The sequence below is a fragment of the Musca autumnalis genome, unplaced genomic scaffold (genome assembly GCF_047663935.1).
Source record: "Musca autumnalis isolate F117 unplaced genomic scaffold, ASM4766393v1 scaffold_4, whole genome shotgun sequence".
In the NCBI taxonomy this organism is placed as follows: Eukaryota; Metazoa; Arthropoda; class Insecta; order Diptera; family Muscidae; genus Musca; species Musca autumnalis.
Genome location: NW_027411977.1, coordinates 55,582,131 through 55,647,338, shown reverse-complemented (window position 1 = coordinate 55,647,338; position 65,208 = coordinate 55,582,131). Strand labels below are relative to the sequence as shown.

Here is a 65,208-nt window from a genome sequence, read left to right as displayed (position 1 = left end):
ACTGCTACTGACATAATTTCGTTTTCAAACAATTTTATGAAATCAGGAGGATTTTGTGGATACTTCGGCATTGGTTGGCACTTAGACCTTTTCAAATGTATAATTCCGCTTACATTATAACTTCTACTCTATAATTTATAACAATTTTTATGATCATTAATTTCAAAATTAAGCAAATAAATAATTTTGAAATTAAGAAAAAATTGTTGGGAGTTATGTCCGCAATTTTTTTTTTTTGGAGTTATGTCCGCTTTGCTTCAAGGACATAACTCCCAACGAATTTTGGGAGTTATGTCCGCAAAGCAAAGCGGACATAACGCCCAAAATCATTTTGGGAGTCCGGCCACCATCAAAATCGGGGAAAGATATATATAGGAGCTACATATATCCAAACCTGAACCGATTTTTACGAAAATCGGTGAAAGTACTCATTAGCCTAAGAAAATATCACTTATTAAATTTGAAGGCTATTCGATTAAAATTGACCGAGTTATAGCAAAATCGGGGAAAGATATATATGGGGGCTATATCCAAATCTGAACCGATATGGACCAAATTTGATATTTTTCATTCCTGTGCCCTCATAAGTACTTGTGCAAAAATTCATCAACCTAGGTCAACGCCTTCTATTTTTGTCCACATTTGTATGGAAGCGGCAACACTGTGCACCGCCCGATTTTCGATATTTCGAAGGTTTTAGTCTCATTATTCCACCGAAATGGCTGAAATTTGGTATTTAGTCTTTTTCCGGGCTACAAAAATTTCTCTCAGAAATTTGTCGGTACAGGTCAACGTTTTGTATGAACGGTACCTCCCGATTATCGGTATTTTGAATTTTGTAGCCTCATTATTTGACCGAAGTAGCTGTAATTTGATATTTAGTTTTTTTCTGGGCTACAAAAATTTCCCTCAGATATTTGCCGGTATACGTGCATGTTTTCGGGGGTACCCCCATAGAACGGTATATCCCAATTTTCGGTATATTGAAGGTTTTAGCCTTATTATAGCACGGAAATGTACCCATAGAACGGTACCTCCCGATTTTCTCCATAGAGCTCGTTCTCCACCAAAATAGCTGATATTGATGGTATTAAGTTTTTGATAGAGGTATGAAACATTCCAGCCGAAATGTGCCGGTATAGGGATTTATCAATCCCATCAATATGGGTATCAACTGAAAGGGCTCAACAAGCAGAATACAATATACTATAAAAAAATTGAAATCCAAGATGGCGGCCGCTACAAAACGGCGGATAACTAAGGTTTTATCAATCCCATCAATATGGGTATCAAATGAAAGTGCTCAACCAGTAAAATACAATGTACTATATAAAATTAAAATCCAAGATGGCGGCCTCTACAAAATGGCGGATAACTTAGGTTTTATCAATCCCATCAACATGGGTATCAAATGAAAGGTTTCAACAAGTAGAATACAATTTACTATGCAAAATTGAAATCTAAGATGGCCGCCGCCGCTACCAAATGGCTGATAACAATTTTTTATCAATCCCACCAATATGGGTATCAAATAAAAGGGCTTGACAAGAAAAATACAGTGCACTATACAACCTCAATATTTAAGATGGGCGCATCCACTAAATGGCGTATAATTAAGATTTAAATTTAGAAATTGAATCTGTAATTTAGGTATCTGATTCATCCAGCCTGAATCCACCACCCAAGTCAAGATTTTTTATCGTGTTAAGGACTGTGTGGCGTTAGGGTGGCAAAAAAATGATACGTCGTTAGTGGTACACCACCCAAGTTAAGGTGAAAGGTTAAAACGCGCCGAGAACTGTATGGCATTAGGGTGGATAAAAATGATATGTCGTTAGCGTTTTCCCCTCAAGACTCAGGCGCATCTTGTTGTACATAGCCTTGCCCCTTTATTGGACCTCTGGGGGGGTCGACCGTTTAAATGTCCATTACTCGTGGGAACAAAATGGGGAAAAAATATAAAAAAAACAAACACAAGAAACTGCAACACAACGTAAACGAAGGCTTCAAAAAGCGAAAGAAAAGTATAAAGCAAAACGAGCTAAAGAAAGTGAAGGTGATAGAAATAGTCGATTACAGAAACGACGGGAACAATTAGCGTCAAAAATACCTGAGCAATATGAGGCCAGGTAAAAAAACGTCAGCGATATACACAAATGACGGCGTCAGAAACGCCTGATGAATATGAAGCCAGGTTAACAAAGCAACGTGAGCGATAAACACAGATTATAGCGTCAGAAACACCTGAAGAATATGAAGCCAGGTTAACAAAACAACGGGAGCGATACACACAGATGTGTGTTGCCTTTAATACTATCATGGGCATCTACAATACATAAAATGCAGGGCAGCACTGTGGATCACGCAGTCGTATACTTAGGTGCGAAACTGTTTGAAGAAGGTCAAGCCTACGTGGCTCTTAGTAGAGTAAGATCTTTACAGGGACTACGTATGGAGGAGTGGGACTGCAATAAACTAACAGTCAAGAAACCTTGCAATAATGAAGCACTAAATGAATTAAACGGAATGCGAAATAAAAACTAGAAAATAAAAATAGGTAAAAAAACTTTTTAAGTTATACGGTTTTATGTTAAACATACATTGCAATGTTTAAGATAAATGTACTAAAAACCAATAAATAATAAAATAGATACAGGCGTGGGAATTATAAACATATGCATAGACTAGACTAAAATAAAACCGTGGGGCACGTCAATTGTCTACAAATTATCGACTTAATGTGCGATAGAAGAATCGTTTAATTCTTGTTCATGGAAATTCCAATAGTTATACACTCCATGTAAATAAAAGAGATGTTTCAATTAGTTTATCGTTGGACATTATAAAAGGAAAACCACTTAACTTAAACATTATTCAAGTTTACGCTCCGACATGTGATGGAAACACAGACGAGGTTGAAAAATTCTACGATGAAATCAATAAGTTGCTAAAAATGACGAAATCACATGAAATTACAATAATCCAAGGTGACTTCAACGCCAAAGTAGGAAGCCAAGAGGTATGCAGAGTTACAGGAAGATTTGGTCTCGGCGAACGAAATGAAAGAGGTGACAGATTAATTCAATTCTGTCAAGAAAATGGATTTACTATCGCCAATACATTATTCCAATTACATCCTAGAAGGCTTTGTACGTGGAATTCGCCGCAGGATAACAGAAATAATATAGTGCGTAATCAAATAGACTATATTATGATTAATAAAAGATATAGGACCTGCGTGACTAAATGCTCAACATATCCAGGAGCAGATGTGCCATCGGATCACAACCTTCTGATGCTGAACATTCGTACAAAACTTGCAACAATTCAAAAAAAGAAGAAACGGCTCCGAATTAATTGTGAAAAACTTGATGATCCAATGATTAAAAACCAAGTGAAGGATAACTTAAATAAGGAACTTGAGAGAATCGACTTGAACGATGTGGAAACTCTTTGGCATAATGTGAAAGGTACAATATACAAAATAACAGAAAATTCGCTTGGAAACTGTGCTAGAGAAAATAATGAAGAATGGATGACGGATGAAATTTTGCAGCTTCGAACAGAACGCAGTAAATTTAAAAATGTGGATTATGAGAAATACTGGGAAGTCAACAAAGAAATTCGAGCAGCAACCCGTGCTGCCAAAAATACTCTTATAAATAGAAAATGTCGTGAAATTGAGCATCTACAAAGTTTGCATGATGATTTTAATCTTCATAAAAAATTGAAAGAAGCGGCGGGAATTTATAGAAAATCTATCAAAACCACACTTTTAGATAATAACAACCAGCCAATTTTTGAGATGGAACAAACAAAAAACCATTGGAAAGAATACATTAAAGAATTGTTTACTGATGAAAGCAGATCGTGCAATGAAAACGTTAATATTGATATTGCTGGAAATCCAATAACGGAGTCTGAAGTAGAACAAGCAATTATTACACTAAAGGACAAGAAATCGACAGGACCTGATCAAATTCCGTCCGAAATGCTGAAACTAGTAGATGAACGCAATATACCAATAATAGTAAAACTTTTTAATTATGTATATGACACTGGTCAATATCCACATGACTGGTTACTATCGACCTTTGTAGCAATACCAAAGAAGTCTAATGCAAGGAAATGCAGTGAGTACAGGCTCATTAGCCTTATGTGCCACATTCTTAAAATATTTCTGAGAATAATACACACAAGAATATATCCTGCATGTGAAAAAGCTATGGGAGACTCACAGTTTGGGTTCAAAGAAGGCATGGGGACTAGAGAAGCTTTGCTGTCCATGCTGATACTGGTGCAGAAATGCAGAGATGTCCACAAAGATGCTTTCCTCTGCTTCATAGATTACGAAAAGGCGTTTGACACCGTTCAGCACGACAAGTTAATCAAAATATTGAAGGACATTGGAGTTGGGGAAAAAGAAATAAGATGCATAAAAAACTTGTATTGGAATCAAAAAGCTCGGATGGAGATAAACAGTGAACTAACAGACGAAATTGAAATATCAAGAGGAGTGAGACAGGGGTGCATATTGTCCCCCTTGCTGTTCAACATTTATTCCCAGAAAATATTTAAGGAAGCCATTGGAAGTGAACGAATAGGAGTAAAAGTACATGGTGTAATAATCAACAACAAACGCTATGCAGATGACACTGCAATAATAGCTGATAGTATATCTGGTCTACAAAAGCTCATAGACAAAGTTACTTGTGCGAGCGAAATGTATGGCCTAAAAATAAACATTAAAAAAACCAAATACATGGTTGTGAGTAGGAAGAACGATCAATATAACACCACACTAAAAATTAAAAATAATAATATTGAACGAGTCACAAATTTTACATATCTTGGGGTATTATTAAACGAAAAATGGGATTCGTCAAACGAAATTAAACGACGTATAGAGATGGCCAGAGATGCCTTTTTCAAGTATAAAAAAGTATTAACAAACCACGACATAAGCCTCACAACAAAAGCCAGATTTGTGAAATGTTATATCTGGTCTGTACTACTCTACGCAGTTGAGACGTGGACCATCAAAATTACCGATGAGAAAAAGCTTGAATCCTTCGAAATATGGGTCTACCGAAGGATTTTAAAGATACCCTGGACCGACCATGTATCAAACCAGGAGGTTCTAAGAAGAATGGGATTAGAAAGACAACTGCTGCAACATGCCAAATCTCGAAAAATTGCATACCTGGGACATCTCATGAGAAATGACAAATATAAGTTTCTGCAAACCATTATAAAAGGTAAAATAGAAGGAAAAAGAGGAAGAGGTAGAAGAGAACTGAACTGGATGAAAAATATCCAAGACTGGACAGGCTGCCGAGATGAAGGAAATGTGATTTCGGCTGCAAGAAATAGAGAGCTGTTTATGCCTGAATAATCATTATAATATAAATATGAAATTATATTAACACATTTAAAATTCTATTGTATGATCGCTTATATCCGGATAACGGATTTGCAAATAAAGAAGAAGAAGATCGTTGGACATTCACACTGCTGGCTGGAGAGGAATCGTTTCACTGCTCGTAGTTTGTCTTTAATCGACAAAGTACTACTCGCTCACCACTATGAAACCCTAAAACTCGCTTATAATCGAGCTTGTTTCCACATTCTAGCCCTACTTATCACACGTCCATCGTTGTCGGTTGAACAACTGCCTAATTATAGTGTAACATTACAAAACAAACATTTTAATCAACGATTGTAGACAATTGACGTGCCCCACGGTTTTATTTTAGTCTATTCTATGCATATGTTTATAATTCCCACGCCTGTATCTATTTTATTATTTATTGGTTTTTAGTACATTTATCTTAAACATTGCAATGTATGTTTAACATAAAACCGTTTAACTTAAAAAGTTTTTTTTACCTATTTTTATTTTATTTTATATTGTTTATTTCATATTTTATGAGTATCAAATTACAATTATCACTATCCATCTAGGTAATCAACTAATAGTATAACAAACGGGTTATTGAACACATAATATCTGGCGATAATTATAGGGCTACAACAAATAAAACACGAAATTGATAAGCATGAAATCATTTACACGCTAATGCCTTGCAATTTGCTTTCATTTCCATTGCGTCGATATCGTTGGAGGGTAACAAACGCAATGCGTGGTGCTCTTCAGTTTGTGTACATTCTTGTTTTTGGGATCTTAAGTTTTGAATCCATACAAGGGAAGAATATAACACATCATCATCTAAGTTATGAGGGGTAAGCAATAATGAAATTACAACTATTGAATTATATCCATTGTAATTGCAATAATTACCTGTAGGTATAAGATCGTTGATATTTTTCTGGATAGCTCGGAACAGTACAAAACCTTTAGGGAAACTTTTCACAAATCCCTAGATGTTATTGGTCAAAGTAAACAGCCATATAGTATACGGGTGCTACTGGAACCCCATAAATTGGCGGCAGTTAAAAAATATCTCAAGAAAAACAACTTAAAATTTGCCATTATTAATGACAATGTTGCCACGAGCGTACGGGCTGAGAAAGTGTTTCAGCGTACCAGTCGTTCCGTCATAAACAATGACGCTATCGATTTTCATAGTTATCAGCGTTTCGACGTTATCAATAATTACCTTGATAAATTAGCTGCGGAGTTCCCCCAACAGGTTGACACAGTGGAATTGGGTAAATCATACGAGGGTCGTAGTCTAAAAGCTATACACATAAGAGAGAAACGAGACGACGCAGTGCAGCAGAAACCTTTGATACTCATTGATGCCGGTATACATGCACGTGAATGGATATCGCATGCAACAGCTTTGTATGTCATCCAACAGCTGGTGGAAAATTCAACATTTTACCAACGGGAATTGGAAATGTATGATTGGCTTATATGGCCGGTGGTTAATCCAGATGGTTATGAATATACCCATGAAAACGAAAGGTTTTGGCGTAAAACAAGACAACCTGATCCGGAAGGTTTCTCATCTTGTGTTGGAGTGGATTTGAATAGAAATTTCGATTTCTATTGGGGTTATGTGGGCAGTTCATTTGATCCCTGTGACATTGATTATCATGGACCTGAGCCTTTTTCAGAACCCGAAGCGGTGGCTTTAAGGGAGTTATTGTTTAAGGTGAACAGCACCTGCAAAATGTATCTAACCCTACATTCATATGGCAATTATTTGTTGTATCCATGGGGTTATGATAAGTAAGTGTGGAAATTTATTTTGAAATTATAAAGAAATTTAATCAGAAATGCATTTATTTTTTGTAGTATCCTACCTCCCAATTGGCATTATTTAGATGCAGTAGCCCGTGCCGGTTTGGAAACTATTAGAAACACCTCTGGCACATTTTACACGGCGGGCAGTAGTGCCCACACATTGTATCCAGCTTCGGGTGCCAGTGATGATTTCGCTTATGGCGTTGCCAACATTCCGGTAGTCTTATGCATGGAGCTGCCATCAGGGGGCAATGGTTTCGATCCGCCAGCTGATAGGATATTACCATTGGTAACAGAAACTTGGCGTGGTATACGCGCTATGGCATTGGAGGTTAGGGAATATCCTTTGCGCAACAATGCAACAAGTATTACAACGAATTTATTGTTTGCAATTGTTATGCTACTATTAACTAAACTACTTTTAATTTAAATATAATAAATATAAACTTAAACAAAATGCGAAATTGTTGTGAATATTTTTGGATAAATCATTGAGCCACAAAACTACACGCGGAAATATATATGTTACAAATATGTTTGCACCCAAAAAATATGTGTTTTGGACTGATTGCAAACAAGCATATGTTTGGATCCAAACTTATTATGTTTGGGTCCAAACAAATTTACAACATTTGTAACATATCTCAAGTTAGAATATATTTTTTATGGGTTAAGAGAGTATTTTTCTTAAAGAGAGTAACAACAGGGTTCTGGCTTATATTATAATAAAGAGCTGTGTGCATGGTTCACTAGAAGACGAAGAAGCGACAACGGGAGTGTGAAAAAGTTTGTTTTTGCTTTAGTGGTGTGTATGCGACATGCACCCAAATGTTTGTGTTGCGTTCTTTGTTGTTTTTGTGACGATTTATTCTTCCACAAGCAGACATTTTCTCTGTGATTTACAGTTAACCAACCTAGCAAGAAAAGAGGGAAAAAATGGTATGAATTATTATTGTTCTTTTTGCGAGGAAGGCAGAGAGCATTTTCTTCAGTTTATTCAAGACAATCGTTGAGTAAAGAGGTAAAGCGAGGGGATAAATCAGGGATTTGAGGTTTCTTAAAATCATTGGTCTATTTTTTCCGATAACATAAAGGAAACATTTTTATCGTAGTAAACAATTGTAGATTTTTCCAGATAGTGTTTATACCCTCAGCATTTATGCTAACGATAGCATATACACTTTCATACGGACAAAATGTGCCTCATCGAAATAATGGTTTTAGACCCCAAGTATGTTTGGACGAAATCCGTTTCAGACAATTTGGAGTTGATTAAGGCATGTCCGTCTGTCTGTCTGGCTGGAGCGCACGATAACTCTCGAACGGATCAACCGAATCGGTCCAAATTAGGTTTTCGTAATATTTTGTCCAAACTTAGTTTAAGTTCGAAGATGGGTTATATCGGTCCACTCCTTCCGGTACCTCCCTTACAAAAGTTGAAAATGTTCGCAAAATTTGTGCGCACGATAACACTTGAATGGAGTAACCGATAAGGACTCAATCGGTCCACTCCTTCGGGTACCTCCCACACAAGATTTTGGAAAAGTTCAGTTTAGGACCTGCTCTCAAATCGATTTGATTTTTCTTGTAACAACTTGTATTCCCTGCGCCCCATACGACGGTACAAGTTTCATCAGGGGCAAGTCCATACTTCTTGAGAAAATAGCCTGAAAGGTGCAAATAACACCTATGACACCGTGTGTAGTGGTTGGAGCGCAAGATAACTCTCGAACGGATCTGCAGACTCTGTCCAAAATTTGGCCTCCGTAATATTTTGTCCAAACATAGATTAAGTTCGAAGATAAGCCACATCGGTCCACTCCTTCAGGTACCTCCCCCACAAAAGTTGAAAAATGTTTGGACAAATTATGCGCACGATAACTCCTGGAGGGTGTAACCGATTTAGTCCATACTTTACACACCCTAATGTATCTACCAGATATAGATCAGGCTAGAATGTGGACTACATTTGTCCACTCCTTCGGATACCACACACAAAAAATTTCGGATAAGTCCACTTTAAGACCTGCTCTCGAATCACTTTTATTTTTGTTGAAGCTACTTGCTTTCGCTGCCTCAATTTTTGCCTAAGAGTTTTTCAGGGGCAAGTCCATACTTCTTGAGAAAACAGCCCGAAATATGTAAAAACCCCTATGGCACCATATGTAGTGTCTAGAAAGCACCATAATTTTGGAACTGATCAACCGATTTGGTCCAAAATTTGGCCTGTTTGTCTGGAGAGCACCATCACTTTCGAACTGATCAACCGATTTGGTCCAAAACTTGGCATTCGTCATACTTTGTCCAAACTTATATTCAGTTCGAAGATAGGCAATTTCGGTTCACAACTTCCTGTACCTCCTCCACAAAAGTTAAAAAATGTTTGGAAAATTTCGTCCATACTTAATACATCCTAATATACCTACAGGTATGAATAAGTTTCGAATATGGACTATATTTCGAAAAAAAAAAATTCGCATAAGTTCACTTTAAAACCAGCTCTCGAATCCCTTTGATTTTTGTTGAAGCAGCTAGCATTCGCTGCCACAGTTGGATATAGTAATATTTCTTCGAATATTAGATGCAATTCGAAGGTGGTGCTTATAGGACCACTCCTTCCGGTACCTCGCCCGTAATATTCGCTAAAATGATACGCGCGATATCTTAAAAACGTAGCAACCGATTTGGTCCAAACTTTGGATCTCGAAATATTTTGTCCAAACTTAGGTAAGTGCATCTTTCCTTATATAATGGCCCAAATGGTGCGGTATCTATAGATATCCACAGCAAAACTTTTTGTCGGTTCATACGCTCAACATTTCGAAAACCTCCTAAATACATAATTTTTTTTGGGAAAAAGTGTTTCAATCCACACAGGCTGAGGGTATATCTCCGTCTGATACTTGTTTACTTGATATACCCTCAGCATTAATGCTAACGAGTGTATATACACTTTCATACGGGCAAAATGTGCCTCATCGAAATAATGGTTTTAGACCCCAAGTATGTTTGGACGAAATGTGTTTCAGACAATTTGGAGTCGATTGAGCAATGTCCGTCCGTCTGTCTGGCTGGCTGGTGCGCACGATAACTCTCGAACGGATCAACCGATTCGATCCAAAATTTGGCTTTCGTAATATTTTGCCCAAACTTAGTTTAAGTTCGAAGATGGGCTATATCGGTCCACTCCTTCCGGTACCTCCCCACAAAAGTTCGAAAATGTTCGGAAAATTTGTGCGCACGATAACTCTATAAGGGGGTAACCGATTTGGTTCATACTTTGCCCATTGTGAAATATGTGTCAGACTTAGATGAGGTTCCAATATGGACTCAATAGGTCTACTCCTTCGGGTACCTCCCACACAAAATTTCGGATAAGTTCAGTTTAAGACCTGCTCTCGAATCGCTTTGATTTTTGTTTTAGCAACTTGTATTCACTGCCCCCCATACGACGGTACAAGTTTCATCAGGGGCAAGTCCAGACTTCCTGAGAAAATAGCCTGAAATATTCACAAAAGCCCTATGACACCGTGTGAGGGCTTGGAGCGCAAGATAACTCTCTAACGGATCTGCTGATTGGGTCCAAAATTATGCCTTAGGAATATTTTGTCCAAACATAGTTTAAGTTCGAAGATAAGCTATATCGGCCCACTCCTTCAGGTGCCTCCTCCACAAAATTTTAAAAATGTTCGTACGGTAACTTTTGAAGGGAGTGGCCGAAATGGTCCATACTTTACACATCTTATTATATCTTCCAGATATAGATCAGGTTCAAATATGGACTACATTTGTCCACTTCATCCAGTACCTCCCAAACAAAATTTCGGATAAGTTCACTTTAAGACCTGCTATGAATCACTTTTATTTTTGTTGAAGCAACTTGCATTCGCTGCCTCAATTACGGCAGTAAAAGTTTTTTCAGGGGCAAAACCACACTTCTTAAGCAGACAGCCCGAAGGGAGTAAAACCCCCCCTATGGCACCATATGTAGTGGCTGGAGATCGACTTCCATAATGGTCAATGTCGATAAATTGCCCCGCACAACTTCTGCTCTTAACATCTTATCAACATTTTTGTCGGTTCATACGTTCAACATTTTTAAAACCCTCTAAATACATACGTTTTTTGGGGAAAATTTTTTTCAATATACACAGGCTGAGGGTATATCTCTGTAGGCCAAGCCGACTGATACTTTTTTACTTGTTTTTAGTAAATTAAATGTCCAATAGATTTTATAATTGAATCAAAAATGTGAATGTAAATATTTTATTGGACAAAGATGAAATCGCATTTAATATTGGTAATACCATTAACACATTTTTCATATACTTACATATACATATATATATGAAATATGGATGTCCTATTTATAACATTATATAATCATTTGATTCCAGATACCGGTTTCGCGGTATCTTTGGTTTTAATTTTGAGTAGAATGCGTTTTATTTCACAGCTAACGAGAAGCGTTCAGAGATGTTTCTATATTTTATAATTTTTTTTTTAATTTTTTTTTTTCTTTCTAAAACAGTGAGACTACATTTACTGTTTTATAAATTCTACGATTCCGTTTTTCTTTCATTAAAGTCTTTTATGTGTTTCTTGTGATTGGAATTCTGTATGTAAAAAAATACAAAAACCACCATTTAAAAATGTGTAAGTTTTTTGTGGTTTTGGGTTTGTATTTGTATTTCATGGAAACTAATATTTGTTTGCATTATTTGTGTGCAGTCTGTCGGGGATGCCTGAACCTCTAATGAGGCAAGCGCCTAAAAGTTCACTTCTTTTATAGATTTTCGAATATAATAATTATTTCAAAGTAATACCAAATACATGGAACGGGGCGGGTTATTCATATATCATAAAGTATATCTGCAGCTGAATATCGCAATAATTATGGTCATCATAAAGTGATAAATCGATTTGACCGCTAAATAGGTAGGTAGCTATTTGCTACCAAAATTACGATTCAAGAAATTAGTTTTAGCTAACACTTTGACACAATTATGTGGTGGAGAAATAATTATTTCAAAATTCTTGTAGTTGTATTAATAGGTGCAACGTTTGTGCGGTCCTATGAACTCTATAAGAAGTAAGTTTACCAGCACGAATGAAGCAAAAAAAAAACAAAAATAAACAAAACAAAATATTTTCCAAATTCATTTTTTAAGTTATAAAGTCTACGATGTTTATGCCGAGGATGAGAATCAATTGCGCAGCCTATACAAATTAAGTAAAGAAAATAGAAAATATGATTTCCTCAATTTGGCTCGACGTCCTGAGGACACATCCAAAGTTTTGATTGCTCCCGAAATGAACGGCGAACTAAGGAGTGCTTTGGAAATGCTTCAACTAAATTTCACCTTAATTCACGATGACATCTCACAATTGATACTAAAAGAGAGACAAGAGAATTTACGTAATACCCCACCCCAATATCCGTTGGATGTTTTCGAACGTTATTATCGCCATGACGAAATCAATGAACATATGGAGGTATTGGCGAAACTCTATCCCTCAAGGGTCTATGTAAAAACCTTTGGTTGGTCCTATGAGAGGCGTCCGCTGAAAGTGATGACCATAACAAATGGTGATAAACGCAACGATAAAAAAGTGATTTTTGTTGATGCAGCCATGCATGCCCGTGAATGGATTACTCCAGCAATGACCCTGCACATTATGAGTGAATTAATTTTGAATTATGAAAACAACAAACATCTGTTGGATGAATACGATTGGGTTATTCTGCCTGTGGTCAATGCTGATGGTTATGAGTATAGCCACGAAGAATATCGTTATTGGCGTAAAACCCGACGCCCCAATCCCAATCATGTGGGAGAGGGGGATGAGGAGTGTTATGGCACAGACCCAAATCGCAATTTTGATCATTATTGGGGCTGGGAAGAGGGTGCCTCCCCCGATCCCTGTGATGAAACCTATCATGGCGAGAAAGCATTTTCAGAACCCGAAACTCAGGTGGTACGCGATATTATGCGCACCTATAGGGGACGTCTAATGTGGTATTTAACTCTCCACTCTTATGGAAATTACATTTTATTGCCCTGGGGTCACACTAAGTAAGTTTGAGCGTTTTTTTTTTATAGTAATATGATTTTTTTAAAAATAATTATTTTTAGTGAATTACCTGAAAACTATTTCGCAATGATGGATGTTGCCGATGCTGGTGCCATGGCCATTGTCATGTCCACTGGCGGTATTTACACCTATGGTAATACATATAAAGTAATGTATCCCACATCGGGAGATTCTGCAGATTATGCTGTGGGTGCCATTAATGTACCAATTTCAACCTGCATTGAAATGCCAGCTGGTGGTTTCTTGGGTTTCGATCCACCCGTTAGACAAATTGAACAAATTGTTGTCGAAACTTGGATTGGTATACGTGCAATGGCCGAGGTTGTGGTTGATAAATATTAAAATTTATCTAATTTTTTAAAAATATGAAATATTAAAATCTATCTAATTTTTTAAAAATATGAAATAAACTTTGAACTAAACATGCAATTCATTTATATTGGTAAAAGTTATTTTTTGGCCAAAGATGATGTTATTAATTAATTACTTGGCTTTATGTATTAAACACACAATAGTAAACAAGTTTTGTGTAGATGTGGTGATACGGATTTTTCATTATTATTATTTTATATTTTATATATAGACATTTTAGAGTTTATTTTATAAATATATTACTAGCAATAGCCCGCTACATCGTATGCGGAAAGGATATAAAAACAAATAAACAATATTTAATATGGAAATGGCGAACCCTGAAAATGTTGTTGTATTAATACCAATTTTAATCAATATTTATTTACATTTATTTAATTAATTTATTTATTTTTATTTTAATTTAACGATTCGTTAGTTCGTATTACTTTAGTTATATTTTCAAAAAAACCAGCCGTTGATCAACCTTACAGATTAACAGCGAGGCCAACGTTACACGCCAATACTCAAATTAAATCCAAAAACATATATTTCAGCTCTATTCCTACACCCAACAACAGATTGAGAACCATTAATTAAGTTTCGTATACTTACGGTACGGATTTCGACAATGCACAGTGGTGGCGTGACAAAAATACTTCTAGATGATATATCGGGCTGAAATTTTTATCAATTGGTTCTCTGGGGCTAAAAACACTCTAACAAAAATATTGGAGTCCTAGGTCCAAAATTTCTATTACTAGGAGTTGTTATTGCTTTAACAGTTAAGTCAGAGTTTAGAACAGGATTCTATAAATAAATGTGACATTGGTCCACTTTTGGTCACAGCCTCCTAGGGTTACCATATATTTTTCTGTATATTTTTCTAAGTTACCCTGTTAAAAGAAATCACTAATAGCACAAAAACATTATATTGAACATAAATGTAAGAAAGGATAATAAAAATAATTTTAAAAATTCAAAAACTATGAATTCGGAAACTAAGAAAGGGACTTAGACTTTTGGTCATAACTGCCAAAACCGCAAAATTTCAGAAAAAAGTCTATACAGTTTTGAAATCTACAGGAGCTAGGCTTCAATTTGGTACTAGTGATCATTCTGGCGTATTTTTGGAGAGTGACTAAAACTGTAAGGAAATCCATACATCTATATTAAATAATTTCTTTTTCACCAATATTATAACCAAAATATTTGCCAACCCTTGCAATTTAGAGGAATTTTCATAACTAGAAAAATGAAGCTTATAGCTCATTTAGACTAGCCATAAATCCTCGACTGAATTTAATAAATCCAGTACAAATCTCATTGCATTTAGATATACATTTTGGAGGATTTAAATGGCAGTCAGCTGATTTTTGTTCATAGCACAATTACCAAGGTAGATGCGTCTGCCCATCTGAACGAATGTGAAACTTCAAAAGAATTTTTTGTAAATTGAATTCGTCTCAAAAAACATACGTCAAATTACAAATGTATTGTTTAATACTGAAAATGTTAGCACATTATGCTACTAATGCTAACTGAAGAGCAAATAAAGAATTATTTTATCACAGTTTGTCCATATAAAATAAATAAACGAATTATTTTATCGTTTAGACATCATAAATATTAGTCTTGGTTGATTAAAATCAACTTTGTACATCAAAACAAATTTAATTTTTCCACCTTGTTTACAAATTTTTACATTTTAAATTATTTTTAGTGTAGCAATTCACCGATGCATCTACCTTGTTTCTTGTGCCAGCTTGCAACTTTTTGTATTTTCTAGCAACATGTTGCAAAAAACAGAGTTGTATACGAGGATTTATGCCATATTTAAAACAAATCCACTCAATAGGAGGATTTATTTTTGTATGGGAAATCTGGTAGATTTTGGCTGGATTTAGCAAATAAAACCTGATAATGCGCTAAATCCGGCTAATGGTGTCATATCTAAATGGCATATTAGGCAATTTACTAAATGATTCAACGTAAGTTAAGGCGTTAAAAATAGTCCTTTGTTTCATAAATTCGCTTAGAATATAACTCATTTTTATATACATTTTTAAATACTTTTTTCTTCAAAATTAGTCATGTTTGTGAGGATTTTTCCTCTTAAGAACCGCGAAAAATGGAAAAAATAAGTTGAGTTTCAACAAAATTTTTTTTCTTTAATCTTTTAAAATGACGACATGAATTTTTTGATTTTTGTCGTTGGGTGCATCCACTGTGTAATGGCTCAACCCTACACTCACATTAATACAAAATAATAACAGTAATCCTAACAGCATCGTAATTCCAAATCTCAATATTCCAGCTGTATCCGTTCGTCCCATTCGAAATTGCGCCAAATTTAGTACCATTTAGTACCCATATGTACGATTTTCCAAACCAGAATCTTTTAACTTTAACAGTAATCTTAATTCGAAATTTCTGGATTCCAGCTCTATCCGTTCAACCAAATCCAAATTGTACCAAATTTAGTACAATTTAGTACTTTTCGTACCCATAGGTACTAATTTTAAAAACTTCCTCAATCCAATCAAAGTTCAGAATTCCACGGCAATCCGTTCGCCCAAATACCAATTGTACCAAATTTAGTACCATTTAGTATTTTTCGTACCCATAAGTACGAATTTCCAAAACTGTCTCATCCTACACCCCAACAGTAATCTTAATGGAAAACTTCAGGATTCCAGCTCTATCCGTTCACCCAAATCCAAGTTGTACCAAATTAATTACCATTTTGTACTTGCCGTACCCATAAATACGAATTTCAAAACTACCTCAATCCTGCATTCCAAAAGTAATCTTAATTCCAAATTTCAGGTTTGCTCCGTTTATGATATATTTTGCTTACCATTTTAGCGACTATTTTCGAACTTTTGTGGGGGAAGTACCAGAAGGAGTGTACCTATAAGCACCATCTTCTAATCTATATATATAAAAATGGTGTAAAAAATGTAAAAAATGAGAACGGCTAGGCCGATTTTTGTAAAATTTTTTGTCAGTTATTCGTATTTTCGAGGAGAAGGTCTTTACGGAAGAAAATTTTGGAAAATCTCTCTGGAAAAGTCGGAAAATTGGAAAAATCGAAAATTGAGTTTTTGTCTGAAATTTTATTCCTCAATAGCGAGACGAAGTTCGCCGGGTCCGCTAGTTTTATATAATATTCGAAGAAATATTACGATATGCAAAGTGTGGACAAACGCAGTATTCGGTTCGGGAGTTGTCGTGCTCACTAGCCACACATGCTGGCCATAGGGGTTTTTTTACTGTTTATGGATTAGCCATTTAAAAAACTTGTACCATCGTAATAGGGACTTTGAGTGCAACATGTTGCAAGAAAAATCAAAACGATTCGAGAGGAGGTCCTAATCTGCACTTTTCCGAAATTTTGTGTGGGAGGTATCCAAAGAAGTGGACCCATAGAGTTCATATTGTAACATGATCTATGTCTGGTCTATGTATGGACCAAATCGGTTACTAGCTTTAAGAGTTATCTTCGCACAATTTTTCCGAACATTTTCGAACTTTTGTGGGTGAGGTACCCAAATGAGTCGACCGATAAGGCCCATCTTAGAACTTGAATCAACTGTGGGCAAATTATTAAGATAGCCAAATTTTGGATCGAATCGGTTTATCCGCGCGCGCTACCGCGCGCTCGATCCACAACACATGGTGCCAATGCGGATTTTTAGAGCTTTCAGACCATTTTCTCAGGAAGTATGGACTTGCCCCTGAAAAAACTTGCACCGTCGTAATGGGGGCAGCGAATATAAGTTGCTATAACAAAAATCGAAGCAATTCGAGAGCAGGTCCTAAACTAAACTTTTCCGAAATTTTGTGTGGGAGCTACCCGAAGGAGTGGACCGATATAATCCATATTGGACTATCATCTACGTTTGGTAGAAAGTTCACGATGTGTAAAGCATGGACCAAATCGGTTACTACCTTTTATAGTTATCGTGCGCACAATTTTTCCGAACATTTTCGAACTTTTGTGGGGGAGGTACCTGAAGGAGTGGACCGATATGGCCCATCTTCGAACTTAAACTAATTTTTTTACAAAATATTACGAAGACCAAATGTTGGACCAAATCGGTTCATCCTTTCGAGAGTTATCGTGCGCACCAGCCATTCAGACAGACAGACGGACGGACATTGCTAAATCGGCTCCAAATTGTCTGAAACGGATTTCGCCCAAAAATACTTGCGGTCTAAAACCATTATTTCGATAAGGCACATTTTGCCCTAATGAAATTGTGTATGAGGAAAAGTTAAAAAAATTTAACATTGATGAAGCCAAGGTTTGATCTGTTATAATTCGCGAAATATTGCAGTGTACCTCAAACGAAGTGTTTTTAATCAAAGCTCAAAAATGTGGCTAAATACATAAGTTTATTTGCGCGGAAGCTATGACCGCGTAAATGAATAAAAATAAGTAAAAACACGTTGAAGCAAACGAGTTTTTTACGTTGTTATTCGATTGGCGGTTAAACCGTTTAAATTACGGATATCTGTCCAAAGTAAAAGTAGAAGAATACACAATGAAGATTACACTTTTAATGTATCAGATTTCAAAATATCCACTACATCCACTACATTTTATGGATGCTGACATTTTGAAGCCAGATTTTAGGTGTTTTTTGTATTTTTAATCTAACTGCGACGCGCATTCGGGTACTTCAAACATACAATAGAATCAAAGTACTCGCGATTACGCATAATTTGATATGTATATTGACTATGTAGCCCAGACAGCATCACAGTAATTAACTGCCAAAGGCCAAAATTTAGTGCGATATTTTTTGGAAAAACCCTATTTTTTGGGTACAGTATTTACAATATCCTTTTGATTGTGCTGGCACCCCAAGATATTTTAATTTTTTGACGGCCCGGATTATATAAATCATAGATCGTGAAAATCCATCCACTAGAACGGCGAAAACAGGAACTGTAAAAACAGAAAAATGTGTGTAAAATGTTTTTGAAAGTATCGCGGATTTAATCACGTTTTCTGTGGATTGTTTCCTTTTCAATGAAGAAACTGACACATCACTCGCGTTTTTGCGAAAACAGCGGTTTAAAAAATTTAGTGGCATGGGAGCAGTATCCGATTTATCCTAAAAATAATGTGTGATGCTACATCCACGGTTCTTGATAGATTTTATCGAAATATGTATAGATCGATGTATTTTTTCATTGATGATAGTGAAATCGGATGCGCATAAAAAGTGTATGTACTTTGTGCAAATTATAAGCGTTATACAGTTTGTTGCACACTAAACTGCAGACGATGCTACATCTAAGCGGCCAAAGTAAATCCTGGCAAATGTTTAAAAATTAAAAGAGAAGAATTCGCTGCATTGGAAAACCGCATGCGCATCAAGTTATTTTGAGGATTTAGCGATTTACACGCATTTCAGCGTGAACATTACCCGATACAGTTTTATTTCAAGATTATACCCCATTGAGAGTAACTCAACATTTATTTGAAAGATACGCATATCTTCTGCTAGATGTTAGCGTGTATTCGAGAAGTGATTAGAATAAAAAATGTTATTTTTTGAGTGAAATTTAGCTAAAATAGAAGAATAACTTCGACCTGTTTTTCTTACAATTTCTTCAACTAACTCACAAAATAAATTTTTCTCTTACAAAAATAGGATTTGTATAGTATAGGTTTTATTTGAATCTTCGCGATGTTTAGATTACGTACATATTTTTTAGATGCATAAACAGGTTGAATTTTATTAAAACAAATTGCAAACTACCAATTGTTTTGAATGATTTCCTAATTTTCGCGAAAATTTACAACTTTTTCACTAAAGTTATGAAACCTCAGTAAACATATAGTATGTAGGAAGCTATAAATTAACAATGTTTCTCTATATAATGAATAGCGTTTTTAAAAGATTTTTCTAATATTCAGAATTGAAACCGCCATAACTTTTGCGCGCAATATCAACAATTAGTATCTCGAACAGATTTGAGAATGGGAATTTTTTCTCAATGCATGCTCCATAAATGGTTCATGTAGCGGCAAAAACAAATTTTAATTTTTTTTCAAATGAAATATTAAAAAATTCTGAATTTTCCTCATATACCCTCGTTAGAATAAATGCTGAGGGTATACAAATTTTGAAAAAATTCTATGAAATGAAAAAAAAAATCTCAAAAAATTATTTCTAAAAAAATTCTGTACCGATTTTCTTGAAATTGTCAGGGAATGTACAGGGATGGCCCCGAAACGGGCTATATATTTTATTGTATTTGAACATTTTCTGAAAATGTCATGAAATTAGGTTCAGTAGTTTTCAAAAAATAATGTATTAAAAAGGGTGGGCGTGGTTATCAATTTTCAATATATAACATATTTATAGCGTTTTTAAAAATGTTGCATAGGGGAGGTACCCCGCCCCCTATGGAATTCAATAAAATATGTAGCCAGTTTTCGGGGGCCATCCTTGTAAATTCCCTGACAATTGCAGAAAAAACTTAAATTGAAAAAGTGAGCGTGGTAAAATTTTCTTTACATAAAAACGTAAGTTTGGTTATGTCGTTTTTTTAAATATGTCAAAGGGGCGGGGTACCCCTTCGAAATTCAAGAAAATGTACATCTTATTTTCACCGAGGGCCATCCCTGTACATTCCCTGGAAATTTCATGGGTTCAGTAGTTTTGTAGATGTAATATATTTTAAAAAAGTGGGCGTGGTCAAGTTTTTGGGTCCCAATAAATAGGTTAGGTCGGAGACACAACCACAATTGTCTCGCAAATTAATTTCCAAACCGATACATTCGTAGCATTTTTAAAGAAATAGGGTATAGGGGAAGTACCCGGACCCTCCGCAATTCAACAAAATGTGTAGCCCATTTTAACCGGGGACCATGCCTGTACATTCCCTGACAATTTCAGAAAAATTGGTTCAGTTGTTTTTGTAGAAAAGATAAAAATTTAAGATTAAACCTAAGTCGGGTTATGGCGAACATTTCACAACTGATGTCATTACCAACGAACGGCATTTGATTTTTATTTATAAAGATTTTATATTTTATATTTTATTTTTTTATATTTTATATTTTATTTTTAGATTCACTTTGGCAGTTTTGTTGAGATGTGTGTTTTACTTACTATTTGTGGGATGTAATTAAAATTGATTACTTTAGGCTCACTTTAGGGTCAGTCACACTTATTCTTGAGCTCGAGTCGTCATAATATTGGGGAAGGGTTCTTTGTTTCAATACAAAGAACTAAGAGAACTGATGAGTCCAAGTGGAGTTGGACGAAACTAGTCCCCTAAAGTAATCAATTTTAACTACATCCCACTTTAAACTTGTTGTTTTTATATTTTATATTTTGTATTTTATATTTTACATATTATACTTTATGTTTTATTCATATATTGTAGGTTTTTTGTTGTATAGTTTCTATTATATTTATTTATTTCTATATATATAAAAATGGTGTAAAAAATGTATAGTAATTCATAAAATGAGAACGGCTAGGCCGATTTCTGTAAAATTTTTTGTCAGTTATTCGCATTTTCGAGGAGAAGGTCTTTACGGAAGAAAATTTTGGTAAATCTCTCTGGAAAAGTCGGAAAATTGGAAAAATCGAAAATTGAGTTTTTGTATGAAATTTTATTCCTTAATACCGAAACGAAGTTCGCCGGGTCCGCTAGTTTATTATATTATAATTCCATATATTCCCGCTGTCTTGGTACCGTGCCAAATTATTGTCACCATACTATTTCAATTTGTGGCATTTTCATCCAGAATTTATATGATAGATGTCCAGTGGTGAATGTTTAGATATTTTCCACTCTAATAAATATTTCAATATTATTTTCAAATTGTTGCCAGAAATTGAGTTAAATTATGATAAGATTTGATTATTTGTAAAAAATAATTTATAACTTATTAGTAGTTAATTTACGATTAGATAAGCCGATTCGCATGCGTCGAGGTTAGGCGATTATGGTGGTGGTGGTATATGTAGTGTTGATGCTACTGATTTGGATGAAGCCAGTAATAAAGTGTGTTCCGCTACGAACGGATCACTAGAGATGTTGCGATCAACTGTTGCAATTTTGGCTTTAGGTGCCATTGTGGCCCTAAGCAGTGCCAGTGGCATTGCCTATGATGGGTAAGTCCTTTAAGAAATTTGTATGGTGAAGAAATAATAATCTACTTTAAATTACAGTTACAAAATCTACGAGGTTGTACCCCAAACTCAAGAACAAATTGATTTCCTTTATAAGCTGTCCAAAAACGAGGAATTCTATGATTTCTTTGCCTTGTCGAAATTACCCAACCATGTGGCTCGTGTCATGGTCAATCCCAATGAAGAGGAAAATTTCTTGGCTGCATTGGCCTCTTTGGGTTTGTCACACAATGTCCTCAATGAAAATGTTGGCCTTACCATTGAACGTGAATTCCAACTGATGAAATTGAGACGCAGTTTAACACCTTTCACTGGCAAAGGTCGTTTGAGCACCGAACGTTATTACTCACATGACGAAATCAATGCCTACATTGAAGATTTAGCCGAACGTTATCCTGACCGTGTATCCGTCCAACAAGTCGGCAAATCCTACGAAGGTCGTGACATGAAGACCATAACCATTAGCAATGGTGATGGCCGCAAAAACAAGAATGTCATCTTCATGGATGGTGGTTTCCATGCCCGTGAATGGATTTCTCCAGCTGCTGTCTTGTATGTCATTGACCAATTGGTGGAAAATTTCGAAGAGAATTCTGCTCTTCTTTTGGATTATGATTGGATTATTTTGCCCGTTGTTAATCCTGATGGTTATGAACATACCCAGACTGGAACTTTGGCTCGTATCTGGCGTAAGACCCGTCAACCATACAAATATTTGGGACAAACTTGTTATGGTGCTGATCCCAATCGTAACTTTGGTTTCCACTGGAATGAAGAGGGTGCCTCCAACAATCCATGTGCCGACACCTATGCTGGTCCCACACCATTCTCCGAAAACGAAACTATTGTTGTACGCGATCTAATGCATTCCTTGAAGGGACGTGGTGTCATGTACTTGACCATTCACTCTTATGGCAATTATTTGTTGTATCCGTGGGGCTGGACTGCGTAAGTTCTTTTTGTAAATTTTTAGTGATATAAACTTATTTAATTTTGGTTTTATTTAGTGACTTGCCCGAAACCTGGCCAGATTTGGATGAAGTTGCCCGTGCTGGTGGTGATGCTATCTATGAAGCTACTGGCACCGTTTACAGTGTTGGCTCTTCCACCAATGTCTTGTACATTGCTGCTGGTGCCAGTGACGATTATGCTTTCTATGCTGGTTTCCCCATTTCCATTACCATGGAATTACCTGGTGGTGGTCTTACCGGCTTCGATCCACCAGCTTCGAAAATTGATGAATTCGTCACCGAAACCTGGATTGGTATCCGTGCCATGGCCCACAAAGTCGTTGAAAAATATCCCACAGAAAAACCTGCATTTTTGTAAACAGTTCATTTAATTAAATGGTTTGATTTAATTAAAAATTGCAAAATCAAACATATTTTTTGATTAACAGCTTTATCAATTTTAGAATGAAAGCAAATATTTCAAGTTCAGGTAAGTGAATGTATAAATGTAGGTGTGTGCATACAGAGATAGGTACTAAAAGAGATGAAAGAACATTGACAGATAAAAATTTAATAGATATTACGAGTATTTGTGGATGGCTGGTTGTTATCAAGTTATAGGTCTATGACATATATTTGTTTTGAAGTTGAACGATCTTCCTGATTACGGGGTAAATATAGATTGGACTTATTCTGTGCTGTAGGCACCAAATAGTGATTTAAATAAACTACTTTATTTGATATTTTTAATGGATTATAGTAAACATAAACTGCAGAATTTCCATGATGTTTCTATACTTGAAAACAAAGAGCGTAACAACAGGGTAAGCGGGAGCCCTGTATAATAAAGAGCTATGGGTATGGTGCAATTGAAGACGTAGAAGCGACGACGGGAGGGTAAAAATTTGTTTTTGCTCTGGTGGTGTGTATGCATATCGCATATCGTGACAAAACACTTGTGTTCCGTTCTTTGTTGTTGTTGTTGCGATTTATTCATCCACAGGCGAAGAGGAATCTCGGTTACCACCAGTTAGAGTCTTAAAAGGTTGTGAGCGGGATCCAATTAGAGTAGGCACTTATTGTTTTTGATTATGATCGCAAAGTGTTTAGTGGGTAAGATGGACAGAAAACAGAAATAGACCGGTAAAATTATCGTCGGTGTCATGCTCAAGCCATTTGCCCGTTTTGAGATAATCGAATTTGTATGTTTTGCATCACAACTGCATGGAACTGACTAAAGAAAATAGTTATAATTTTGACTTGAATTTTTAAGAATAGTATATAGAATATATTTACAAAAATATAGAGGAATATGTTTTGGAATATAAAAGTTATAGATATTTTTTTTTAAAATAGAGTTTGACACGAATGTGAAACATTAAGTAAGTTGTTAAAATATTAATTTCATAGCTGAAATAAACACAAAGATGTGAAATAAATAATAATAGAAAAATAAGTTTCAGTGTTTTATTATACCCTCAGCATGTATATACACTTTCATATGGGCAAAATGTGCCTCATCGAAATAATGGTTTTAGACCCAAAGTATGTTTGGACGAAATATGTTCCAGACAATTTGGAGTCGATTGAGAAATGTCCGTCCGTCCGTCTGTCTGTCGATCTGGCTGGAGCGCACGATAACTCTCGAACGGATTAACCGATTCGATCCAAAATTTGGCTTTCGTAATATTTTGTCCAAACTTAGTTTAAGTTCGAAGATGGGCTATATCGGTCCACTCCTTCCGGTACCTCCCCCACAAAAGTTCGAAAATGTTCGGAAAATTTTTGCGCACGATAACTCTTGAAGTTAGCAACCGATTTGGTCCATACTTTGCCCATCGTAGAATGTGTACCAGACTTAGAAAAGGTTTCAATACGGATTCAATCGGTCCACTCCTTCGGGTACATCCCACACAAAATTTCGGAAAAGTTCAGTTTAGGGCCATATCTCGAATCGCTTTGATTTTTGTTTTACACTGCCCCCCATACGACGGTACAACTTTCATCAGGGGCAAGTCCATACTTCCTGAGAAAATAACCTGAAAATTGCAAAAAACCCCTATGACACCGTGTGAGGTGGTTGGAGCGCAAGATAACCCTCGAACGGATCTGCCGATTCTGTCCAAAATTTGGCCTTAGTAATATTTTGTCAAAACATAGTCTAAGTTTGAATAGAAGCCATATCGGTCCACTCTTTCAGGTACCTCCCCCACAAAAGTTCAGAAATGTTTGGAAAAATTTATTGTACGGTTACTCTTGAATTGAGTGGCCGAATTTGTCTATCTACAAGATATAGGTCAGGTTCAAATGTGGACTATATTTGTCCACTCCATCCGGTACCTCCCACACAAAATTTCGGATAAGTTCACTTTAAGACCTAATATCGAATCACTTTGGTTTTTGTTGAAGCAACTTGCATTCGCAGCCTCAATTACGATGGTAAAAGTTTTCTAGGGGCAAGTCCATACTTCTTGAGCAAACAACCCGAAGAGTGTAAAAACCCTCTATGCCACCATATATTGTGGCTGGAGATCTACTTCCATAACGGTCAATGTCGATCCATTCATTTTAGTATCTCCTCCGCAAAACTTTTGGTCTTTAATCCTAATCAACATTTTTGTCAGTTCAAATGCCCAACATTTTTAAAACCCCCCACGGTGCTCTTGAATCAAATTTAAATGGAAGGTGCTTACACCTGGAAAGTTTTTGCGGATTCTGAAACTACAATGTTCATAGATGAGAAATATCAAACAAGTAAAAAAATCGCCGGAGCGCTTTTTAAAAAAATTGCGATTAATTTTGCTTGGAAACCGTAAGTCCTATCAAAATGAGTTTGAAGGACATGTTGTAGCTATCAAAATTCTCTACAAGATTGGCCTTAATGATATTTTCGTAGGTTTTACAACTTTTGAGGTATAGAAGTTGAAATTGGGACAATTCAAATTCAATTCAATTCTGTATCGTCTCCTTATAAAACAATGTCATGACTGCAATTTCCCAACTTAAACTTAGATATCTAAAAAAATTTTAAAATCTAGGAAAAATTACATAAGCTAGTCTTGTAGAGAATTTTCACAGCTATAAGATTTTCTCAGGTCCCATACCGATAAGGCTTGCCGTATTCAAGCAAAATCGCGAAACCCTAAAAAAAATAAAAATGTAAACTGAGCTTCTTTATCTCAAAAATGGTACAGCCTGAAAACAAATCATAAACGTCAATCCTGTAGAGAATTATCACAGCTACGACATTTTCTTTAGCTCCATTTCGATTTGACTTGCGGTTTCCAAGCAAAATCGTTAAAACCTAAAAAACACCTAAAAATGTGAATTTTGACCGCGATTTATTTAAAAATCCCTACAGCGATTTTTTCTTGTTTTTGGATTTTTTTCATCTATCAACATTACTGTTTCAGAATTCACAAAAACTTCCCCTGTGTAAGCTGTTTTCATTAAAAGTTAGTTAAGGCGAACCCTTCATGACATTGTTTTATAAGGCGGCGATACAGTCAGTGCATTGTCCCAATTTGAACTTCAAAATCTTAAAAATGGTAAAACCTACAAAAATACCGTAAAGGTCAATTTTGTAGAGAATTTTCATAGCTACAACATTTTCTTCAATCTCATTTTGATAGGACTTGCGGTTTCTAAGCAAAATCGTGATAACATAAACAGCCCCTAAAAATGTCAACTTGAATCGCGATTTATTTAAAAAGCGCTCCGGCGATTTTTGTAGTTTTTTAATTTTTCTCATCTATGAACATTGTAGTTTCATACATACGTATTTTTGGGGAAAAATTATTTCAATATACACAGGCTGAGGGTATATCTCTGTCGGAAAAGCCGACTGATACTTTTTTACTTGTTTAGAAATGTACTTAAAACTAGAAAATAATTTGTCGATTAACCTCAATAAATATATTCTTTCTCATGATGGAATCTCTCAAATAAAACGCTTGCCGTTTAATATTGCCACCATTTATAATTTAAATGCAAGCGTTTTAGTTGAGAGATTCCATCATGAGAAATAATGTATTTATTGAGGCTAAGCGACAAATTAGTTTATAATTTTAAGTATATTTCTAAATAAAACACTAATTTCTTTTTTAAATTATTTTTTATTTTTTACTTTTTAGTAAATACAATTTTTTGACCACTGTTGACAAAGTTATAGTCAATTTAGGCCGAAAATTTAGATAAAAACTTTAAAATGCCTGAAATCGTGTAGTACCGTTATATAAAGGCTATACCAACAGCTGGACTTATGTCCATAATTTTTGTGGGGAAATTTTTTGTACCATTAGGAACTCCAAATGCCAAGTTACAGCCAATTCTGGCTAAAAATGAAAATAAAATCCTTAAAACACTTGAAATCGGGTGGTACCGCTATGTGGGGGCTATACCAAAACCTGGACATATGTCAACAATTTTTGGTGGAGAAGTTTCTGTACCATTGGGGACTCCAACTGCCAATTCAGCCTAAAAATTAAGATAAAATCCTTAAAACACTTGAAATCGGGCTGTACCGCTATATGGGGGCTATACCAAAATCTGGACCTATGTCCACAATTTTTGTTTGGGAAATTTTAGTACCACTGGGAACTCCAAATGCTTAATTACAGTCTATTCGGGTTAAAAATGAAGATAAAATCCTTAAAACACTTGAAATCAGGTGGTACCGCTATATGGGGGCTGCAGGAAAATTGGGCCCATATTCATGTATTGTCATATAAAATCATAGGAGTAATGTATGCTAAAAGGTGATTAAAACTCCTTAAAACCTCATTTATAATCCGATTGATATAATATTTTGCACAAATCATATCTTTGGTCCAAGGACTATTTTTGTAGAAAATAATGAAAATCGGTCCAGATTTGGATATATGAGGCGCTCAGCGCCAAAACGGCCTAACCCACATTGAAATGGTTCTGAAAAAAACGAAGTTCAAAGAAAACAAGTTTTTAAAATATTTTTATAATTTTTTTATTAATCACTAGGGGACCCGGCGAACTTCGTCTCGCAGTTTGTTAGGTACAGAACTTGATGGCTGTGGTTCAAACCTATAATACTATTATTGCTATCACCTTGTTCAATGGCAAATATTTCTTTGTCAGTTTGGCGAAGAGAGAAGGTACTGTGAGGCAAAGTGATATATTTTTACAGTGTTTTATTTAAAATATATGTTTTAAACGTTTTGCGTTTTGCGATCTAAATAAAATTTTTTGGTAGCACAGTTGAAGCAAAATAATATCATATCGCCCCTATTCGTTTCATAATCGATGGTTTTCTGCAATTCTTGTTTTCATCAATGAACACGATATTTCACTCAAGCAATTGAATACGAAGGAAGGAATGCGATCGTAGGAATTTGAATTTAATGCTGAATATAGTGTTTATTTAAATTTGCGTTTTAATCAATTAACCTATTTTGAGCAGAGGGATCCGATCGTTATCAGGTAACCACCTTCGTCTGTTTTTTCTGACTTCTCTGTTTAACGTGATCTCCCGAATTCTACTTGCATTGCAAGTTCGGAATTAGATGCAATGGCTCTGGTAACACGGACAAATGCGGTAATTGAATTTTGACTAAGACTGTACAATCCAGTACTTGGTACATTGATTCTTGTAAGCAGAGCTATTCTGTTAGTTGCCGTTCTTTGTGTGTTTCGGATGCTTGAAGTCTTGTCACACTAACACGTGACTGTTGTCGATTACTTGGTCAACCTATATTTAATTTCGACGTAAATAACATAGTCAAATTAATATCACAAACTAAATAACGTTGAATAAGTATTTACCTACTTATGTCGCCCGATAAAGAATATTTGTCAGATAATTCGACCAAAAAGTCTCCAGTACCTCCGATTTCATGTTTTTTCTTTCCAATTTTGAATATCATCCTTTTTCCATGTACATACATACAGTGTACCAACAGTAGCAGTGTACATATGTATTTGATCTTTTGTAATGGCCTTCCAGCTCTGCGGGAACTAAACTGATTGAATTCATACTCCTTTTCAGTGGGGACATCATTATATATCTGGTATCATTATATATCTGGTACAGCTTAAATTTTATACCGCATAAATCGGAAGTTGATCTTTCGGAGATGTTTTTACTTACAGTTTAAAAGTATACATGCCACAACCAGGGTTTCGGAGTCGAGGTATTTTTGGGTCGACTCCGACTCCGACTCCAGGCCAATTTTTTTCACGACTCCGGCTCCGACTCCGACTCCGGCTCGACTCCGAGTGTGAATTCCTATACCGCTACACGCTAATAAAATATGCACAGATTTTTAACTTTTTCGTATATTTGGGCCCATATAGGCTAATGTATTGGTTTTTTCTAACATATTCTTTAGAAAAGACATCCGTTTGAATATAATACTTAACTACAGAACATAAATATGAAGTAAAATGCATATCTATACTGTTTCTACTGAATCTTACAATGGAAAATAGCAACAAAGTACAAGCACGAGAATATTCTGGGAGGAACTTTTCTTCGTGAAAAAATAACTCTTGCCCCAGACATTGTAAATATAACATGAAAATTTTTTAACTTTTAGGAGAGAGAGGAGGTGAAGGATATAGCTTTTTCCCTTCTTACCCATAAGCTCAAAACATTTTCATGAAAATGTACATAGTCTGGCACAAGACTATGTGAAAATAAAGGGACAATACAAATCATAAGGACTACATGCAGTAAAAATTATTAGCAATTCATGACCAGGTTTTTTAAAATGGATATAAGCCAACAGTTTAGAATTTTTCGAGAGCCTTAAGAGGTGATTCCCAGTTAAAAAGCCCAAAAAAACCTTTCTCACCTAAAAACTACGAAACTTTTTTGATAGATTTTTCCCTTTATCTGAAAGAGCATAACATAATCTACTTTCTGAAAATTTGTTGAAAAATATTAAAAGGCTTTGTGCAAATGGCCGTCTACGAAACCCTGTTTTTATTAAAGCGTTGTGCGGTGCCAACTGTAGCTCGAAACGAATAAACCGATCAGCACATATTTTTGTGGGATCATGGAGAACTTAATAAACTTGTACATAAGCGAAACGGAATTAAAAATATCAATTTTTGAAAAAATTGTGAACTGTCAATATCAACATTTCGATTTTAACTAAAAAATGGATAGTTTTTACGCCATATTTTTTTAAGTCTTTCGCTTAAGTACAAACTTTTTATATGTATAATAATCCCACAAAAACATATGAAGATAGCATCATCCGTTTTCGAGCGACATTGGGCACTGCATTCCAAAATGTCATTTTGAGAAAACCGCGTTTCAAACTTCGATGTTACATACAAATCAGAATGAACTTTCTCTTTCTAACGCTCTCTTTCATATCTAAGCTAGTTTTTGTCCGATCGACGAAATTTTTGCAACGTATCCTATTCTACCTGTTCTTTAAGGAACTGAGCTAAAAGAACAAAATAATCTACTAAAGGATTATTCATTTCATTTATCTGAAACCATTTCATTTATGAAACAATATCGCCAAACAAAGATATAAAGCAACTTACTCAATCATTATTGGGGGGTCAATAAAACAATATTTACGTCATAAACCACAAACTCCTGGTATGGGTCCTTTGGAATTCTTAATATATTCAATAGGGGCTTTCATTCTCAACATGAATTTTTTACCCCCAGACATTGACTTCCATTTTATGTCACAGTGTAATTAGTAAGATTTCCCATAGCGACCACAATGACCTTCATAGGAGTCCAACAGGTCCTTTAATAAAAGACAAGGATGACATCTAACAAAAGGCAAGATCAGAAGAGCAGTAGACTTTGGTGAGAAGACCAGTAGATCTTCTGACAGAAGACTTATACAAAAGACGTTAAATGTCCAATTATAGTTCGATTGTCATAGAACATAACTTTAGTTTGCAACAAAAATAAAAGATCAACTGAACCAAAAATATTCTGGGCATGCAATTAGTAATCAAAATATAGATGAAAAGACTAGACTTCAAATGACAGTAAATATTCTGTGAATCGTTCTCTGAATTTGTATGGTTTGCTTATATGTTTTTTAGCTCTCCTTTAAAATAAATAATGATTTTTGAAAAAAATTGGTGTCCCGAATTTAATATTAAATTTTTATATTGTAGGAAAAATTGGCCGGAGTCGGAGTCGAGATATTTTTTTCGACTCAGACTCCGACTCCGACTCCAGCAAAATTGCTCGACTCCGACTCGTAGACTCCGACTCCGACTCCGAAACCCTGGCCACAACAACCATGTTTGTGGATTTGTACCTTTTTCCTCATAACTGTGGAAACCTCTTTCCGCGTTATCATCTTCATCTTTTCAGTCGGAATCTGACCGAAACCACCACTAATCTTTACAAACTCTAAACTAAGCCCTATCCTCTTAACCAATTTTGTCGCTGTTAATTTCCTAAAAAGACACTTGAAAATAAATTAAAATCGAGTTGATTGTGAATAAAAAATTCTATACAACTTTCAAAAATTGACAAAACATTTTCGCCAAAAACTGTCCAAATAAGTGTCAAGGTATACTCCAAACGCGAAGCTCGATAGCAATTTGTGGAAAAATTGACATTCTTGAAAAAATATTTTTGCAAATTTTTCGCGATTTTTTTAGGTTTTATCCTTTTCTGCTATGAGACCATTCCGAATTGGTGCGAATTGTCAAAATCTGTTCAGCCGCTCTTGAGTTATAAGCGTAGTAACTAACATCATCCTTTTTTATATATATAGATAAATACATATTAGTTGTAATATTTGTTTTAGGTTAATCATTAGGCATTAGTTTACATAGATAAAGACTGTTTTAATCAGTTAATAAAAAAATTAAAGTGGCTTAGGCCGTTTTGGCATCCATTTAAAAAAAATATATTGATAGAAACTGAGGGTTAGGCCATTTTGTCTCCATTTATTAAAACAAATGTTATGCAGATGAATAATAAAAATAACTGTGAGCGTTTTAATTGATACATATTAATAAAAATTATTGGTCTTATTCCTGGATATCTTCATCTTCGGCTCTCGAATTTGTTTTTAAATTAATATAAAATGCATGATTTACCCTTTGAGTTTCTGTAAATCCTTAAACTTTGCAACTTTAATAAATCATCCTCCCGGATAAAGCGGTTCCAATTCAAAATTTACGTACTTGCTGGAGTTCCTTTTTGAAATATTAACTTCTTGAAATAAAACATTTATGTTATTTGAATATTTGTATTGAATTATAAATGGCTTCGCATTTTGGAATGGAAGGCACTGAATCTTAAGCCATTCAACTTTTGAAGTCTTGTCTTCGGAGATTTTTCTGTTTGATACTAGTATCTCAATTGAGGATATGCTTTTTATTTCATCTGTCGTCATCTTACCAAGTGAAATGGTTACCTTTTTGCCGTGAGGATTACACGATCCCAATCATCAGGATCACCAAAATCTTGATCGAATGGTAGGCATGAATGGAGAGACACTAAAAATGTGTGGTCTATCCGTTCCACTGAGAAGGTCGAATTATTGACCATGTATGTGCAAATAGTGTCCATTCTTATGTTACGATTTTGGCCACCACATTGATCGCGATACATTATTAACTTCTTACATTCTACATTGACTCCAGGGCGTAAGTCAACTTTATTACATAACCATTGGTTTTTACTTACAAAATCTTCTCGAAAATTTATTTTTATATTATTTTTCAAATAAACTCCTGACTAAAACGTAATATGCCTAACCCACACGTATTTTTTCCAGTATTCGATTTTGTCTATGTGGCTTAGGCCATTTTGGCGTCCACATTTTTTCAAACTTTCAGTAAAGGAAAAACAGTTTTCGGCATGTAGAATAACATAGGGTTAATCTATGTAATTGGGTATTTTTTTAGTATGTATTACAAAAGGTTCCGGTTCGTCCAGCATAGTCAGTTTGATTTTTTTGAAAATGTGGGTTAGGCCGTTTTGGCGCTGAGCGCCTCATATATTAGCATCGGATATGAGGTAAATAATGCACTAAAAGCGCAATATATATCCGATCAAGCTAAAAATTGGTACATGCATCCAGAACGAGACCAGAAAACAGTGTGTCAATTTTTGGTTCAAATCGGTTCAGATTTATATAGTTATATATCCATTCGATTTTTATTTCTATTATTATTTTTAAATTATTCCACTTTTATATGAGAAAAAACCGTGATTTTTCGGAATGGCGCAAACTTATATCAAAAGTTATGATACATTCTGATAAATAAGAGCCCCGCTAATAAGGTAGACCAAAAATTAGTGTTGGCAAACGTTAGTAAAATATTTTTTATATTATTTTACATAAATTATTCCAATTTTACTTCAGAAAAAGGCGTGATTTTTCGGAATGGCGCAAACTTTTATCAAAAGTTATGATACATTCTGATATATAAGAGACCCGCTTATAACACAGACCAAAAATTAGTGTTGGCAAACGTTGCCAAAATATGTAGCTAATTTTTTTTAAATTGTTTTAAATAAATTATTCCAATTTTACTTCAGAAAAACCAGTGATTTTTCCGAATGGCGCAAACATTTATCAAAAGTTTTAATTTAGTCTTTTAAATAAGAGTCCTGCTATAAGACAGATCAAAAATTAGTATTGGCAAACGTTGCCAAACTATTTTTGTATTTTCTTCTTCTGCTTATTTGGCTTGAGGTCAGTAAAATTGAAAAGACATGAATTTTTGTTTTTCAATTTTGTTTTTTATTACCAATAAACAAAAATTCATGTCTTTTCAATTTTACTGACCTCAAGCCAAATAAGCAGAAGAAGAAAGTAGAGATCAAAGGTCAACAATAATATACAAATATTTTTGTATTTTGTAAATGTTTTTCTTAAATACTTCCATATTTAAATATTTCAATGGTTTAGTTGATAAAAATTAGATTTTTTCAGAATGGCGCAAATATGCGCAATATTTTATGATTGGATCTAATGTTGGAGACTTCAGTGCATAAATCACCAAAAGTAATTATTGCCCGCAAACGTTCGCATCATGCACTTTTTCACTTTTGAAATTTGAGTTATCTTAAAAATTATCATAAAAAATATGCATGAAGGAAGAGACGTACCACCATTACACTGTGCAACATTTTTGAGCCAATCGCGTGCAAACAACTTCTGTCCAAAATTTTATGAAAGTAGAGGACCAAAAAGGCAAAAACCATATTTGGGTTTTGTTTTCTTAGATCGGGTTCGGTTTTTATGGCCTCATCTAAACATGGTTAAAGATCGAATTTTTAAAACAAATCGGGGCTGTATCTCTAGAACCAATACGCATCTTGTGTTGACATCTGCAGCAAAGTTGTATATAAGAGCAAGAAGAAAATATTTGGAGGAATAGTGAACTCGAAAAACTGCATTTATTGCCTCAAATTTTATAATATATCTAAAAATTCTATAATTTGTGTATATTTCGCAGCGTATCTTCCAAAATGTTGAATTCTTCTTAATGTTACCTTTGAAATATTCTCTGGAATGAAATACACAACTCTTCAGAACATTATATTGTGGTAAAATGCCTCTATCGCCTTGTTTAAATCAAATTTTTCAACAACAACTTGGTAAATATTTCAATAATTCATTGAAATCCCCAACATGAGAATAAACAGCCTGTGTGAACATTGTTTGAAATAAGTTTTGTAAATGGTATGTTATGAAATACCACTTAAACAACGTGAAATAACCAATTTAGAGTTTCAGAATGTTCTTAAGAATTGATGGTCACATTATTTGGAAAATTTTTAGAATGGTTACTTGTTTCAACTCCCAACAGTTTAGTTGTTACTGACCAGAATTTCAGAAATTATGTAAACTTTTCTATATTTTAATGAGTTTGATGCGCTAGATGCAGCTTTTCCTAGTTCTTCTGTAAGTTCTACTGCTTTAGGGCTACAATATTGCTGAAGACTGCAAAGCAAAATTCTTATTAGTTTCGGAGATAAAGGCCTGATCTCTGGAAAAAATGCTTATTTTAGATCGGTTTAGATGAGGCCATAAAATCTAAACCCGATCTAAGAACACAAAAACCAATTAAGGTTTTTGTAGTCTCAATATGTACTTTCAGAAAATGCCCATTAGAAGTTGTTTGCATTTCCAGTGTTGCACAGGGTTATTAAAGAGTGAAACTGCAAAAACAATTTGGTACTTTTATAAGCTTATCTTGTACGGAGAATATACAAAAACAAAAAACCTTGAAAATTATAAATTTTCGCGAAAATATTTTTATTTCAATGTTCACTTCATTTTATAACATTTGAACATGTACTTTTTTGCTTTCATTATAGCTGAGTTCAATCGGCTGCTGCTTTGGATTGGTTAACCGCAGATAGTTGCGGATGGTCATAGCGAATGGGGAAAAGGGTCAGGTGACTGTTTACCAATAGTTTGTTTTTAAAAACGCGATTTTTATATGTCGAGTTTTGATCAACTTTTGGCCTATATTACCCGTATGTGGGCTGTAGGAAAAAATGGGTCCATACAATGAGTATTTCGAGTAGTTACAAACGTAGTGACAAACTTAATATACCCCCATCCTATGGTGGAGGGTATAAAAAATCAAAATTGAGCTTATCCCTTCGTTTTTGAGATTTTTTCATCTCATAAATTTTTTCAAAAAAGTATTTTTAATAGATTTGTTTTATATTTCAATGGATTAAACGTTATGTGATTTATAGGCAAAAGTTCATTCATTCACGCTACAGAATAGCGTTTTTGAGAAAAAATTTCAAAAATTATAACCCAAATAACCATGCCCGTCTGTTGAAATCAAGATACAGCTCGCAATTTTTAAGATAGAGCTTTGTAATTTGGAATAGGAGTTTCTATAACTCCTAAGATGTTTGGTATTGAAAATGAGCTGAAATTTGGTACTTAGTCTTCGCTAAAGGTACAAAACATCCCTTGCGTCTTTATATACATAGCTCCCATAGAACGGTACGTCCGATATTCTGTATTTTGAAGGATGTCTCCTCAATATCCCACCGAAATGGCGGAAATAAGGTATTCAGGCTTCGTTGGGGCGTACAACTTTCAACTTAAAGGTCCACGTATTAACATAGCCCACATAGAACGGTACCTCCCGATATTTTGATGGTTGTTGCCTCAATGTCCCATCGAAATAGTTGTAATTTGATTTACAGGCTTGGTTGGTGATATAAAACTTTCTACCTGTAGTGCGATTCTGTAACTTTTTTAAATAACGAACCGACATCGGTAGTTAACGAAAATATTCGGTTGAATTAACGATTGTGTTATTCTGTAACTTTATGTTACCGATTGTAGAAATCGTTAACTCATACCGACGAATATCGATGTGAAGAAAAATGTCAATTATTATATTTTAATTTTAATTAAAATATATTTTGAAACTGAAAACATTATTTCGTCGCGAATACAAAACGTAAAGCGTTTAAGGTGTACAAAAAATCTGCTATTTGAAGGAATGTGACGCGACCAAGTGTCTTCAAGCATTCCAGCATGCGTAACCCAGGAATTTCTAAAGTGTCAAGTGTGTATGTATGTATTTCTAGCAGTTAAATGACCAATACATTCATGCCATAGATGTTTGTGGTTTTATTTCAGGATATGAATAAACATGTCATTCGCCGTCAAGGAATATATCTGCAAGAAAATAGCCAGCAAAAAAGAATATATAATGAGTGCAAGGAAATCGAGCCTACATCTTGTTACGTAAAGAAGTCATTATACAAGGGTGGTGCAGCTAGGATGCTGTCAATTTAGCATGACTACCGATGCCATGACGGTCACTTCTTATTGTATGTGTGTGATTTAAAAATAAAAAGTGATAAGACCCAAAACCCTTTATTAAAAGCGCAGTTAAATTTTTCTAATTAAATTTGGGGTCGTATTTTGCGTTGTGAGGTTTTGTAAGGATATTCAGAGGAGTGCAAAAATAGTTATCTTCGCCATATGATTATTTAGATTTGAATTTTGACATGACTTAAGCCCCTGCTAGGATGTTGGTGAATCCACTTTACCGTTATTTGAGTTTATATATTCACATATTCAATTCACGCCCACATTAAATGGTACTTCTCATAGCGAAGATTATGAAAAGTTCGGAAATCAAAGCTTATACGCCATTTTTAGCATTCGGATGCTAGTTGTGCTGAGTTTAAATGTATAAGATTACCACAGAACAAAGTAGGGTATAGAAATACTATACACGTTTTCGCCCCAGTACGGCATTGAGCCAAAAAAAGCATCCTAAAAAGATAGTGTTAATGGCATTGGTATAGGTCTTACGTAGCAGTACCACACGTGAGTTCTTTTGAAGCATTAACTAGCGTTTTTCTGTTTAATAATTAAAATATATGATAGAGCAGCGTTCATACGTGTGGTAGCATGGGGAATCATCGCCACTGTTGCGCTTTCGCAACCGCTGATTTAATTGATGCTACATAAAGATCATCCAAGGGAAAGTTATGAGTTAATCGAAGTTCTACAAATTTCTCTTTGATGATCTTTATGCAGGTTCAATAAAATCGGCGCTGGCATAAGCATAACAGTGACGAAGCTGCCCCATGTTATCCTACATAGTTAAAACCTATGTAAATGCCTTAAGACGATTTTTCTCAATAAGACGGACTTTATCTTGTGTGCCCTCCTTATTATCATAACATATGTTCATATAAAAACACAATTTTTAAAAGAAATCAGCAAAATATTGCTATAATGTACTGTCGTTAAGACTTAACGACTACTTTTTTTTGGTTGTTAACTTAACAATAATTTTCGGTAGTTAACGACAATATTTACCGACAAAAATCGTTAAAATTTGTATACAGAATAGCACTTACCGAAAATTATCGTTAACTACCGACATTCGTCGTTAATTCTGTCGTTAAGGAGTTACAGAATCGCACTACTGAAATCGTTCACACAATATCTCACATACTACATTTTATTCATAGGGAGCAGACTTATCTGTTTTCCTATGGACAGGTCATTGAATGTTTACGAAAAATTTAACTTTTATCCGAATTGTAGCAGGTCATTCATCCACCGGAGTGAAACCGAAAACTTGTTTACCTCCAACAAATTAAAAACCGGCCACCAAACTCGTTATTTATATCATGACAGCTGTAATATAATGCGTCACCTTTAGGTGTTGTCATTCCAAATACATGCTATTTCCTGCATGGCAGTAATATCTGCGTTGTATTCTGCAAGTGCGTAAACTGGGCCTTCTCTAGCAAAACTTTTAAAATTCCAGTATTTGTATCTCCCGATTTTCGGTATTTTAAAGGATTTCATTATCACACCAAAATGGGTGACAATCGGTATTTAGTGTTCGTTGAGGGAATAACCACGTCCACGTCTTCATATTGCTTCAATAGAACGGTACGTCCCGATTTTCTGTATTTTGAAGGTTGTTGCCGCAATATCCTACCGAAATGGCTGAAATTAGGTCTTCAGCCTTCGTATTTTGAAGGTTGTATCCTCAATATCCCATCGAAATGGCTGAAATTTGTTATTTGGCCTTCTTTGGGGTTACAAAACATTCCTCTTGAAATTTGGTGGTATAGCCTCCAGATAACGGTACTTCCCGATTTTCGGTATTTTAAAGGTTGTGGCCACAGTATCCCACCGAAATACCTGAAATTTTGGTATTTAGTCTTCGCTAAAGGTACAAAACATCCCTTGCGAAAAATCAGACAGTATAGGTCCACGCCTTTATATAACTCCCATAGAACGGTACGTCCCGATTTTCTGTATTTTGAAGGATGTCTCCTCAATATCCCACCGAAATGGCTGAAATTAGGTATTCAGGCTTCGTTGGGGGTTTACAACTTTCCACTGGAAATTGGTCGGTATAGGTCCACGTATTTATATAGCCCACACGATATGACTGAAATTTGGTGTTTAGTTTTCGTTGGTGGTGTAAAACTTTCCATCTGAAATTTGTCGGGATAGGTCCTCGTCTTCATATAGCCCCCAAATACCGGTACCTCCTGATTTTCTGTATTTTGAAGGTTGTTGCCTTAATATTTTACCGAAATGGCTGAAATTTGTTGGTGGTATAAAACTTTCCACTTGAAATTTGTCGGGATAGGTCCTTCATATAGCCCCCATAAAAAGGTACTTCCCGATTTTCGGTGTTTTGAAGGTTGTTGCCTCAATATCCCACCAAAGTGTCTGAAATGTTGTGTTTGCCTTCGTTGGGGGTATGCAGCTTTCCACCTGAAAAAAATGTAAGTAAAAACTTGGATCATTTGAATGGAACACCCCTTTAAAACTTGAGTATACAGAATAGAGATGGTATTTACCCGGAAAATACCCACACGGTGGGTAAATACCCATTTGTGGGTATTTATTTGGGTATTTACTATGTTGAATGGCAAATACAACATTTTACACCCCATTCCTGCGTTTAGGTTGTAAATTCGTTTCAAAATGGATAGTTTTACAATACTTTGAACTAGTGGGTAAATACTTGGGTAAATACCCGAGTATTCACCCAAGTGTTGGGTAAAAACTCATTAACTGCCGAACCACTTGACGTAGGCTGACAAAATTTGGCTTACATCGTTTTTATGTCAACAGAACTTCTGGTACTGAACATGGGGTCTCTGGGTCCATGTTTTGATATAGCCCCCATATAACCGTACCTCCCGATTTAAGGTATTTTTTGTCTATTAGCCACATTTTATAATAATATTGGCTGTAGCTTGGCACAGTGAGTTCTCAATGTGTAGAAAATATCCTTGCAAACATTTGTCAACATAGGTGCACGTTTTCTTATAGCCCCCATATAAGGGTACCCCGATTTCGAGTATTTACCCAAATTTTGGGTAAAAACTCTTTAACTGCCGAACCACTTGACGTAGGCTGACAAAACTTGGCATAAATCGTTCTTATGTCAAAAGAACTTCTGGTACTGAACATGGCCCCCATATAGCCGTACATCCTGATTTAAGGTTTTTTCATTTATTAGCCAAATTTTACAACCAACTTGGCTGTAATTTGGCACAGTGAGTCCTCAAGGAGTATAATATATCCTTGCACATATTTGTCAACGTAGGTCCACGTTTTCCTGTAGCCCCCATATAAGGGTACCCCGATTTCGAGTATTTAGTGGTTAAAAACTCATTAACTGTCGAACCACTTGACGTTGGCTGACAAAATTTGGCTCAAAACTTTCTTATATCAATAGTAATAAATGTATTGAAAGTGGAGTCCCTGGGTCCATGTTTTGTATCGGCTATACAATGGTTAAATGTTTCGGAATACAACAATTGCGTTACCTAGGCTATGTCATAAGAGTGAGCCATGACGAACCCACTAAAAAGTGTGTAAACACGGACGACATGGCGGAAGGAATGCCAGGGCTTCGATGGACTCTACAAGTTTAATTCGAAATCAACAATTAGAGAGGAGTGGAAATCTCTTCTTAGTTGGGCTTATATTACAAATGTTCGGTAGAGGTCCACTTAAGTAGGTAAATGTAGTTCAAATTTTAAATAAAATCTCATGAAAATATTATACATCCTAATAAATATGAAATACAACTATTTGGGCCATGGTAGAGATACAAGGTAGTGGTGTTGAGCCATCTGTTTCAATGTGAAATATCAAACCTCTTTGTAGTAAAATTTTATTGTTGTAATTTTCCCAACAACATAAAAAAAACTTTAAGACATAACATGTTCAAATATGTCGACGCCACTACCTTGTCTGTCTATCCTGTATTTGGGCCAACATAAACATTTAAATCTTCGATTTGAAATGGTGTAATTTCATACTCGTCCAAATAGTGTACATTTTGGCATATTGTGTGTGATAAATTATTTAGCAAATTATCGTCGAAATTTATTGTATAATAGGGTGGGAGACATAAAATGTAATTCTCAATACTGTACATTATTTTATTCGACCCATTGTACCGGACATTTGATCGTTATCGGTAAATAATTGTTCTGAACACAATTGTAGTGATTAATTTCTAAATACCAAAAGACGGTGATAAGATTACAATGATAAACGTGTTTGGTTTTGTTAGTCCCCTATTAGAAAGAAATTAATAACACTCTTGGAAAATATTAATAGCTTTGGCAGTTGATTTTTGACAGTGTTAAGGAATAGACCACCGACCAATCAACTGAAGGAACAATGACTGCCACTCGACAAGTAGTAAGAGTAGCAGCAACAGCAGCGCTAATTTGTGTCATTTTAATTGCTGCCGAAGCAACTAATTACGATGGGTAAGAAAGTGTTTGTCTTTTTTCGTATTTTGTGTGTTAAGTGGAATGGGTGTAATAAATTTTGTCAGCTATATTAATTTATCATTTATAAGTGTCAAGTATCATTCAGCTTTGCCGACAGAGATATGTATACCCTCAACCTATGTGAATTGAAACTTTTATCTACGAAAAGATCGAATAGCGGCTACGCAACAAAAATCCTTTTCACAAAAATTGTGTATTTCGAGAAAATTATTTTATAGGAAAAATAGTTAAAGGATCACGGACAGATCTTAAACTGCACTTAAAAGAATGTTTGCGAGGGAGGTCGCCTAAGGATCGGACCGATATTACGCATTTGCGAACTTATACTAAGTTGGGACAAAATATTACGAGATCCTAAGTTTGTACCAAATCGGTTGCTTCGTTTATGGGATATCGCCCGTACCATGTTAGCTAATATTTTTCAAGATTAGTGGGGGAGGTACCCGAAGCAGTGAACCGATATAGCCCTTCTTCGAACTTAAACTAAATTTGGCCAACTTTTGAAGCGAATTGGCTGATCCGTTCTTTAGTTATGGTGCACTCTACACTTGCTACACATGGCGCCGTAGGGCTTTTTACAGCTTTCGGGTCATTCTTTAGGAAGTATGCAACCTATGCTTGAAAGAAATATTACGATGTGAAAAGTTCGGTCCAAATCGCATTCTCCATTCGAGAGTATCGTGTGCACCATTTTACCGAAATTTTTTGAATTTTTGTGGGGGGAGGTACCGAAATGTGGACCAACTCGTTTGATCCATTCGAGAGTTTTTATGTCCTCCAGCCAAACAGACAGACGAACGGACATGGCTAAATCGACTCCAAATTCCCTGAAACGGATTTCTTTCAAATATGCTTGGGGTCAAAAACCATTACACTATGCAACACTGAAAATGCAAGCAACTTCTAGTGTGCATTTTTTGATAGTACATATTTAGACTACAAAAACCCTAGTAGGGTTTTGTCCTGTCAGATCCAGTTCGTATTATATGGCCGCATCTAAACCGGGCTAAAATTACACTTTTTTGCATTTATCGGACCTTTATCTCAAAAACGATTAGGAATTTGGCCTTGCTGTCTTAGGTAATATTGTAGCCCTGAACTAGTAGAACTTATCCTTTGAACAGACCATTTAGGAAAAAATTGCTGATATTCTGGTCAGTATCGGCTAAACTATTGAGAGTTGAACCAAGTAACCTTTCGCAAAAATCTTCCAAATAATGTTCTCAACAATTCGTTAGAACATTCTGAAACTCTAAAATGCTTACTTCATGTTGTTTCAGCGGTATTTTGTATCATATCTTTTACAACACGTATTTCAAACACAGTTTATTCTCGCATTTCGGATTTCACTACATTATTGACATTTTTATTAAATGGTCGTTGAAAAATGTACTGAAAACAGCGGCATAGAGGCATTTTACAACAATGGCATGTTCTGAAGAGTTGTGTATAACATTCCAGGGAATATTTTTGCAAAAGAAAATATTCAGAAAAAATTAACGGTTTTGGAGATACGGTGTGAAATGTATAAAAATTGAGGAATTTTTGCATATATTTTGAAATTTGAGGCAATAAATGTAGTTTTTCGAGTTCATTATTTCTCCAAATATTTTATTCTTGTTCTTATCTACAAATTTGCTTCAGAGGTCAGAAGAAGATTCTCATTGGTTTCAGAGATATAGCCCTGAATTTCTTTCAAAACTCAATATTTAACCAGGTTTAGATGGGGCCATAAAATCCGAGCTGGATCTGACACAACAAAACCCAACTAGGGTTTCCAGTCGCTTGGGTCTGTGCTTTCAAAAAATCCTCAGTTCGAATTGTTTGCACAAGATCACCTTAAAAATGTTGCACAGTGTTATTTCCATGAAGCACATTTTCATCCAATCGTATATACCCTCATTAGTCTAAAAGCTGAAGGTATAAGAACCCATTACCTGCATTGGGTCGAAATTATAAACTTTAGAGGGAGCGGTACCCGAAGAAGTGGACTTTACCGAAATATTACAGCCTTCGAGAGTAATCGTATGCACAATTTTAGCGAAAACTGAGATTAAGCTTGACTATTTTGAAAAGTAAAATAGAAGTCCTCATCCTAAATAAAAAACGCCAACCCTCCTGAAAACTGTTAATATTTTGTGTATCTGAAGGAGTGGACCGATTTGGATCTTCTTAGAACTTAAACTGAGTTTGCACAAAATATTACGAACGCGTAATTTTGAACCAAATCGGTTAATTCGTTCGAGAGTTATCGTGCGCTCCAGCCAGACGGACGTACAGTGCTAAATCGACTCCAAATTGTCTGAAACGTATTTCGTCCAAACACACTTGGACCTAAAACCATTATATCGATTAGGCACATTTTGCCCATATGAAAGTGTATCGTTAGCGTAAATGCTGAGGGTATAGAAAAACAAATAACAATGGAGATAAGTTCGACAGGGCCGAACTTTTTATTCCCACCAACAAGAACTGTATTGAATAAATAGGAACAATTAGTTTCTTTTTGTTTATGGAAGTATGAGCTTAACCTCTTATTCCTTGCAAAAGCAGAGTATCTTACCTGATGATAATCTCTATTAAAGAGTTCACATGGGCGTCATCGTCTTTATACCCTCAGGATTTATGCTAACGAGGGTACGTACACTTTCATACGAGCAAAATGTGCCTCCTCGAAATAATGGTTTTAGACTTCAAGTATGTTTGGAAGAAATGTGTTTCAGACAATTTAGAATTGATTTAGCTCTGTCCGTCCGTCTGTCTGTCTGGCTGGCTGGAGCGCACGATAACTTTCGAACGGATGAACCGATTAGGTACAAAATTTGCCAAAATTTAAGTTCGAAGATGGGTTATATCGGTCCACTTCTTCCGGTACCTTCCCCACAAAAGTTCGAAAACGTTCGGAAAATTTGTGCGCACGATAACAATTTAAGGGAGAAACCAATTTGGTCCATACTTTGCTCATCGTGAAATTTCTACTAGACTTGGATAAGGTTCCAATATGGACTCAATCGGTCCACTCCTTCGGGTACCTCCCACACAAAATTTCGGAAAAGTTCAGTTTAGGAGCTGATCTCGGATCGCTTTGATTTTTGTTGTAACAACATGTATTCACTCCCCTCCATACGACGGTACAAGCTTCATCAGGGGCAAATCCATTGTTAAAACTTAGTTTAAGTTCGAAGAAAAGCCATATCGGTCCACTCCTTCTGGTACCTCCCCCACAAAAGTTCAAAAATGTTCGGAAAAATTGTGCGCACTATAACTCTTGAAGGGATTTGGTCCATACTTTGTACATTCTAATATATCTACCAGATATAGATCAAGTTCAAATATGGACTGCATTTGTCCACTCCTTCGGGTAGCTCCCACACAAACTTTAAGATAAGTGAAGGGGCAAGTCCATACTTCTAGTATGGTTAAGGGTCTGTTCGAGGATCCTGTGGAAATTTTTACCGAATTATTATTATTTTTTTTAGGCAAGTATGGTACAAAGGCCCTATCTATCGATATCCCCCGCACATTTTTGAGTTTTAATCAACTCCATATGTTTGTCGGTTCATACGCCCAAAATTGTTTCACTCCACGCAGGCTGAGGGTATATCTCTGTCGGTAAAGCCTACTGATACTTTTTTACTTGTTCTTTCCAAATCATGTACCAATATTTGTATTTAAAGAGGTGGACCTATACCGACAAATTGAGAGTGGAACGTTTTATACCCTCTATGAACCAATGAAGACTAAATAAAAAATTGGTTTTATTTCCGTCGGATATTGAGGCGACAACCTTCAAACTAATATGAGGACGTGGACCTACACCGACAAATGTCAGGTGGAAAGTTTAGTACCCCTAACTAACACTAAATACCAATTTTTAGCCATTTCGCTGAGATATTGGGCCACATCCTTCACAATACCGTAAATCGGGAGGTATCGTTCTATGGGGGCTATATGAAAACGGGGACCAATAACGACAAATTTCCAAATCCCCGACGAAGACTAAATACCAAATTTCAGCCATTTTCGGTGTGGTAGTGAGGCTAAAACCTTCAAAATACCGAAAATCGGGAGGTACCATTCAATGGGGGCTATATGTAGACTGTGGGGGCTATATGAAGACATGCACCTATACTCAGGTGGAAAGTTTTATATCTCCAATGAAGTCAAATACCAAATTTAAGCCATTTTCTTGTGATATTGAGGCTAAAACCTTCCAAATATCAAAAATTGGAAGGTATCGTTCTATGGGGGCTATATCAAAACGAACCGATATAGTCCATTTTCAATAGCCAACATCGCACATTGGTCTGAATTGGTCCAATTTTTCTGGCAAAAACTAGTTGTACGTCCTTTTTGTATTGATATTTAGTTTTATTTATAATGACTGTCACAAAATAATAAATCAGAATTATTTTCACCCTGAATTTCAAAAAAAAAAAACCGTTTAAATATATTAAACTGGGTAATCCCATTGTATGGGGTCTAAGCTAAAACTTCGATCTATGTTTATAATTTGTGGTGCGAAGGGTTCATATCTTCTAAGAAATCTAAATCCAAAATTACAGCTAAATCGGCTTAAAAATATGGCTAAAATTTTCAAATTATCTTAAATTGGGGGTACCCCAACGGGGACCTATGTCGACAATTTTTGGTTGAAATATTCTCTGGAGTCTCAAAATAAAAAAAACAAGTTTGTAGGAAAATCGGTTAAAAATTGAGTTTCTTAGAATTAAATTTGTACCAGCAGAATATGAAATATTTCTGAATATCATGTAGCCTGAAAAAATTGTGCATCATTTATCGCAACGAATCGCAACTTGAAATGATTTTTTTATTAAAGTATGTACATCAAAGTAATTTTGATTTTTTTCTAGCATCGACCACTAGCGATCAAAATTATTCCGGTCCAGGAAATTTTACCATTGAAAAAATTTAAGAATTTAGCAGGGTTCCAGAAATATGTTGATAACTTTGTTCTTAGACCGAATTTTTCTTCTATTCTTTTTGATTTTTTTCTAACATCGACCACTAGCGATCAAAATTATTTCGGTCCAGAACAATTTTACCATTGGAAAAAAATTTAAGAATTTAGGAAGGTTCCAGAAATATGTTGATAACTTTGTTCTTAGACCCAATTTTTCTTCTGTTCGTTTTGGAAAATTAATCTATTTACATTCGTCTTTCTTCTCCATATTTGTATTTTACCTTTACATTTTTCTTATTGTGATTTCATAACCGACAAATTATCACAAAATACAGCGCACCCAGCTCGATTAATAACACAGAAAATACATCTCAACTTTTACTCCTTCTAGTCGAACTTACTATCTACTTAGCTGGCCCATTACAGAACATTTGTTCCATAGGCCGAACTAAGAAAATATATCCATTTCTCTCTATTTGTTGCTTCGCATTCTGGAATACCGCGCCTTTTCATCTCATCATCCACTTGTTTGCCCCATCTATTCCTTGGCCTGCCAATTCTGCGTGCACCGCCAAGCGGTCCGTATTTATACGCTTTTTTAGCGGGTTCATCATCGCTCATTCTTATGATATGGCCTAGCCAACGCAATCGCTGCATCTCTATACGTTTAACAATATTGATGTCGTTGTATAGCAGATACAGCTCGTGGTTCATGCGACGTCGATATTCACCGTCAACGCAGATTGGTCCGTAGATCTTTCGAATACATTTCTCTCTAACACACCAACCACTGCCATGTATGCTTGCGCAAGTACCCAAGCTTCGGAGCCATACATCAGCACGGGTAGTATCAGTGTTTTGTAGAGCGTTATTTTTGTTTGACGAGATGTGGCTTTGTTTTTAAACTGCTTACTTAAACCAAAGTAGCATCTGTTGACCAATACAATTCTTCTTTTTATTTCACAACTGATGTCGTTTGTTGTGTTTACGGAGGTGCCGAGGTAGACGAGGTCTTTTGCTACCTCAAAATTATAGGAACCAACTTCCACAGTCGGTCCGAGCTCAATGGACGCATTGCGCGTCGACACCATCAACTTGGTCTTCTCACCGTTTACCGCCAGACCCACTTTAGCAGATTCTCCTTCGACCTTCATAAAGGTATCAGTTACTTCTTTTACTGATCGGCCCATTATGTCTATATCATCAGCATAAGCAAGTAACATGTGACTATTGGTGTAGATTGTGCCACTTCTTTTGACGTTTGCCTCTCGTATAACCTTTTCCAGCAGGATGTTGAAGAGATCACACGAAAGGCTGTCTCCTTTTCTGAAACATCTTTTGGTACCAAACTCTTCGGAGAGGTTCTTTCCTATTTTAACTGAGGACCTCGTGTCAGTTAAAGTCATTTTACAAAGCCGGATAAGCTTTGCTGGGATACCAAATTCAGACATGGCTTGGAATACCTTTGAACGCAGCGAGCTGTCGAAGGCTGCTTTATAATCGACAAAAAGGTGAAATGTCTCGATCTGCATCTCTTGGGTCTTCTCTAGGATTTGCCGCAGGGTAAATATCTTGTCAATGGTGGACTTGGCAGGTCTAAAGCCACATTGGTATGGTCCAATTATCTCGTTGACCATTGGCTTTAGTCGTTCGCACAATATCCCTGACACGATCTTGTAGGCAATAGGGAGTAGACTTATGCCCCTATAGTTGGAGCATACAGTCTTATCTCATTTCTTGTGGACGGTACAGAGGATGCTCAGGTTTCAATCGTCGAGTACGAGTTCTTCCTGCCAGATGGTGCTAACTAGCTGATGCATACACCTTATCAGCGCGTCGCCTCCGGTTTTAAACACCTCGGCTGGTAAGCCATCGGCTCCTGCTGCTTTATTATTCTTCAGCCGATTTATTGCTGTCTTTACCTCATCTTGGCCGGGCGGTATACATTCTATACAATCTTCTGGGATTGAATCTGTGGTATAATCGTCTTCGCTACTATTGGATACCAGCAGATTGGAGAAATGTTCCTTCCATATCCTGAGCACGCTATCTGTTTCTGTTACCAGATTACCTTGCTGGTCTCTACAGGAGGATGTGCCTGTACCAAAGCCATTTGTTTGATGTTTCACTCTTTGGTAGAATTTTCGGACTTCATTCTGGCTCCTGTACATCTCGATTTTTTCACACTCCCGCTTTTCCATTTCTCTCTTTTTCTTGCGGAAAAGACTTTTCTCTTCTCTCCTTTTTTTCCGATATCTCTATCGTGCGCTACGCGTTGCTACTGATTGTAAACTAGCTCTATATGCCGCATTTTTCTCTTCGGTAGCAGCACGACACTCCTGGTCATACCATGAATTCCTTTGTGGAGGTCTCTTGAAGCCAAGTATGGATTTTGCGACTGTTTGCATGGAGTGGACAATATTTTGCCATTGTGTTATTATGTTATCGGGACAAGGAGTGCTCGCGTTAAGCAATTGGGCTAGTTGAGTGGGATATGCTGTGGCTATCTGTTGTGTTTGCAGCCTATCGATGTCCAACTCCCGCGTTGTGTCTGTTTTTGCTTTATTTGCAACGTTTAGACGGGTACGTACCTTTGCTGCAACAAGGTAGTGGTCCGAATCAATGTTTCTGCCTCGGAGCGATCGTACATCCAACACGCTGGATGAATGTCTTCCATCTATCACAACATGATCAATTTGATTACTTGTTTTTTGATCTGGAGACAGCCAGGTGCCCTTATGAATATCGAGATGATTAAATCTGGTACTGCTACCTACCATGTTTTTTGCAGCTTCAAAAACTATCAGCCTCATACCATTGTCAAATGTTTCACTATGGAGACTGAATTTCACGACTGTTGGGCCAAAGATATTTTCCTTTCCAGTTTTGGCATTAAAATCGTCTAGAATGATTTTAATGTCATGGGCAGGGCAACGGTCATATGTTTCTTCTAAGCGCTCGTAAAATATATCTTTGGTCTGTTCGTCCTTTTCTTCAGTGGGAGCATGAGCGCAAATAAAGCTGATGTTGAAGAATTTAGCTTTTATTCGAATTGCAGCAAGTCTGTCATTCACTGGGGTGAAGCTGGATACCAGATGTTTTAGTCTCCGACTAACTACGAATCCGCAACCAAATTCATGCTTTACGTCATGGCAGCTATAATACAGTGCGTCACCTTTAGGTGTTGTTGTGACGCCTTTCCTAATCCATCGTATTCCCTGTATGGCAGTAATATCGGCCTTGTACTTTTCAAGTACGTCTGCCAATGCGAAGACTGCACCTTCTCTATAAAGAGTGCTAACAATTCAGGCGCAGATTCGCAGATCCTTAAAACGTTTGCGGGGTTCGTCAATTTTAGAGAGGTTTGTTTTCTTTTCTTTCGTTTTTTCATAGTAGGCTGATTTTTCTAGGAGAGGGTTACTAACCCGACGCCCAAACCCAAGTTTTTAACGTTCTTATGGGTGAACGCGCGGTACATTTTAGCTCACTACCTTTAACGGGTGTTAAAGGCAGCTACCCCATATGACACCACGGGGAGGGATTTGAAAGAGGGACCAAGATAAATCCTGGGCTTTGCCATGTTAAAACCGGTCAGGACCGTTCCTTGGTATTTTCCATCCCCTACGTCACCCAATGCATTTGGTGCGGAAATTTTTTTCGCGATAGGGAAAAAATTACGCGGTATTTTATAGAAGTTTTTCATGCTCTACATGGGTATGCTGTGGTATTTTTGATATTTGCAAAAAAGTTATAACCCTACTGTACATGTAAAGGGTCTCCGACCCACCAACGACATCTTAATTATTATTTTTGTACAGAGAATAACTTCACCCATAAGGGAACTCTTAAAGTGGTGTTCATCTAAGAAAGTCTGCAAAAGTTCCTCTATCTTTAAATTTTCTCCACTAATAAATTAGTTGTTTTAACAACAACAATGGGGTTAAGCCACACTATTTCAAAAAAAAAAAAAAAAAAAACTTAATTGTAACAGCTATCCCAATAAAAAAAACGCCACCAATGTTGTATTCTATTTAAATAAGTCCTTAAAGGGGCTTCTATCTACAGAAGACCTTATGTTGTCTTCTATCAATAGAATATCTTTACAAATCTCTAGTTGTTGATAGCTAATAATCGGTATTCTATATAGTTGCCAAAAGTTATTTAATCCATAGAAGAACTCTGAAGGTCTGCCACATATTTAAGGCTTTTAGAGTTTTTGTTTTCTGTTTCTAAAAACTATTGTATAAAACTTTCATATCAGTCGTATTTCATTTACTATTTCGCCGATCATAAATTTCATTTTTTTTCTTGCTTCGTGGTATTTTAGATAGTAAATCATAAAATAAAAAATTTCAATAACATTTTCATTTGTTTGTTTATTACGAAATCAATTGTTTTACTGTTCCATTTTTTAACGTTTCTTTTCGCTTATCTTCTCTTTATCTCAAAAAAAAAAAAACAGTTACAAATTATACAGGTTTTCAGCACCATGGACAAAACAACAACACAATCTTCTAGCTCAGATGGCATTGAAAGAAGACGCCTATGAGTTAGTTGCACCAAATAGATTCGTTGTAAATCCCGCCTATTTGGAAGAGTTTCATGAAGCACTGAAACAACATGACCTATCATATCAACTTGTCGATGCGGATGTTGGAAAGACGATACGCGAAAATTTTGAAAAAAATCATGCCATGCAAAAATTGTTTACCTATAAGGGTGAAACCCGCTTAGGTACCCATCAATACTATAGCCATGAAGTGATTAATGCCTATTTGGAATCATTGGCCAAAGCCTATCCAAAGAGAGTATTTGTACGTAAAGTTGGTATATCCTTTGAGGGACGTGATCTTAAGGCCCTCATCATTACCAATGGTGACGGTCGTAACGACAAAAATGTCATTTTGGTTGATGGTGGTTTCCATGCCCGCGAATGGATTTCTCCTGCTGCCGCTATTTATGCCATTGAACAATTGGTGGAAAATTTCGAAGAAAATAAAGATTTACTTGAAGATTTCGATTGGATTGTATTGCCGGTGGTAAATGCTGATGGCTATGAATATACCCAAACTTCGGCAGAAAATAGAATGTGGCGTAAAACACGTAAACCTTTGTTCCATAATGGTGGCATTTGCTATGGCACCGATCCTAATAGAAATTTCGATTTCCACTGGATGGAAGGTGGTGCATCATCGGATCCTTGTTCAAATACTTTTGCTGGACCAAAACCATTTTCCGAACCAGAAGCCATGGTTGTAAGGGATCTTATCCACTCGTACAAGGAAAAGGGTCAAATGTATTTGACTCTACATTCATATGGCAGTTTGATCCTCTATCCATGGGGTTGGAGTTCGTAAGTGTGGCTTAAATAATTTTTTTACAATTATTAATTAAATCTACAAATTATTTTCAGTGACTTACCTGATACCTGGCCAGACCTACATGAAGTCGCCGATGCTGGTGCTGAGGCCATTAAGGCTGCCACCGGCACAAGCTACACCATTGGCTCTTCCACGAATGTCTTGTACGTGGCTGCTGGTGCCAGTGATGATTATGCATTTAATGCCGGTTTCCCTATTTCATTTACCATGGAACTGCCTGCAGGTGGTAGCAATGGTTTTGATCCACCAGTTGAATCGATTGACAGCACCGTCAAGGAGACCTGGGTTGGTATTCGCGCCATGGCTTTGAAAGTCATCGAGAAATATCCTTTGGTTTAAATATTTGTTCTAAAAAAAATTTTTGATAATAATAACGAAGATATAGTAATATATTTTTTTAATTGTATTGTTGAATAATTCGTTAACTATAATGGAAAAAACCTATTCGTAACTAAATATAAAAACATGTTTATTGCTTGGATTTCCATATCCTTAACCTTTTGGCTATAAAACCTATATGCTTTGGTACGATCAAAAATGTGCGTTTAAGCAACGAAGCAATCAATTTAGTCCACACCTTACAATCCATATTTTGTCCCAACTTAGACCATGTTTGAAGATACCTACAACCTATCGGGTACATCTCTCACAAATTTTCAATTTGTTATTTCGCTTTCCTCATAGTAATATTTTTTCCAAACTTAGATCAGGTTTGAAAATGGGTTGATTATTACCACCTTTTTCAGTGGGGACATTCATACTCGATCAGATAATGACCGAATGTTCATAAAAACCTCACAGTCACCATAAGAAATGACGGATGTGAACTATAAAATTCGGAGGGAGTGGCCCTTTTTGGCCCAAGCTTTGAAAAATGATAGTATATCAAAACTAACATCATGGTGGAACATAGGTTGTATCTGTCCGATCCTTTTCGCTAAAATGTAGTTAAAAGGCTGTTCTTATGCTCGGTGTAGAAAGTATGAGAGATCTTTCGCGGGTCATTAAGATGACGGATGTATCCACAGTACTTTATTGGGACAACCGACGTATATTTTTATACACTTTTAAGACCAAGGCCGTGAAAGAGTAGTGCTCAGGATCAGAATAACTAACAAGTGTTTAAAGAAGTCTGGTAGCTTCAAAGCTAGAGCATGGGTCTATGCTTTTTCAGTAGCTTAGTCTGCATACTAGAGTGGTTTTAACAATAGATGTCGGATTTTTTATGCGGCACCCCCCTAAAGTATTAAGTTTTGTTAAATTTTTAGATTGACAAAGTTTGAGCACAATCGGAATATGTTAGCACGTGCCACAGTGGCCTCAAAGATTCGATAGTAATATGTATCCATACATGGGGCCAAAGTCCCATGCATACATGTGCTCTAAAGTCCACGTTTTTGTGCAATCGATGAGCATTTTCTACCAATTTATTGTTGTGGCTAGAAAACGAATCCTACAAATATTTATGAAAATCGGGAAAGATTTTGATATAGCTCCAATAAATAGTATACACAGAAAAAAATGGCCTCTCTAAAATATGTTCCAAACATATTTTGCAGTAAACATATATTTGTTTGCAAGCAGTTCCAAACATAACATATGTTTGGGCCTGCAAACAAATATATGTTTGGGTGCAAACAAATATATATATATATATATATATATATATATATATATATATATATATATATATACATATAAACATTTATAAATGGTGGTGTTTTTATTGAAGGGCATAGAAAAAAGGCAAAACAACAAAGACGCATAGGTACATACAAAATTCCAAAGAAATACATAACACACTTTAATAAAAGAAAAACTGAATGAAATAACTTATAAAAAGTCGCACTTTTAAAAAGAAAAAATTATATAGAAACATCGTTGAACGCATCTCCTTAGTTGTGAAATAAAACACATTTTCCTCAAAGTTAAAATCATCAGTGGGAAATCGGCATCTGGAATCAAATGATTATATAATGTAATAAATAGGTACATCCATATTTCAAATATACATATGTATGAATGTATATGAAAAATTTATTGATGTAATTACCTATTATGGTTTTGGGGTTTCCCGGTTTTTATCATTCCCGGGAAACGGGAAACAAAAAATCGCCATTCCCGGGAATCCGGGATTTCCCGGGAAATTTTAAAATACGAGAGTGGATCAATATTTCCGTGATTTATTATCTTCTCATACTAGTAACTTATATGAAATACAACAAGTGAAAAAGTATCAGTCGGCTTTGCCGACAGAGATATACCCTCAGCCTGTGCAAATTGAAACACTTTTTTCACAAAAAACTTATGTATTTAGGTGGTTTCAAAATTTTGGTCCTATGAACCGACAAAACTCTTGATTAGGATTAAAGTTCAAAAATTTTGCGGAAAACGTACTTAAAGGAATGGACCGACATAGACGATGGGGGTGCCATAGGGGGTTTTCACACTCTTCGGGCTGTTTTCTCAAGAAGTATGGCCCCTGAAACAACTTTTACCATCGTAATTGTGTGGAAGGTTCGGGATGGAGTGGACAAATATAGTCCATATTCGAACCTGATCTATATATGGTAGATATTATGAGAATGTGTAAAGTATGGACCAAATCGGTCACTCCCATCAAGAGTTATCGTGCGCACAATTTTTCCGAATATTTTTGAACTTTTGTGGGGTAGGTACCTGAAGGAGTGGACTGATATGGCCTATCTACGAACTTAAAGTAAGTTTGGAAACAATATTACGAAGGCCAAATTTTGGCCGGAATTGGCATTTCCGTTCGAGAATTATCTTGCGCCTCCACCCATAAACATGGTATCATAGTGTTTGTTTTTCCACTTTCAGGCTATTTTTTTTAGGAAGTATGGACTTGCCCTTGAGGAAACTTGTACCTTCGTATAGGGGACAGTGAATACAAGATGTTACAACAAAAACCAAGGCGATTCGAGAGCAGGTCCTAAACTGAACTTTTCCGAAAATGTGTGTGGGAGGTACTCGAAGGAGTTTACCGATTGAATCCATATTGGAACCTCATCTACGTCTGGCAGAAATTTCATATCGTGCAAAGTATCGACCAAATTGGTTACTCCCTTCAAGAGTTATTGTACGCACAAATTTTCCGAACATTTTCGAACTTTTGTGGGGGAGGTACCGGAAGGAGTGGACCGATATAATCCATCTTTGAACTTGAACTAACACGGTGTCATAGGGTTTTTAGTAACTTTCAGGCCCATTTTCTCAGGAAGTATGGACTTGCCCCTAATGAAACTTACAGCGTCGTATAGAGGACAGTGAATACAAATCGAATCTGGACAAAATATTTCGTTACCCAAAATTTGAACCGAATCGATTGATCCGTTCGAGAGTTATCGTGCGCACCAGCCTACCAGACAGACAGACAGACGGACGGACATTGCTAGATCTACTCAAAATTGTCTGAAAAGGATATCGTACAAACATACTTGGGGTCTAAAACCATTATTTCGATGAGGCACATTTTTGGTCGTATCAAAGTGTAAATACCCTCTTTAGCCTAAAGGCTGAGGGTATAATAATTTCAAAGAGTTTCGGGCTCATAAATGAATGATACGTTTTCGCTCTATCGATTAAAAACGAAAAAATATTTTTAAAAATGCACCATGTTGCCCGGAGTTTGCCCACACTAGCCATTTCCATTATTCAAAGCTAATGAAATCGCTCTATGCAAAGTGATTTGGCTCAAACAATGAAGTTATTAATGAGAAATTCCAAAAATCGTAGGTTTTATTCCTATGCTTAAGATTGCTTGAAACAAGTAAGAAAGTATCAGTCAGCTGTGCCGACTGAGATATACCCTCAGCCTCGGACCTAAAGAAAAGAATCAAACACAATACTTCTAACATTTCTAGGGACTTTTTGAGTTTTTGAACCAATTTCTTAGGAAGTATGGATTTGCCCCGAAAAAATTGTACCGTTTTAACTAGGGTCGCACACAAAACATGTTGCCAAAAATTTAAAAGAGAGAGTGTGGGCGATTTCTCCCTTCGACGGCTACCTTACGTGCTACCCAATGTAGTTGGTATCGGCAGGCTTTTTTTGAGCTTTTGTGCCTTTACCTCAGGAAGCGTGGACATACCCTCCCAACAAAACTTGAGAAACGAGATGAACTGTTAAACTGCACTTTTCCTAAATTTTGTGTTGGAGGTACCCGAAGGACTGGACCGATATAGTTCATATTCCAACCTGATACATGACTAGATGAAATAATACGATATGCAAAGTTTGGACCAATCAGAATCTTCCTGTCAAGGTTTCTTGGAGCTTTTAAGGCATTATCTCAGGAAGTATGGACTTGCTCACGACAAAATTTGTACTGTCGTAAAGAGGGCCGTAAAGACAAATTGCTGAAAAAATTTCAAATCGACCCGACAAGAGCTCCAAAACTTCACTTTTTTCGAATTTTGTGTGGATCCCGTTCTATGCCTGGAACTAATATTACCATACGGAAATTTATGACCGATTCGGTTATTCCCTTCAAGAGTTATCGTGCGAACCATTTTAGCGATAATTGCTGAACTTTTGTGGGGAAGGTACCGGAAGTAGTGGACCACCGATATGGTCCATATTCGAACTTAAAACTAAGTTTGAAAAAAATCTCGAATTCCAAATGTTTGACCTGATCGGTGGCTTCGTTCGAAAGTTATCGTGCGCACCTGCCAGAAAGCCGGACGCTCTTTAGCCCAATGGCTGAGGGTATAAAAATGGGACTTTAAAATAAAAAATATTCTTTCGCACTTTGGTGCGGCTCTTATAACTTTTTTCCCTGACAAACACTTTTGTATTTTGTTATTTCCAAATATTTTGTAATTTATTGTTTCTGTAAAATCTAATCGAAATCTGATTCTATGGTATAAAATTGACGGGCATAGTTTATTCATTAATTCAATATTAGTTGTGATAAATGTAAAAAGATATTTCCCAATTTCCCGGGAAATATGATTTTGTTTCCCGGGAAAATCCCGTAACCAAAAAACCGAGAATTCCCGGGAATTTCCGGTGCGGGATTTCCCTACCCAAAACCCTATTACCAATATTAAATGCGATTTCTTCCTTGTCCCATAAAATATTTCCATTTACCTTTTTTATTCAATTATAAAATGTATTGGTCATTTAATTTACTAAAAAGCGCCGTCTTTACTCAACGATGTTCTCTAGAACACTGATGAAAAAAGACCAAAGGCAGCGGAAAAAAGCGTTTGTCGTGAAGAAAATACATTTCAGCGGCCAAATATCCGTGTAAATGTATAAAAACGAAAGTTCTAGGACAGAGAAGCCACTACATAGTCTATACGTCCGAAGATCTGCTTTACCACCAGTGAAACCAGGTAACGTAATTTGGTGACTATGTGGGTTCGAGTCCTTGGCTTTCCTTTTTCACTTGCAAATAATTTCCGATCATCAAGCTTAACTCTAAACGAGAAAATTAATAAAAAATAATTAATACCATTTTTATCTTTTCCTCTTCGCTTGAATATAACAAAGCACGAAAATGGGTTGATTATGTTACAAAATGTTGCAAACATATTTTTGCTTGGACACAAACAAATTATGTTTGGATCCAAACATATATTTGTTTGCAATCAATCCCAAACAAATATTTGTTTGGATCCAAACATATTTCTAACATATATTTTTCTGCGTGTATACTTCGTCAATTGGGGCCCTATAATATAGCCTTACATTAAAATCCAGCCGATTTTCACAACTTTTTGTAGGATTACTTGGCCTGCCCCTTGGCCTTCATAACAATTACAAATTCTTTATTATGTTTGAAATTCGCAATAAAAAATCTATGTACATCAACAATTTTTTTGATATAATTTCTGTTCCACCGCAGTGTCGTAAATGTCTATTGGACAAAAGGATTTTTCTGCCGAATTTTTATGTTTTGTTCGACCTTTCGAATGTTAATAAAATCAAGATTTTTGAGCTTGAGGTCAATGTTTATATTTTACTAGCTGAACCCGGTGCGCTTCGCTACACCAAATTCCTGCACACATCCAAAATTTGGAGACATTATCTGTTACCATTCTATAGATATTTGCATAAAAAATCTAAAAATAGCATTTGAATTAAAAATAGTAATGAAAATTATTTCATCAGTAGAATAAGTCTAAAATAAGGTTTACATCTTTGCTAAATAAGACATTTTCGCTAACATGAACTTTCAAAATTTTGGTCAGGTGGGCCCCCCCCCCGAAATGAAATCCTGGCTACGTCCCTGGTGCCGTCCCAGGTAGACGAAGTCTTTTACTACATAAAAATTATAGGAACCAACTTCCACAGTTGGTCCGAGCTCAATGGACGCATTGCGCGTCGACACCATTAACTTTGTCTTCTCACCGTTTACCGCCAGACCCACTTTAGCTGATTCTCCTTCGACCTTTATAAAGGTATCTTTTGACGTTTGCCTCTCGTATAACCTTTTCCAGCAGGATGTTGAAGAGATCACACGAAAGGCTGTATCCTTGTTTGAAACCTCTTTTGGTACTAAACTCTTCGGAGAGGTTCTTTCCTATTATAACTGAGGACCTCGTGTCAGTTAAAGTCATTTTACAAAGCCGGATGAGCTTTGCGGGGATACAAATTCAGACATGGCTTGGAATAACTTTGAACGCAGCGGGCTGTCGAAGGCTGATTTATAATCGACAAAAAGGTGGTAGGTGTTGATCTGCATCTCTTGGGTCTTCTCCAGGATTTGCCGCAGGGTAAATATCTGGTCAATGGTGGACTTGCCAGTTCTAAAGCCGCATTGGTATGGTCCAATTATCTCGTTGACCATAGGCTTTAGTCGTTCGCACAATATCCCTGACACGATCTTGTAGGCAATAGGGAGTAGACTTATGGCCCTATAGTTAGAGCATACAGTCTTATCTCCCTTCTTATGGACTGGGCACAGGATACTCAGGTTCCAATCGTCGGGTACGCGTTCTTCCTGCCAGATGGAGCTGACTAGCTGATTCATACACCTTATCAGCTTGTCGTCTCCGGTTTAAACAGCTCGGCTGGTAGGCCATCAGTTCCTGCTGCCTTATTATTCTTCAGCCGGTTTATTGCTGTCTTTACCTCATCTTGGCCGGGTGGTACACATTCAATACCATCTTTTGGGATTGGATCTGTGGTATCTTCGTCGACTTCGCAGCTATTGGATACCAACAGTTTGGAAAAATGCTCTTTCCATATCCTTAGCACACTATCTGTATCAGTTACCAGATTACCTTGCTGGTCTTTACAGGAGGATATGCCTGTACCAAAGCCATCAGTTTGATGTTTCACTCTTTGGTAAAATTTTCGGACTTCCTTCTGTCTCCTGTATATCTCGATTTGTTCACACTCCCGATTTTCCATCTCTCTGTTTCCTGCGGAAAAGACGTTTCTCCTCCCACCTTTTCTCCCGATATCTCTCTCGTGCGCTAGGCGTTGCTACTGATTGTAAAGTAGCCCTATTTTTGCCGCATTTTTCTCTTCGGTAGCAGCACGACACTCCTGGTCATACCATGGATTCCGTGGTGGAAGTCTCTGGTATCCAAGTACGGATTTTGCGGTTTGTTTGCATGGAGTGGGCAATGTTTTGCCATTGTCCTGATATGTTATCGGGACGAGGAGTGCTTTGATTAAGCAGTTGGGCCAGTTGAGTGGAATATGCTGTGGCTATCTGTTGTGATTGCAGCTTACCGATGTCCAACTTCCGTGTTGTGTCTGTTCGTACTTTGTTTGCTACGTTTAACCGAGTGCGTACCTTTGCTGCAACAAGGTAGTGGTCCGAGTCTATGTTTGCTCCTCGGAACGAACGCACATCCAACACGCTCGATGAATGTCTTCCATCTATCAACACGTGATCAATTTGATTTCTTGTTTTCTGATCTGGAGACAGCCAGGTACCCTTATGGATGTCGAGATGTTGAAATCTGGTGCTGCTAACTACCATGTTTTTTGCCGCTGCGAAGTCTATCAGCCTCATACCATTGTCAGGTGTTTCACTGTGGAGACTGAATTTTCCGACTGTTGGGCCAAAGTTTTTCCAATTTTGGCATTAAAATCGCCTAGAATAATTTTAATGTCATGGGCAGGGCAACGGTCATATGTTTCTTCTAAGCGCTCATAAAATATATCTTTGGTCAATTCGTCCTTGTCTTCAGTGGGTGCATGAGCGCAAATAAAGCTGATGTTGAAGAATTTCGCTTTTATTCGAATTGTAGCAAGTCTTTCATTCACAGGTGTGAAGCTGGAGACGAGGTGTTTTAAACTCCGACCAACTACAAATCCGCAACCAAACTCATGCTTTATGTCATGGCAGATATAATACAGTGCGTCACCTTTAGGTGTTGTACCATTCCATCGTATGTATTTCCTGTATGGCAGTAATGTCGGGCTTGTACTTTTCCAGTACATCTGCCAATGCGTAAACTGCACCTTCTCTATAAAGAGTGAGAACATTCCATGTGCAGATTCGCAGATCATGGTCCTTAAAACGTTTGCGGGGGTCGTCAACTTTAGAGGGATTTGGTTTTATTTTCTTTTGTTTTTTCATAGTAGGCTGCTTTTTCTAGGGAAGGGTTACTAACCCTGCACCCAAACCCAAGTTTTTAACGTTCTTATGGTTGAACGCGCGGCACATTTTAGCTCACTACCTTTAACGGGTATTAATGGCAGCTACCCCAGGTGACACCATGGGGAGGTCAGTGTCCACTTTAGATGAAAGAGGGACCATGATAAATCCTGAACTTTGCCATGTTAAAGCCGGTCAGGACCGTTCCTTGGTGTCTTTCATCCCCTACGTCACTCCACTATACAATATTCTTGACCAAAATGGATTAATTAGTTTCCTTTCCTGTCCAGACTAAATTCCGTCACACATTTCAAATGTCATCAATATTGGGCAGATATAGGGTGCTTTGTGCATCAAATACCTCAAATTGGCCGAACATATATATGGGAGCTTCATCTAAATCTGAACCTATTTCGATATAATTTGGCACATTTATTTTTTGACCGAATTCAGTTAAACATTTCAAACTTCATTGAAATTGGACACATATAGCGTGTTTGGTGCACAAAAACGTTAAATCGGCCGAAAATATATGGGAGCTATATCTAAATCTCTACCGCTTTCGATATAATTTGGCACATTTATTTCTTGATCGTATTCTGTCACACGTTCCAAATTGCATTGTTTAGTGCAGCATATACTTGAAATTGGGCGAATATATATGTGGGAGCTTTATCTAAATCTAGACCGATTTCGATATTATTTGGCACGTTTATTTCTTGATCAAATTCAGTCACATATTCAAAATTTCATCGAAATGGGACATATGTATATAGCGTGATTGGTGGAGCAAATACGTGAAATCGGCCGAAAATATATATGGGGCTGTGGACACAAAATATTTCTATTTAAAATTGTGGACTGGAAGGAAAACAAAATAATATGTGTTTCATGGTGGAGGGTAAAAAAAAGTTCGGCCCGGCCGAACTTAACGCTTTTTTACTTGTTTTTTCCTTTGTACCAACGTGATTTTTTTATTTTACCAAAAAATAAAAATTGCAATTTTTATAAATAAAACAACAAAACAAATGTTATGTTTTGTTGTTTTATTGAGGAATTTATCTTAAACATCTTAAAAACTGCTTCATTTTTCGATTTTGAAAATGGAGTAGCAGTCAGGTGATACGTCTCCTCTTGAGATGAAAGTGGGACCAAGATACATAAGTCCTGGACTTTGCCATGTTAATGCCGGTCAGGACCGTTTCTTGCTAACGATCATCCCATATATTTCAATATTTTGAAAGTTTTTCCTTGCAAATCAGAGAAAATCTAACTGAATCTACTTTAAAGCACCTCACTAATATGCACTTCAATTGATAGAAGTTATCCAATTTGTATATTTTTAGAGTTTTCTTATGACGACCTAACCTCCTTAGTTGCTCGCTTAATAAATTATTTTTTGTTAACAATACCAAGTTTAATGGTCACCCTTGGCAATGCCCCTCTGATGTTATTGCATTGAATGTAAATTTCAAATTTCATAACCTCTAGACAACAATGTATTACAACAAAGTACGGGTGCTATTACTTCAAACTGCCATGTTTCATTACAAACTAACACAATGTTACCAAGTGAAATTAATATATTTGTTGTTGGAATTTCGCGTTATCTCCGTTTGAGTATTTATTTTTATTTCCTACAACTAAATCCAGTTAGACCCAGGTAGGCTAATCTAATTAAAAGTTAGCTACTACTGACACACTTTTCCATTTAAATACTCGAATCGATTGAATTACACCAGAAGCAAAGCAAACGTTATCAACCTAACACAGCTGGACGACTTAAATCAACTTCCAAGTAACAAAATGTAAACATGGAATCAATGTTTTGTTTGGAAAATGAAGTGTTTAACACTTCAGTCGAAGGTGTGTTATTCATTAATGAAAGCTAAAGTTGAAGTAGTTGTAAAATAATAACAATACACTAATGAAGTACATTTGAATGACAATGGTATTAGACAGACGGAAGGTTCTGTTCAATGGAAAGTTGAATCAGTGTGGGTATTAACTTGTATTTATGTATTTTAGTTAGAGTTCCGATTTCCTCGATTTTATTCGCGAGGAGGAGTACTCAAAGAATACGAGCCCAATTTCTGATTTGCTAGATTTTCGATGTGGGTGAGTGTAGTAGCAAACCGGGTTCGGTGTTGTTGTGGACTAAGGGAGGCACAGTGGGAAAAACAAATACCGGTCAGAAGATCTAAAAATGGACTTGAAGGAAACTATGAAACGCTAGTACAGTATTGAACTAGGCTGTTGGCTGTACTCAATGGCATATGTAATAATTAGAAATAATTAGTCAGAACGGAATAACGCTATATTTAAAATTGATATTTTTTACAATGTTAACGATGACGTTTTTATACCCTCAGCATTTATGCTAGCGAGGGTATATACACTTTCATACGGGCAAAATGTGCCTCATCGAAATAATGGTTTAAGACCCCTAGTATGTTTGGACGAAATGTGTTTCAGACAATTTGGAGTCGATTGAGCAATGTCCGTCCGTCTGTCTGCCTGTCTGTCTGGCTGGAGCGCACGATAACTCTCGAACGGATGAACCGATTCGGTTCAAATTTTGGCTTTCGTAATATTTGGCCCAAACTTAGTTTAAGTTCGAAGATGGGATATATCGGTCCACTCCTTCCGGTACCTCCCCCACAAAAGTTCAAAAATGTTCGGAAAATTTGTGCGCACGATAACTCTTGCAGGGAGTAACCGATTTGGTCCATACTTTGCCCATCGTAAAATGTGTACCAAAGATAGATAATGTTTCAATATAGACTTAATCGGCCCATTCCTTCGGGTACTTCACACACAAAATTTCGGAAAAGTTGATTTTAGGGCCATTTCTCGAATCGCTCTGATTTTTATTTTATCAACATGTATTCACTGCTCTCCATACGACGGTGCAAGTTTCAATAGGGTCAAGTTTATACTTCCTGAGAAAATAGCCCGAAATTTGCAAAAAAAAAAACCCTATGACACAGTGTCAGGTTGTTGGAGCGCAAGATAATCCTAGAACGCATATGCCGATTCGGTCCAAAATTTGGCCATTTGTCCAAACATAGTTTAAGTTTGAAGATAAGCAATATCGGTCCACTCCTTTAGGTACCTCCCCCACAAAAGTTCAAAAATGTTCGGAAAATTTTTTCATACGGTAACTCTTGAAGGGAGTGGCCGAATTGGTCCATACTTTACACGTCCTAATATATCTACTAGATATAGATCAGATTCAAATGTGGACTATATTTGTCCACTCCGTCCGGTACCTCCCACACAAAATTTCGGGTAAGTTCACTTTAAGACCAGCTCTCGAATCACTTGTTGAAGCAAATTGCATTCGCTGCCTCAATTACGATGGTAAACGTTTTTTCACGGGTAAGTCCATACTTCTTGAGCAAACATCCATTCCTTTTTCGTATCTCCTCCGCAAAACTTTTGATCTCTAATCCTAATGAACATTTCTGTCTGTTCAAATTCCCAAAATGTTTAAAAATCCCTAAATACATACGTTTTTTGGAAAAAAAATTATTTCAATATATACATGCTGAGGGTATATCTCTGTCGGCAAAGCCGACTTACACTTTTTTACTTGTTATACCCTCCACCACCTTGTGGTAAGGGGTATTATGTCTTTGTGCATTATTTTGTAACATGCAAAAGGAAACGAGATAGACCCATAGTTCCTTTTAGGGATATACATAGAATCACTTTCTGAGTCGATTTACGCATGTCCTTCTGTCTGTCCGTCTGTCCATGTATTTTTGTAAACAAAGTACAGGTCGCATTTATTGTCCGATTCGCATGAAAATTGGGGAAGATAGTTTTTGTGGCCACAGACGAACGCTATTTATTTTGGAAAAAATCGGTTCAGATTTGGATATAGCCCCCATATATATCTTCGCCCGGTTTAAAGCATTTGGTGCACGAAACACGCTATATATGTCCGATTTCAATGATATTTGGAATGTGCGACGAAATTTAGTCTAGAAATAAGAGTGTCAAATTATATAGAAATCGGTTCAAATTTGGCTATAGCTCCTATATATATTCTCGGCCGATTTTAGGTATTTGATGCACGAAACGCGCTATAAATGTCCGATTTCAATGAAATTTGGAATGTGTGATGGTATTTAGTCTAGAAATAAGTGTGCCGTATTGTATAGAAATCGGTTCAAATTTGGATATAGCTCCCATATATATTCTCGGCCGATTTTAGGTATTTGATGCACGAAACCCGTTATATAAGACCGATTTCAATAAAATTTGGAATGTTTGCCAGGATTTGGCCTAGAAATAAGTGTGCCAAATTATATCGAAATCGGTTCAGATTTGGATATAGCTCCCATATATATTCTCGGCCGATTTTAGGTATTTGATGCACGAAACCCGTTATATAAGACCGATTTCAATAAAATTTGAAATGTTTGCCAGGATTTGGCCTAGAAATAAGTGTGCCAAATTATGTATATAGAAATCGGTTCAGATTTGGATATAGCTCTCATATATATTTTAGGCAGATTTGAGGTATTTGATGCACGAAACACGCTATATATGTCCGATTGTGATGAAATTTGTGAAAAATTATATCGAAATCTGTTTTGATTTGGATTTAGCTCCCATATATATTTTACATACGAGTATTCACAGTGGTGTAGGGAATTAAATAGTCGGCCCCGCCCGACTTTGATCCTTTCCTTACTGGTTTTAGCTGTAAAATTGCGATAGATGTGTGAATTTTGTGAATATATTATTGCGGAATTTTTTGTAGTTTGATATAACGTAATGGTATTTAAATAAATTAAATAGTTTTGTAACACATAAGTTATTTTAATTTACATGGGATTTTCTACTTTCATAGTCAGGGTTTTCTTTTGGTATACCCCTTACTTTTTCTCCAAATAAGTTGTTTGCCCATTCCGATCCCTAAATATTATCCAACCATCACCAAAATCAGTAGGTAGTAAATTTGGTGACGATCCGATTATAATTGCGACCTGTAGCGTGATTACAGGGTTTAGATGGACAGACGGATGGACACACATGGGCATAGACAGCTATGGGCAGGGGGAGGGGGGGAAGCTGCCCCCCACCCCTTTGCCTTCCGAAAAGTATTGGAACATTATAATGTGATACAAAAGTTGAAAAAAAATTTTGCAGGTGTTCTGATGTACTATTTTTTTATTTTATAACAGCAAATTGGCGACTAATTCTTTCGAATAAGCTATATTTTTTTAAAAGCGGTTAACAAATGGATTGGTTGTAGT

General features: G+C 36.3%; 4 protein-coding genes across 4 annotated transcripts; all 4 read left to right on the top strand.

Moving 5' to 3' along the window:
• Positions 1 to 6,111: 6,111 nt before the first annotated feature.
• Positions 6,112 to 7,670, top strand: LOC141402161 (carboxypeptidase B1-like). The gene is made up of 3 exons (XM_073982931.1): positions 6,112 to 6,243; positions 6,308 to 7,198; positions 7,265 to 7,670. The coding sequence occupies exons 1-3, from the start codon at positions 6,140 to 6,142 to the stop codon at positions 7,641 to 7,643; spliced, it is 1,374 nt and encodes a 457-aa protein (XP_073839032.1). The 5' UTR covers positions 6,112 to 6,139; the 3' UTR covers positions 7,644 to 7,670.
• Positions 7,671 to 12,192: 4,522 nt separating this feature from the next.
• Positions 12,193 to 14,000, top strand: LOC141401855 (carboxypeptidase B1-like). The gene is made up of 3 exons (XM_073982406.1): positions 12,193 to 12,305; positions 12,385 to 13,290; positions 13,351 to 14,000. Exons 1-3 carry the CDS (start codon positions 12,220 to 12,222, stop codon positions 13,649 to 13,651), a joined length of 1,293 nt encoding a protein of 430 aa, XP_073838507.1. The 5' UTR covers positions 12,193 to 12,219; the 3' UTR covers positions 13,652 to 14,000.
• Positions 14,001 to 21,635: 7,635 nt separating this feature from the next.
• Positions 21,636 to 23,203, top strand: LOC141400786 (carboxypeptidase B1). The gene is made up of 3 exons (XM_073980283.1): positions 21,636 to 21,810; positions 21,868 to 22,776; positions 22,836 to 23,203. The coding sequence occupies exons 1-3, from the start codon at positions 21,731 to 21,733 to the stop codon at positions 23,155 to 23,157; spliced, it is 1,311 nt and encodes a 436-aa protein (XP_073836384.1). The 5' UTR covers positions 21,636 to 21,730; the 3' UTR covers positions 23,158 to 23,203.
• Positions 23,204 to 40,843: 17,640 nt separating this feature from the next.
• Positions 40,844 to 51,755, top strand: LOC141404337 (carboxypeptidase B1). The gene is made up of 3 exons (XM_073987859.1): positions 40,844 to 41,025; positions 50,436 to 51,326; positions 51,387 to 51,755. Exons 1-3 carry the CDS (start codon positions 40,934 to 40,936, stop codon positions 51,691 to 51,693), a joined length of 1,290 nt encoding a protein of 429 aa, XP_073843960.1. The 5' UTR covers positions 40,844 to 40,933; the 3' UTR covers positions 51,694 to 51,755.
• Positions 51,756 to 65,208: the final 13,453 nt, after the last annotated feature.

Excerpts from the sequence above, each read along its gene's own strand:
- LOC141402161 (XM_073982931.1), top strand. The coding sequence starts at position 6,140 with ATGCGTGGTGCTCTTCAGTTTGTGTACATTCTTGTTTTTGGGATCTTA. Across the intron at positions 6,244-6,307 it reads CATCATCTAAGTTATGAGGG|GTATAAGATCGTTGATATTT; the intron begins GTAAGCAATAAT and ends AATTACCTGTAG. Across the intron at positions 7,199-7,264 it reads TATCCATGGGGTTATGATAA|TATCCTACCTCCCAATTGGC; the intron begins GTAAGTGTGGAA and ends TATTTTTTGTAG.
- LOC141401855 (XM_073982406.1), top strand. The coding sequence starts at position 12,220 with ATGTGGTGGAGAAATAATTATTTCAAAATTCTTGTAGTTGTATTAATA. Across the intron at positions 12,306-12,384 it reads TCCTATGAACTCTATAAGAA|TTATAAAGTCTACGATGTTT; the intron begins GTAAGTTTACCA and ends TCATTTTTTAAG. Across the intron at positions 13,291-13,350 it reads TTGCCCTGGGGTCACACTAA|TGAATTACCTGAAAACTATT; the intron begins GTAAGTTTGAGC and ends AATTATTTTTAG.
- LOC141400786 (XM_073980283.1), top strand. The coding sequence starts at position 21,731 with ATGTTGCGATCAACTGTTGCAATTTTGGCTTTAGGTGCCATTGTGGCC. Across the intron at positions 21,811-21,867 it reads AGTGGCATTGCCTATGATGG|TTACAAAATCTACGAGGTTG; the intron begins GTAAGTCCTTTA and ends TTTAAATTACAG. Across the intron at positions 22,777-22,835 it reads TATCCGTGGGGCTGGACTGC|TGACTTGCCCGAAACCTGGC; the intron begins GTAAGTTCTTTT and ends GGTTTTATTTAG.
- LOC141404337 (XM_073987859.1), top strand. The coding sequence starts at position 40,934 with ATGACTGCCACTCGACAAGTAGTAAGAGTAGCAGCAACAGCAGCGCTA. Across the intron at positions 41,026-50,435 it reads GAAGCAACTAATTACGATGG|TTACAAATTATACAGGTTTT; the intron begins GTAAGAAAGTGT and ends AAAAAAAAACAG. Across the intron at positions 51,327-51,386 it reads TATCCATGGGGTTGGAGTTC|TGACTTACCTGATACCTGGC; the intron begins GTAAGTGTGGCT and ends AATTATTTTCAG.